The 72,089-nt window shown below is 38.9% G+C and overlaps 3 annotated features.

Annotated features, from left to right (window-relative positions):
- Window positions 30,660–30,709: an enhancer, noted in NCBI's record as "active region_29379". NCBI's record gives its function as "activates an Ori minimal core promoter by ATAC-STARR-seq in GM12878 lymphoblastoid cells {active_cell/tissue: GM12878}" and the evidence as "EXISTENCE:reporter gene assay evidence [ECO:0000049][PMID:35858748]".
- Window positions 30,880–31,169: an enhancer, noted in NCBI's record as "active region_29380". NCBI's record gives its function as "activates an Ori minimal core promoter by ATAC-STARR-seq in GM12878 lymphoblastoid cells {active_cell/tissue: GM12878}" and the evidence as "EXISTENCE:reporter gene assay evidence [ECO:0000049][PMID:35858748]".
- Window positions 32,781–33,666: an enhancer, noted in NCBI's record as "OCT4-NANOG hESC enhancer chrX:5566951-5567836 (GRCh37/hg19 assembly coordinates)". NCBI's record gives its function as "activates a minimal SCP1, AML or CMV promoter by ChIP-STARR-seq in primed H9 embryonic stem cells {active_cell/tissue: H9 hESC(primed)}" and the evidence as "EXISTENCE:reporter gene assay evidence [ECO:0000049][PMID:30033119]".

Consider the following 72,089-nt stretch of genomic DNA (forward strand, 5'->3'; position numbering starts at 1 on the left):
ATGCTACATTATACAGATCCAATTAAAAAGGAGCACAATATGACATTCATAAAATAACTTTACAAAGTTCATCTTCTTGGTCATTTACAAAGAAATTTATTTTATATTGCTTATAACGTTATTTTTCAAAGTTTTATTTCTATCTAGGTATTGTGTCTATGTTTAATATTTGCAACCTCCATTAAGTTATCATTGTTTTTTTTATTTTGTTTCTACTTAACATTCACCAACAAAGCAGACCTTGGTGTTTATAAATAATTAAAAACTTGATCATGAAACCCACTATCAAATGCTTGTTAATAAGAGACAATAGTAAGCTTTTAGATCCTGAGCTAAATAATTTATTTTTTAAAAGTAAAATAGACTGTATAAATCAATAAACTTAAATATTTTAGTAACACCAGAACCAGTGAGAAAAACAAATTACTAAACTGAAATAGGGGATGGTATTTGGATAATCTGATGAAAAAAAGTGTTTTGCTCTATGACGTACTATATTCTTCAAGTTGTCTAAGCAATAAATGCTTAAAATCTTCCCCATAGCCTTCCTAGAAAGGTTATCCTACCCATTTAAATTCCCTAAAAGAATTGTAAATCTTCTTTTATATGGGTAACCTTGGGAAATGAGGTATGGGGAGATTAAGAAAAATACCCCTATGCAGAGGTATATAGCCTGTGATTTGAATATTATTAGAATAAATTGAGAAGATAGGTAATGCTGTGTGCGGTGTGATTAGTGCATGCCCTTCAGTATATAAACGTTTTAAAAGCAATGTATGAATTGAAGTTAAAAGGGCATCTGGAGAAATCATCTACACTAATAGAAAAAAAATCAAGGTACAAACTTGAGATACACAGAGTAAGAAAGTGAATCTTATGGGAAATTTAAGGGTAGGAAATGCTTTCTCAGACTTTCCATGGCCCAAGTTAATTGACAAAACTTTCTCTCAAGCAACCCCAGATGAGGAAAATGCTATGGGGTGCTTGCAGAAGAATTCCCCTGAAATTCTCACATTTGGGATTAATATACACTCATGGTTGAGAGTGTGAGTTCCATGTTTGAATAATAATTCTATGCATTAGTAAATTGATAGTCAAATTATAAATTATGCTGTGTCTCAATTACTTTGGGAGTCTTGATCTCTTTATCTGTAAAATGAAAATAATAATTATTACCTTACAGTGTAGACTTATTACCTAAGGGAGATCATGTAAGAAAATTCCTAGAGTTTTACCTGTGCAGAAGACAGTATCTCTTGTGAATTTAAGAATGACACATATAGCTCTCCCTTCTCCTTCCTTTCTCTGTTCTGGATAGGATCAGATGGAAATGTGTCAACATGGCATTTTCAGATTCTGCCTTGTTCTTTATCTGTTATTATTTTACTTGGTTTATTCAGGGATTGCTGCTGTATAAAATCTTTCACCACACTTGTACAGCTGGCATGTAGCAGCATGGAATAAGTGCTTTGTAAAACAAAACCCCATTGTCTATGGTTGCAACTGGCTCAGGAGGAAGAGTTTTCTGTCATTGGAAGAATTGAATAACAAGCTCATCAGAATACTCCTCCTCACAAACATGTATGGGGCATACAATCTATGTGAGGCAAAACTGGATACAGGAATGAGCCCCTGCCAGTTGTGGTACCTCATGCCTGTAACCCCAGCACTTTGGGAGGCTGAGGAAGGATGATTGCTTGAGACCAGGAGCTTGAGAGCAGCCTGGGCAACACAATGAGACCTTGTCTCTACAAAAAATACAAACATTAGCTGGGCATTGTGATGTGCACATTTAGTCCCAGCTACTCTGGAGACTGAGATGGGAGGATCACTTGAGCCCAAAAGTTCCTGGCTGCAGTGAGCCATGATTATGCTGCTGCCCTCCAGTCTGGATGCTAGAGTGAGACACTGTCTCTAAAAATAATAATAATAAATAAATAAGAAAAGAAATGAACTTTCTCTCTCATTGCCAGGTATTATTGGAGTCACAGGTTGAAGGTAGAGATAAAAGACCTGTATGTTTTTTCTCTTTAATCAATTCCAGGATTCTATGTAGTAAAAAAAAAAAAATGCAATAATAAGTAAGATTATATTGTAATTAACCCCATGAGGAACAGAAAGAGAATAGAAGGCATTAAAAAGGCAAGAAAGGATTTTCTGCCTCCACCTAGAATACAGAATGATAGACAGAGTGACCCTTTCATGCTAGTAATCACAAAAAGGCAGCTATGCTAAGAAATATCATATTATCCCAAGCCCATGGGAGAGATGAAGACAAAACTCCTGTGATACCAGGCATGGATCTTGACCAATAAATGAAAATCTCTAGATAAGTTTATTAGATTTCTTTGCTACATAACAAATGATCATAAGTTCATTGGCTTAGCACAATACACAATTATTATATCACATTCTCTCTGGTATAGGAATTTGGGCACAGTATAGCTGCAGCATCAGCAAAGCTGTAATTCAAGAGTTGGCCAGGGGTGCATGCTCCTCTGAATAATCGACTGGGGAAGGATCCATTTCCATAGCATATCTTTAACCACCTGACAGGTTCTTCCTGCTGGCAGCACAGACAAAGACCACAGCATTGCAGTAAAGAAAGCTTTAGTAGATACAAGGCCAGCCATACTATGCGGGAGATGGAGTTAGTACTCAAATCAATCCCATCCAAAGCTCGTAGGTTAGAGGATTTCAAAGACCATTTTGGGGAAGGAATGAGAGTGGCCAGGTAATGGGTGTTTGCTGCTGACTGGTTGGGCTGGAGATAAAATCAGAGGGGGTTGAAGCTGCTCTCCTGAGCTGAGTTGCTCCAGGGTGGGGCCACAGGAGTGGGGTTGGCAGGTTGAGGTGGAACCATGGATGTCAGACATGCAGAAACCTGAAAAGTGATCTCATAAGACCAATCTACAATAGGGAAGTTGCATATTTTGTGACCAGTCTACACCTTAGCACCCCCTCCTGGCCTGATGACCTTTCGTCAGCTTTACAAAGGCAGTTGAATTTTGGGGGAGATCTATTATTATTTAAACTATAAACTAAGTATTTCCCAAAGTTAGTTGAGCCTAAGCCCAGGAATGATTAAGGGAAATTCAAGATGAGAGGTGGGTTAAATCAGATCTCTTTCACTGCTGTAATTTTCTCACTGATACAATTTTTGCAAAGGCAGTTTCATGCTCTCTGAGGTGGTTGGAAGAATGTATTTTCTTGTAGCTCTAGAATTTACAGAAGCTTCAAAGCAAGCAATGGAGAGGGCTGGAAGAGAGGGTAGAAAAGAGAAAGAGAAGAGAGACTTGCAACCATCTTCTAACAAGACTAAGACTTTTAATAGCATAACATAATCAAGAGAATGGCATGCCCTTACATTTTCAATGTTCTATTTGTTAGAAGCAAGTCCTTGGTCTTTCCCACAATCAAGAAGGCAGAATAGGATAAATAATAAAGAATAGATAGAACAAAGAAAATAAAATGAGAATGGTGGTAGGTGTAATTCCAATCACATCAGTAAAATTTTAATAAATGTCAGTGATCTAATCATTCTAATTCAAAAGCAGAGCTTGTCAGATTGGATTAGCAAAAACCCTGGCGTGCATTTTCCATGAGAAGTCTACGTTAAATATAAAGACACGTGATGATTAAAAGTTTTTTTTTAAGTGAAAATTTATACAATGCAAATGCCAAACAAATCTGGGATAGTTACATAGATATCAGAAAATATAGAATTCACAGCAAGAATACCAGGGATAAAGAAGGATATTATATAATGATAAAAAGATCAATCCACACACAAAAATAGCAATCTTTAATTTTTTTGCTCTCAACTATGCAAGCTTCAAATGCATAAAGTAAAATCTAACAGTTTGGAAAGAAGAAATAAGCAAATCTAAAATTGCAAGTGGAATTTTTAGTACTTCTCAGAAGTAGAGAGAACAGACAAAATCTCAGTATTGGATTTAAACAACACTGTAAGTAAACATGAGATAATTAACATGTACAGACACACCATCTAACATGAGAATCCACATTGTTTTAGCGTACACATCAAATATTCACAAATATAGCTGATATTCTTGGTGATAAAACATATATCAACATATTTAAATAAATTAGAATCATACATTCTCCTCAAAGTTGAGAGAAGAAAAAAATCATACAAAGTATAATATGTTTCCTGATAGCATTTACTTAGTAATAAAATGAAACATGTGTCTGCAAAAAACTCTAATTACTTGGAAATTAAGCAACACATTTAAAAATAACCCATGAATCAAAAGGAAGCCACGGCGAAAGCTAGAAGCTGTTTGGATCTGAATGAGAATAAAAATCAAACACATCTAAATATGAGAGATGCAGCTAAGTCAGTGCTAAGAGGGAAATGCAAAGCACTAAATGCTTATATTAAGAAACAGTAAGGATTATGAATGAATACTTTAAGCTCCCATCAAATCAGGCATAAGAAAGGAAATAAGAAAAGTAGGGGCAGAAATCAATACAACTCAAAAAGGAAAAACAAAAGAGAAAAATAACTGGGAGGAAAAGCTGCTGGAATAAAAGATTAATTTATGTACTTCTAGTCAGACAGAGAAAGAGATATAGGGGGAGTATTGCATAAGGGAATATTATGATCCACATTATACCAATATATTGGATACATATTAAATGAAAGGGAAAAAATTTTTGAACTACCAAAACTCACTCAAGAAAAAAACATAATTGGAATAATTTATTTAATATGTATTAGTTTACTGAATATTTATTAAAGAAATTGAATTCACAGTTAAAACATTTTAATAAAGAAATCCCCAGGCCCAGTTTGCTTTACTAGTAGAGTTCTTTCAAATAATTAAGTACATAACTATCTAATGCACACAAACTATGACAAAAAATAGAAGAGGAGAAAACACTCCTCAACTTATTCTAAGAAGTCTGATGCCATATAACAAAAGGAGCCAAAGACAAATAAAAGAAATCCACACACTGATAGCCCTCATAATGATAAATATAAAAATTTTAATGATGTATTAGTACCTATAAATCCACCTATACATTGTGATTAAATGAAATTTATGCCAGGCATGAAAGGATGGTTCAATATTCAAAATAATCTAAGAATCGACTAAACAAGCAAGAAAAATTAAAAACAAAAAATTAATATCAGCAGAACATCAGAAAAGGCATTTAAGAAAATGGAAGGCTGGGCACTTTGGCTCATGCCTGTAATCCCAGCACTTTGGAAGGCTGAGGCGGGTGGATCACCTGAGGTCAGGAGTTTGAGACCAGCCTGGCCAACATGGTGAAACACTGTCTCTACTAAGAATATAAAAAAATTAGCCAGGCGTGGTGGCGGGCACCTGTAATCCCAGCTATTCGGGAGGCTGAGGCAGGAGAATCACTTTAACCAGAGAGGCGGAGCTTGCAGTAAGCTGAGGACGTGCCATTGCACTCCAGCCTGGGCAACAGGAGTGAAGCTCCGTCTCATAAAAAACAAAGAAAAAAAAAAAGAAAATCCAACATGCAATCCTGATAAAAACTCTTAGCAAACTAGGAGTTCAAGAGAACTTTCTCAGTCTGAAGAAAAGGAATCTAAGAAAAATCAGCAGCTCTTCATATTAATATATTAATGGCAAATGATGGGATGTTTTCACCCTAATATTAGAAAACAAGGTAAGAAGGTCTTCTCTCACTACTCCTTGTCAAGGTTATATTGGAAATCCTAGCCAGTGCAGCTGAGAAATAAGAAGAAATCAAAGGCACACAGATTAAAAAGGAAGAAAGAAATCTGCCTTACTTGGCAGATGATGTTATTGACTATATAGATAATCCTAAGTGTGATGGTTAATATTGAGTGTCAACTTGATTAGATTGAAGGATGCAAAATATTGTTCCTGGGTGTGTCTGTGAGGGTACTGCCAAAGGAGATGAACATTTGAGTCAGTGGACTGGGAGAGGCAGACCCACCCTCAATCTGGGTGGGCACCATCTCATCAGCTGCCAGCACAGCTAGGATAAAAGCAGGCAGAGGAATGTAGAAGGACTAAACTGGCTAAGTCTTCTGGCCTCCATCTTTCTCCCATGCTGGATGCTTCCTGCTCTCTAAGATCAGATTCCAGGTTCTTCAGCTTGGACCTACACCAGTGTTTCACCAGGGGCTCTAGGGCCTTCGGCAACAGACTGAAGGCTGAACTTCTATCTTCCCTACTTTTGAGATTTTGGGACTCAGACTGGCTTCCTTGCTCCTCTACTTGCAGAAGACCTATTGTGAGACTTCATCTTGTGATCATGTGAGTCAATACTCCTTAATAAATTCCCTTTCATATATCTTTCTATCCTATTAGTCCTGTCCCTCTAGAGAACCTGACTAATACATCAAGTAAATAGGATATAAACTCTATATAGAAAGTACAATTACATTTAAGTATACTTACAATAAATGATTGGAAATTGAAATATAAAGTAAAACTCTATGTGCAATGGCACAAAAACGTGAAATATGAAGACACAAAGCTAAAAAAATGCACAAAATTTGTATTCTGGAATAAAATATTTAATGAGAGAAATCGGAGAAGATTGGTTCAAAGTTGGTCCTTCTGAGACTGGTCTCTGAGTTTAACATTATTCCCCAAAGAATTACAGCAAGGATTTTAGAAAACTTGACAGATACTCCTAAAATGTGAAAACTGCTAACCATGAATAATCAAAACAAGTTGGAAAAATAGAAACAAGAAAGGTGGAAAGTCATTTTCCCTGATTATATGTCTTACTACAGTATTCAAGACAGCTCATTATTGACAGAAGAATAGACCCATCGGTTTTGGACCAGAATTAAGCAGCCAGAAATGATCTACATATATAAATTAATATTGGATACAAATATCAAAGCCATTTAGTAGAGATGATACTCTCTTTCTTTACTTTCAATAAAGGGTGCTGGAATAATTGCACATCTATATGGAAAACAAATGAAACAAAATCTGAACAAATTTCTGTACCCTATGAAAAATGAAAAATTAACTTGATATGTGTTATAGATCAAAATGGAAACCCTAAAATAAAACTCTCTGAAGAAAATGTAGGAGAATATTTTTATGAATTGTGTGAAGCAAAGATTTCTTAGAACACAAAAGATATCTTTGGGTCATCAAAGATAAAATTAATTAATTAAAATTTATCAAAATGAAAAACTTATTTTCAAAGGACATTTTAAAGAAAAGTCAGGCCACTGAATGAGAGAAATTGTTAGCAAAACTTGTAGCTTTTGTAACTTCTGTATAGGAGAAAGGACTCCTATACAGAATATGTAAAGAAATTTTACAATGCCAAAATAAGAACACATACAAATACAAAAATGGTTTCATGGGCCAGGCCCAGGGCCCTGCTGCTCTGTGCAGCCTTGGGACATGGCACTCTGCATCCCAGCTGCTCTAGCTCCAGCCATGGTTAGAAGGGGCCAAGTTATAGCTTGGGCCATGACTTCAGAGGGAGCAAGTCTCAAGCCTTGGTGACTTCCCTGTGGTGTTGGGCCTGTGGGTGCACAGAAGTCAAGAATCGAGGTTTGGGATCCTCTGCCTAGATTCAAGAGGATGTATGGAAATGCCTTGATGTCCACCCAGAAGTTTGCTGCGGGAGTGGGGTCCTCATGGAGAATATCTGCTAGGGCAGTGTGAAAGGGAAATGTGGGATTGGAGCCCCCACACAGAGTCCCCACTGGAACACTGCCTAGTGGAGCTGTGAGAAGAGGGCCACCATATTCCAGACCCCAGAAAGGTAGATCCGCCAACAGCTTGCACCATGCACCTAGAAAGCCACAGGCACACAATGCCAGCCTGAGAAAGCAGGCACAGGGCCTGTACCCTGCAAAGCCATGGGGGTGAAGCTTCCCAAGGCCATGGGAGCCCACCTCTTGTAATCAGCCTGTCCTGGATGTGAGACATGAAGTCAAAGGAGATTTTGGAGCTTTAAGATTTACTAACTGCCTGGCTGGGTTTTGGACTTGCACGGAGCCTATGGCCCCTTTGTTTTGGCCAATTTCTCCTATTTGGAATGGGAATATTTACCTATTTATGTAGCTTCATTGTATCTAGAAAGAAAATAACTTGCTTCTCATTTTACAGGCTCATAGGCAGAAAGGACTTGCCTTATCTCAGATGAGACTTTGGACTTGGACTTTTGAGTTAATGCTGGAATGAGTTAAGAGTTTGGAGGATTGTTGGGAAGGCATGATTGGTTTTGAAATGTGAGAAGGACGTGAGATTTAGGAGGGGCCAGGGCAGAATGATATGGTTTGGCGGTGTCCCCACCCAAATCTCATCTCAAGTTGTAATCCCCAGGTGTTGAAGGAGAGGCCTGGTGGGAGGTGATTGGATCATGGGGGCAGTTTCCCTCATGCTTTTCTCATTCTAGTGAGTGAGTCCTCATGAGATCTGGTTGTTTGATAAGTTTCTGGCACTTCCCCCTTCTCTCTCTCTCTCTCCTGCCACCTTGGGAAGAAGATACTTGTTTTGCGTTTGCCTTCCACCATAACTGAAGGTTTCCTGAGGCCTCCCCAGCCATGTGGAACTGTGAATCAATTAAATCTCTCTTGTTTATAAATTACCCAGTCTCAGGTAGTATCTCTATAGCAATGTGAAAATGGAATAATACACACACACACACACACACACACATACATACATATATATAACAACTTCATTTGATTGTCAAACAGGTCTGAGAGGTAGGTATGATATATTATTTTACTGTTGAGATAACTGAAATCTAAAGAAAGGAATATGTTTTTGTTAATTAATTTTTTAATTGACAAATGAAAATTGCATATATTTATGGTGTACACCATGATGTTTTTAAATATGTATACATTGTGGAATGTCTAAATTGAGATAATTAACATATGTCTACATCACATGCTTATCACTTTGTCTGTGGGTGTGTGGTGAGAACACTTAAAATCTACTCTCTCAGCAATTTTCAAGTATACACTACATTGTTATTAACTATAGTCACCAGGTTGTACAATAGATCTCTTACATTTAGGGAAGAATTTGTTTTAACTCAGGTTGGACAATAAGTTCAAGGTATAATTCAACTCTGGGTGTATTAGTCTGTTCTCACACTGCTAATAAATACATACCCAAGACTGGGCAATTTATAAAGGAAAGAAGTTTAATGGACTTATAGTTCCACATGGCTGGGGAGGTCTCACAATCATGGCAGAAGACGAAGAAAGAGCAAACATATGTCTTAGATGGCAGCCGTCAAGAGAGCTTTGTGCAAGGGAACTCCACTTTATAAAAAGCATCAAATCTCATGAGACTTATTCACTACCAGGAGAACAGTATGGGGGAAGACTGCCCCCATGATTCAATTACCTTCCACCGGGTCCCTCCCATGAGAGGTTGGAATTATGGGAGATACAATTCAAGATGAGATTTGGGTGGGGACACAGCCAAACCGTATCACTGGGTATTTTTAACTTAAGTAGTGTGTTCTTTCCAACACATCATAGTTCATTAGCTCTTTGAATGTCTGAAAAGGCAGCCAGTGCATCATGCAATCCTGCAACACATCTGCATCTGTAGGTAGGTGCAGTGCCTGCAGGTGATAGCCCTGTCAATGGATGCCTACTGCTATTTTCATGGAGGAAGCTAATGACATTCAGTATAAATTACAGCAATTTCCTCAGGATGAAAAATTAGCCTCCTAGACTCTTAAAAACATGAAGGTGTTCCACAGTGATTATGTTGTGAAGAACTAAATCTTGAGACATTAGAAACATGCTCCAGGAGCTGCAAAGTAATTGCTTAGCACTGTTCGTTCTCTTTCCTGCACATTTTGGCATAACTCTAGTGTGTTTATACAACTCATTATGCTAAATACACTATGTTGCAATTATTTAGATATGAAAGTGGTAGAGGCTGTATCAAATATATGATTTGCTGTTTTCATGTAAAAAGGCAGGCATCACACTGTGTTTATTCAATTTGATCAGTATTTCACCTGAAGAAATATTGGAGCAATCAGCCTAAAAAGAACAGACGTAGGTCTTGTTGTGAAAACAAAGATGAATGAGAAGATGCTGTTTAAAGCAATGACTGGGAAGTATAAAGATGTAAAGTACAGAATGTTGCAATCAAGGTAATAAAACTGAAAATTACTTAGTAGTAAATGTTGCAGTCATTTCTTTGTGTTTCTCCGTTGTATGTAGACTCCTTGGTGGAAAGTTTTTTAATTTTTTTTTCAATCCCAATGCCTGTTGCATAGTAGATATTTAATAAAATCAGTAAGAAATCAGGAAGGAAGTGAGGAAAATCAAAGAAGAGAAAAAAGGAAGAGAGACAGAGAGAAAAGAAGGAAGGAAGGAACAGAGAGAGGAAATGAAGGAAAGAAGGAATGTTGGGAGGTAGGAAGGAGGGAAAGGAGAAAGAAAGGAAGGGAGGAAGGGAGGGAAGGAAGGAGGGAAGGGAGAAAGGATGGAAGGAAGGACGGAAGGAAGGAAGGAAGGGAGGGAGGGAAGATTGGGAAAAAGTGAGAAAGGAAGGAAGAGAGGGAGGGAGGGAACGAAGGAAAGAAGGAAGGTTAGGAGGGAAGAAGGAGGGAAAGGAGAAAGGAAAGAAGGGAGGGAGGAAGGAGGGGAAAAGGCAGGAAGGAAGAGAGGGAGGGAGGGAAGGAAGGAAAGAAGGAAGAAGGGATAAAAAGGAAGGGAAAGAGGAAGGAAGGAAAGAGCAGACAGAGGGAGGAAGGAGGGGAAGAAAGAGAGAAAGGAAGGAAGCAAGCTCAGGAGAAAGCCTATATTAATTAGGATTTGCAGCGTTAGTGGAGATGTCACAAAGAATGAATCATTTAGGCTCTAGTTTGAAGTACCCATTGATTTAGTGTCTCAGGGGGAGGGGAGGGAGAAAGAAGTAGGCAATCAGTTGATATCACAAGAGGGAATAACAGCATTTTACCTAATGTTGATTTAAAGAAAAATACCCTGACCCAGTGTTACTGTGAAATCTGGTGCTGGCATTTTGCAGCGGTTGGACATTGATAAATACAAATATGGTCAGAAGTATGCCCTAGGAGGATGACTATGGTGTTCAGGCTTGAAGAAGTTTGCAGGATGGTGTGGAGTGGGGAGAGATTTATGAAAAAAGACACACCAGCAGGCCATTGCCTTATGTCAATTTTGTCATCTTTGATGCATATGGTTTTCATTTATGGAGATGTCCAAATAATGGAATATTCTACTCAACCCTTCTTCCTAGTTACACAAGCACATGTGTGAAATAAGGGTCAATGCCAATACCCTGACCTCAGGGCATCCTTTCTGAACCTCCAGGAGCCTGGATTGCATCCTGTGTCAGTGGGTCAGGGGCTGTGGGCTACCCTAGAAAGAACAGGAGACAGCACAACCTCCCAGATTATCTGGTTCTCTGGCCAACAAAAATTCTCCACTTCCACATGAGCCCTTGGCAGCCAAGGGAAATGCATCTGGAGTTGGATGTTGTCATTATGCTTAAATTTATTTGTGATTATGAAGAGATAGGTTATAGTGGTATTTCTTCATGGGAGGGTGGAAGGAAAATATCTTGGGGCCCCAAATCTATAAGCTAAAGGGAAAATTCAAGCTGGGAACTGCTTAGGGCCAACCTGCCTCCCATTCTATTCAAATTCACCCCTGTGCTCACTGAGATAAATGCATATCAGATTGCCTCCTTTGGAGAGGCTCATCAGAAACTCAAAAGAATGCAATCATTTGTCTCTCACCTACCTGTGGCCTGGAAGATCCCTCCCGACTTTGAGTTGTCCCTCTTTTGCTTTGAGTTGCTCCACCTTCCTGGACCGAACCAATATTCATCTTACACATGTTGATTGACGTCTCTTGTCTCCCTAAAATGTATAAAACCAAGCTGTGCTCTGACCATCTTGGGCACATGTCATCAGGATCTCCTGAGGTATCACGGGTTTGTGTCCTCAACCTTGGCAAAATAAATGTTCTTAATTAACTGAGACCTGTCTCAAATTTTCAGGGTCAAAAGGAGTGACCTAAGGCACTTTACTTACCAATTTTTATTGTCATGAACTTTGAGTTCCATGAATTCACCTTAGCTTTGAATATGGTTTGGTATTAGAGAAGGACAACTTGTTCTCAATGCTTACTTATTAAAATGAATTGCCTACAATAAAAAAGGTGTTATATTTTCCCAGCCCTCTTGTCAAACCTGGTAGCAGTTTCACACTATGTTATTCATTTATTACAGACATGAAATACATTGGGATATCTGGCATGTCAAAACAGATAAGTTTTGGCCGGGCGCGGTGGCTCACGCCTGTAATCCCAGCACTTTGGGAGGCCAAGTCAGGCGGATCACAAGGTCAGGAGATCGAGACCATTCTGGCTAACACAGTGAAACCTCGTCTCTACTAAAAATACAAAAAATTAGCCGGGCATTGTGGCGGGCGCCTGTAGTCCCAGCTACTCGGGAGGCTGAGGCAGGAGAGTGGCGTGAACCCGGGAGGCAGAGCTTGCAGTGAGCCAGGATCACGCCACTGCACTCCAGCCTGGGCAACAGAGCAAGACTCTGTCTCAAAAAACAAAACAAAACAAACAAACAAACAAACAAAAACAGGTAAGTTTTACTGAGATATAATTTGCCAGTAGGAACTTTTGGGGGGTTGATGCAATTATTCCCTATCTTGATTTTAGTGGTGGTGATGTGATTACCCAGCCTTGTTAACTAACGTGGTAATAGATACACTTTGATCAAATAAATCCTAAAATTAATATCTGAGTGATGCACCACCAAGTCAACCTATGAAAAGGTTAACGGGCACAAATGCATCCTTTGACTGATGCTGCAAGCTGTTGGATTTCCACTATCCATGCTGTGCTGCTATGGTTAATACTAACCATGAAATGGTTAATACTACACATGCTATGCTGATATGGCTACCAGCGAGCCGGGAACGTCTCTTCTACTCACAAAGTGTTTTTGCTTATTTTTCCTCTTCATGACAAATGCAGGAAGTAGGAAAATTACTGCCTCCATTATGCAGAGAAGGAAAAGAAGTGATCTTTTAGACCTAAAATGCTCTTTCTCTCCTACATCTTTGGCAGTGTCAGGGGCTGGAGTGAATTAAAGACCATGGATTTTCATTATAATGATGGACTGCCTGAGCATCTCTGCTAATGTTTTACAGGCCTTCCTTACAGCACTTTGTTGTTGCCCTGAATTCTTGAGTTTCTATGCTCTCTCGAGGTTGTTATTGTTTCTCTGGGGTCATATCTCTGAAAATTAATATGGCAATGCAGAAAATATGATGTCAGTTACCTACAACTTATCGGAACAGTTTCACCTACGGCTTTGCACTCTTACTGTCTTTCAAGGATCTGATACCCTGAGGGGTACAGAGTGGGCAGGAAACCCTGACTGTTGAGTTTCAAGAGAAAGCTGGAATCAGGATCCAAATATGCCCAGGTAGGAGGTGTACTGTTCACCAGATAAGTTGATAAAATACAGGAAACCCTGGGTTAGTGAAATGGCTGTGTGCAACTTGGGCAAGTTTCTATGTATGCAACTTCCCAACTCTTGTTGATATGACTGACAGCAGAAGTCACCATTACCACAATTAATTTGGGAAAATAACAAAAGTTCAGCCTCATGCTTATTAAAACATAAAATTATTGTAGCTATACTTTTTTTTTTTTTTTTTTTGAGAAGGAGTCTTGCTCTGTCGCCCAGGCTGGAGTGCAATGGTGATATCTCGGCTCACTACAACCTCCGCCTCCTGGGTTCAAGTGATTCTCATGTCTCAGCTTCCTGAGTAGCTGGGGTTCCAGGTGCCTGCCACCACACCCAGCTAATTTTTGTATTTTTAGTAAAGATGGGGTTTCACCATGTTGGCCAGACTGGTCTTTAACTCCTGACCTCAAGTGATCCACCTGCCTGGCCTCCCAAAGTGCTGGGATTATAGGCTTGAGCCACCACGCCCGGCCTAGCTATACTTTTAAATGTTGCTTTAATTGAAGGTCATCATCACCTTCTAATTGGGGCAATCTGTCTCTTCTTACTTTGGTTTAAATTTGAGACATGCCACCTGTATAGTGGACAAAAACAGAGAGAGAGAGAGAAAAAAGACAAAGTAAGGTATCCAGATGCTAGCTGGCCAAGAGTTTATCTGTGTGTCCTGAATGAGTTACTTAGCTTTGCTTTAGCTTGGCTGTTCTGTGAAATAAGAAGTGAAATTGACCAGAAGTGCTTTCCTGAGGACTGCATTGGGAGAGGTCTTTGAAAGCACCTGGCCCATAATGGCATTTTGAACAATTTTCTTATTTTCCTTCCAAGTGGCACTGAAAATACTGAGTATTGTGGGGAAGAGGGTTTTATGGACATATTCCATTTAGAAAATCTTCATTTTACTTCTGTATTTTAACCTTTCCCCTATTCCTGTTTCTTTCTTGTTCTCATTTTCCTCTTTCATACAGGCTGTTACTTCTTAGTCAACATCTACAGATCTTATCCTTTGCACTGTTTGTGGGGCTTACTTAGCCTTTAGGGTGTCATTGACTGCCCTCTGGAAAACCACAAATGCTAATTAAATTTCTTGTGGAAATGTCATGTATCTTGCATAGCTTTTATTCTACCTAAACTAATTTGCAATAATTTGTTCTTATCAACAGCCCTGTTAATATTTCTAGGTGTCTACTGTGTAATGAACAAAGCCTGCTTCAGGGTCAAAAAAAAAAAAAACTAAGTAAAGAAAGAATCATATGAAACTTTCCTATTTGCAGATGTTTCGATTGCTGCAAAATGTGTGGGATATTATGCCTCAGTGTTGTTAGAAAATATGTTTATTTAATAAGTGTAAGTTGGGTTATGCTTTAGGGGACTTAGACGATGGAGATCAGGTTTAATTCTTAAAGGGCTTGCTTTAAGAGTTAAACTAGGTCTCCGTCATCTTTTATAAGTCGCCTAAAGTAGATTATTTAGGAATTGGGGCTTAAAATTGTTCTTTGATTATTTCACCTAAACAGAGTTCTTCATACAAAATATCCCATTATTTTACAATTAATGCATGAGGAAGCTTGTCAATTTATAAACACCCAAGTCAACACATTATTATATAGAAATAAACTATAATCTCCATGGCTATCAGTGGTATGAAACGTGCACAGGAGTGCCCTATGTCCAGAGAAATGGAAGAGGTTAAGGAATTTTCTGTTTGAAGGCCAAAACATGTTAACAGAGAGATAGCCAAAATTTCTCCCTCCGTTTAATGCCACATCTGTGGCATTCTTTAAAGCTGAAGGGGTTATTTTGATTGTGTAGGGTTCTATTTGTTAGGGAGAGTACTAGGCTATGGGTATTGCCTTTGAGACAAATTATAAATTTTGGTTGAAAGGCGTCCTACATTTCAGACAAATCAACTTCAGCTTGGATTTTTTTTTTGTTTGAACACAATGCCCATTTGTGTTCAAACAAAAGAAAATCAAAAGTCTCAAAATATATAACCACTGAATTTACCCTAAGGGGGGAAACAAGCAATTCATTTATTTCAAGCACTTTTAGGTGCTACTAAATTAAATGTGCTTTGACTTCATTAGGAGTCAATTTATTGCATATTGCTTCAGTGCAAGCATGTATGAACAGAAACCCTATAGATTATGGAAAGATGAACAGGATAGAATGCCTTATCTCCAGGGGCTTGAAAACCAAAGGGAATCACTCACATTTCCAAATAAGCCAATTTAATAAAATGTCTTCATCCTTGTTATCTTTGTGGTTTTCTTTCCTCTCTTCCATCTCTCTCTTTTTCCTAAATAGGATTTTCTGAAAGAAATTGATTTTGCATATGCCTGCTGCAAACCAGGCACTGCTTACATTCTTTGTCCATTTTCTTTATGTAAAAAGACAGGGCTTAGATGTCTGTCCCCTTCGTAGTCTGTTTTCTACACATCCCTGCTCCACATATTAAAACGTATGAGATATGAAGGATTACCAGCAGAGAATATCCAATCTGCCCTGAAAGCAGCCAATTAGCAACTCCCAGTCTGTGTTAATTGCTGCCACAGTCCTCCCTGGTTTCAATCAACACCTTAGGAAAGCAATCAAAGACCTACTGGGAAGGAAGGGCCGTGCTTTTGTTCACAGCCAACGTTTATTGACAAGATGCGACCTTTAACCGTTTGATACTCCTGACGAGGCTGCACAGTGCTCATTCCTGGAGAATTCCCCCCAAAACTGGAGAGATTGCCACAGACAGAAAGGTAAGGTGACGGGGGAAATAGCTTTGGGAGAACTGTCCAAGGTGCTACCTAGTAGCCTGTAGCTCTTGACTATGAGTTGTCCAGGTCTTTGGTGTTTTTTGAACAAAGAATTGAATAAAACGTACAAACAAAAGTAGCAGAGGAATGAAACGCAGAAATGAACCAGTGAAAGTAGGAATTTATTAAGTGAGAAAGTATTCTGCAGGGTGGGAGTGGGGCTGAGTACATGGCTCAGGGGCCCATTTACAAAGTTTTCTGGGCTTTAAGAACCCCGTTTGAGGTTCTTATCAACTATCTCTTATCTGGATGAAGAATTTGGTCTGTGGTTAATTAAAGGCTGAGGAGAACTGGCGCCATATGCAGTTAAAAAGATGGTCCCTGTTAGGTCCATGGCCAATCCAGGGCATGCTCCCTTTCCATCTGAGACATGGTGGAAGGGGGAAGTTTGCAACGAGCGTACCCTTTGATCCTTTGTTACTTGGTCTGGGGAGATGCGGTTTTTCACTTTTGGTTTAGCTTTAGGAAGTCTGTGTTAATTGGCCATAGGTTCACTGTCCCCAGACCCAGGAGTTTTCCTCTTGATTCAGTTTTGGGGAGTTAGTGTGAACTGGCCTTAGATTTCCTGTCTCCAGACCTTGGTGTTTTTTCTTTTAGGAAGTTAGTATAAATTGACCTCAGATTCCCTGTCCCCAGACTGTGGTGATTTTCCTTGTGTCAGTACAAATTGGCCTTAAGTTTCCTGCCACCAGGCCCTATTTTCCTGTCTCAGAGGCAGTATGGTTATTGCAACATAAGGTCTCAGTCATTTGCTTTCCTCATAAATGGTTTAAGACCCTGTGTGAAAAAGCATCCTTAATACAGAGAGAATGAGATAGAGCAAAGAGTGTTTGCATGGTTTATTTAGGAAGATTTTTTTCTTTGAATATTAGTTTCTTTCAGACATCATTATTAACACCCTATACATTTGGGCACTTCATGCAATGATACTCATCAGAAATGTTAGTATTCACTCCCACTGCCATCATCATCAACAGCACCATTTTATTTTACCATCATTTTCATCATTCATGCAGGAAGATCAGCATAGCATAGTGTTTAAGAGCGTGGGCATTGAAGACAACTCATTATTTACATTATTTCATGACTCTATAATGACAACGTGAAGTATTATGTACAATGCATATAGAAAATAGGAATGTCATTTCAAATCGGTCTGATCGAATCAGGGAATGTTGCGAGAGACTTCCCTGACAAAATGACACTAGAGTAGATATCTAAATTGCATGGCTAAGGATGCATAAGACTAAGAGGGGCAGAGAGGAAGCAATTGTTCTGGGTGCGATCAACCTTGGGCACATGTCATCAGGACTTCCTGAGGCTGTGTCATGGGTGCGTGTCCTCAACCTTGGCAGCATAAACTTTCTAAATTAACTGAGACCTGTCTCAGATTTTGGGAGTTCACAGCCATTAGCTCAGGCCATGACTTTGCAGAGTCAGCTTAAGGAGATCAATTCTAAGCTCAGAAATCTTGTGCATATAGTGGAGAGAGGTCACCTCCAGGGGTCTGCAGTTCTCTTCATTCAGGCAGCTCTGGGGTCCTATAGAGAAAGGCGGAGGGCACACTTGATGCGAGTAATGTATGCTAATTCTGAATTTCCAACAAGTTTTATGCATGATTTTATGTACACACCAAATCTAGGCATTACAAAATTGGGCACGTATCTATTTGGACATGTAAGTATAATAATATTATATATCATGATTTAATATATGCATATATGCATATTATACATAATACATATATCAATACATGTGAATATGTGTATTTTATGCAAATAGTATCATGCCAAATGCAAATTACATATCTTTTTGTTTTCTACTTAATAGCACATATTCCAGAGCCTCCCATATTGCTACACACAAAACTGGCTCACACTTTTTCTTGGATAATACCAAAATTTAGTTCATCCACCTTGCGTTAATTGGCATTTAGGGTATTGCCAGTTTTATGCCATTACAAATAATGTTGCAATAAATTAATACTAATAGTTCATTTCACACATGATCTGGTATAACAGGATGGATTCCTAGACATTGAAATTCCTGAATCAAAGGTAATAGATATTTCTAATTTAGAGAGGTATTATCAATTGTTCTTTTTGAAGATGGGCTGTCTCTGCTCTCATTATCAATATGTGGACAGCCTACTTCCAAATGAATTGATCTTCCTAATGTAACTCCAGTCTTAATGAACATGTTGAGGTTAACCCCATTTAAACGTATTCTCATCAAAGTAATACAGAAATAGGTCAGGTGTGGTGGCTCATGCCTATAAATACAGAACTTTGAGAGGCTGAGGTGGGAAGATCACTTGAGACCAGGAGTTCCAGACCAGCTTGGGCAAGATGGTGAGACCCCATAACTTTCCTTTAAAATAAAGTTAAAAACTAGCCAGCATGGTGGCACACACCTGTAGTCTCACCTACTTGGGAGGCTGAGGTGGGAGGATCCCTTGAGCCTGGGAGTTTGAGGCTGCAGTGAGCTGTCATTGTGCCACTGTAGTCCAGCCTAGGTGACACAGTGAGACTCTGTCTCAAAAACAAAAAAAAGTAATATGGAAAGTCATACTCTTTTAAATATAAAAAATATATATGTTTATGGTTATATATATATATGGTTTTATATGTATATATATGTATGATCTGGTTATGCTTTGTGTCACCACCCAAATCTCATCTTGAATTATAATCCCCATAATCCCCACGTCAAGGGAGAGAGCAGGTGTATAATGGGGGCGGTTCCCACACGCTGTTCTTGTGATAGTGAGTGAGTTCTCACAAGATCTGATGATGTTAGAAGGTGCCCTTCCTCCTTTGCTTGCCATTCTCCTTCTTGCCGCCTTGTGAAGAAGGTGCTTTGCTTCCCTTTGCCTTCCACCGTGAGTGTAAGTTTCCCGAGGCCTCCCCTGCTATGCTGAACTGTGAGTCAATTAAACGTCTTTCCTTCATGAATTACCCAGTCTTGGGCAGTTCTTTATAGCAGATGAAAATGGGCTAATATTATATCTATATGTATATATAATATTAAATATGTATTATTATATATATAAAAGTACAATGAAACCATGAAAGTCACTCTAAACTTTCTACCATTTCCACTGCCCTACTTTATGTACCATTTTGGTATCTTTTGTTTGTTCACTGGACACTGTAGTGTACATAGATTTCTTGTCAAGTGATATGAATAGACATCACTTCCTTACACACTTTGAAAAATTCCATGACACAGTTGTGCTGTAAGCGGTTTAACAATTTTCCCAGTGATGGGCTCTTAACTTGCTCACAATGTTTCCTTTAATTGATGACAAAAATAAAAATCTGTATACAATTGCAGTAAGAGCTATTGCAATAAAATCTGTGTACATATCATTTAGTCTAGCACTGCCATTAGAAATGTGAGCCGCATATGTAACCTTAAATTTTCAAGTAGTAACATTAAAATAATAAAAAAGAATGGGATAAATTAATTTTTAAAATATATTTTATGGAACCCAATGTATACAAAGTATTACTAGGTCAATATGTAATCAGTATAAAACATCATTAATGAAATAGTTTGTATTCTTTCTTTCCTACTAGAGTTTTGAAATTTGGTGTGTATTTTGATCTTAGAGCACATATCTGTTTGAAGCTGGTATATTTCAATGGCACATGGCTACATGCAGAACTTATTGCAATTATATACAGATTTTCATTTAAAGATAACCTACTGTCATCTTATTGCACCGTGACCCTCTGCACACCAGCCTGTGTGCATTTATTCTACACACATACTATATTCACGCTTTGCAATATGGAAGTACCCCTATTCCACAGGATAAATACTGAAAAACGGAAATCGTTTACCATACAGCATTTGCACTTTTAACACTGACATAATCCAGGGACCGCTAAGTCCAGATGTATGTTAAACTCGGTGTTCCCAGTATTCCCTGTTAATCAGAACACTTTATGAACCTATGGTAGGATGTTTTCAAGGGATAACCTCGGGCAAAGAATAGTGCTGAACATGACGCAAAAATATCCCCGGATGTAGCCACACTGAACCAATGCCCCGCTTCATCTGAGACATGGCCTTCTTGTGATGGCTGAAGGCTGCAACAGCTGTTGCATTTACTGTTAATTTAGACATTATGAAATTGGCCATTAAGATGTTATTAAAAATTTACTAAGGGAAAGCAGCCAGTGGTCACATATTCAGAGAAATACTAAATCCCTGCCACTCACCTATTGCCAAACTCTCCTTAAGTCTCTGATGACCTTCAGTAGTTTATAATTAATATTAAATAAGGCTTTCGGGTCACAGACATCCCATCTCATTTTAATCCATGAAGGAGAAACCACTGCAGGATACTCCCTTATGGGAAGATATTAAAAGTTACTTTATTTCACCTGAATAGAAAAACTGCAATTAAGCCCTTGGCCTTCAAGTGAGCAGAACTAATTAATTAGCTTGAAAGGGCATCTGAAACATCTGAGGAACCTTATAAAAGTCTCACCTTATTTGACATCTGCAAAGAGTGACATGCTTTAACTAAAGCAGTATGTTAAGGATGATAGTAAACTTAACCCATTTCTGAGCCATGCTTTTCACAGCAGTGGACATGACATAACTGGAGAATAGACTCTTCATGAAGAAGTTACATTTGTCAAATGTGATGCTTAAGGCATGAAAGAAAAGCACCTGTGATATAATTTGTTTGAGTCAGTGTCAATGCACTGATAAAACAATGTACAGTTACAAATATAGTCCGCTTTATGAAACATCTCTCCGTCTACCAGCAGGAAATGTTTTTTGGTTTATTTTAATTTACCAAAGAGTATTCATGTGATTACAGGCAGTGCAGAACAGAAAATGTTATATAAAGGTTTATAAGTTGTGGATATTAGTCAACAGTTCTTGGTAATAAAGATTGGTGCTTGGTAGCCTTGAGAATATGGTTAATTCCAGGGGGAGGTGAATATCTGTGTTGTGTTAGTTTAAAGGGAAAGACAAGTGAAGGAACACCATACAGGTTGGGGGATAGTATGGGATTTATCTGGGACAAAGAATTTCTTCAGCTGGGTTGTGACATACAAAAGGCAAAACCTGAAGGACACCTAAATTATTTTTTTAGTAAGAAAAAGGAATTTCTTATAAAACAGGTAGAAATGGATTTGGAATGTGAAAATAATACTGTTCTATCAGCAAAAGAATGGCCTCCCAAGGACAAAGAGATAAATGTCAAACAATTTTTAAAAATATATTTAGCAAAATAAATGAAAAATTATAAGGGCATACACTTTGAGCGTCATACAAGTAAGATATATGTGCACATAACCAGTGTTAACAAACTTAATAGCTTTTACAAAAGAAGTAATGAGAATAAGATAATATGCTTTTACTCTTTTTCATAGATGGCTCTAGCATATTTCTATGATTAAAAACCATAATTGAAATATGGATTGCTACAGTTATTTTAATCAAAAATGTAAAGCCCCATCTCAACTCAGTTAAATAAACCTTGAGTAACTGAAGAAACAACATATGCATAGAATTCATTCATTGGTAGTGTCTATGCCAAATGACTAATTAATTCAGATTTAATCAATGACAGATTTGTCATCATTGAAACAGGAGTTGGGTTGATGTTCATACACTTCTTTAAACAACTTGCTTGAAAAAGTAATAACACATTTCTGAGTACTTAAACCATCTTAGAATAGTAGAAACTAAAAAAGAAATCTCAACTAAGTCTCAAGTGCTAGTATGTTAATATTAAATCATATCTTCTACTTTCATAAACAGATTCTCCTAAGTGAACCTACAAGGAAATCCTTTAATGGCCTATACACAGTACTCTCTGCTCTTGGAAATAACTTGATAACAGGAAAAATTTTACAATTCATGTATCCTATTAATTCATAATGCCCTCTTTCAAATTGCCCAGATAATTTGTATTTCACTATGTTAAAACTCAATATTAACGTGTCTTAAAGTTATATTTGCCTTTTCTTTTGAGATGTTGTGGTAAGGATCAAAACAATGCCCAAGATTCATTCATTCATTCTCTCTCTCTCTCCTCTCTCTCTTGCTCTCTTTTACACCTTTAGATTACAGGCTGGTATTTTTAATTATCAATATGAGTGTGAATGATGTGTTTTAAGTAATTTGTCTCGCAGGCTCTAGAAAACATGGATTATTTAAAGGAAACCATGGCCCCACTTTTGCATTTCCAGAGTTACACCATTTTCTCCTTTGCAACGACTGTGTATTAAATGTTTCCAGCGGATTGCTGTCAGCTTGTGTTCTGTGATAAATCATGCCTGTGTTTCTATCTGTAGGTGTTAGCCGATGGAGCAGAAATAACACAATCGCAGCAAGGTCTGTGTCCTACACACCAGGAAGTGGCAATGGGAAGGCAGGTTGTTTTCTACAGAAAAGGCATCGTCTTACTACCCATAATTTTTCTCAATACTTGGGTCTAAATTCACAGTAGTAACAGTATGGAACTAGGGTGCCCCCAGAAAGCATACGAATCCACTCAAAATCATAGCAATTTTTACACTGTGTATAGCAATGAAGATACTAATGACTTTTGTCCTCTGTTCTCAGTGTGGAAAAATGCATTACACTACACGCTTTGAGTCTTCAAATGTGTACTCAAATAAAACCAGATGAGTACGTATCAATTAATCAACAGCAAATATACATTTCAGATCATGTACATAGAAGCTTGGCACTCAGGAGATAGCTAATGTTAATTGACATCTTACTTGTAACCAACTGTCTAGTCAGAGTTTGACATGCATCGATTCATTCAATCCTCACGCTATTCTGTAATAAGATATTGTTATGGACTTCATGTTTTTCCCCCACCAATTCATATATTGAAGTCCTTACCCACAAGGTGATCGTATTATGAGGTGGGGTTTTGGGGAGGTGATTAGGTCATCAGGGTGAAGGCTCCATGAATGAGTGCCCTTGTCCCTTCCACCATGTGAGGACACAGTGAGAAGGCGCCATCTAGGAACCAGGAAATGGGTCCTCAACAGACACTGAATCTGCCACACTTTGATTTTGGACTTCGAGCCTCCAGAACTGTGAGCAATAAATGTCTATTATATGTAAGTCGCCCTGTAAATGGTATTTGTGTTACAGCAGCCAGAACTAAGACAGATATTATTCCCATTTTTTTTTAGATCAGGAAATCTGTTGACTTTCTTAGATCAACAGTCAAGCAGGTGGGTGACCAGCTCTTCTAAGGGACATATTCCAGATCATCTCACCTTGACTCCTCTGGGTTTCCTCACTGCAGCACGTTTCCAAAAAGCAACATAAAATGAAAATGAGAGCATGATGCTAAGTGGGAAAAAAATAACAAACTTCTCAGAAGATTATATATGCTTCCCTTTGCATAACATCTTTATTTTATTTTATTTGGCAAATAATAATTATACATATTCATGGGTCACATAGTCATATTCTGATATACAGTGATCAGATCAGAGTAATTAGCGCATGCATTGTCTCAAACATTTTTTTTTGTTAGGAACATTTAATATCCTCCTTTCAGCTATATGAAACTGTATAACACATTATTGTTAACTGTAGTCACCTTCTAGGGCTATAGAACACTCGATCTTATTTCTCCTATGTAGTTGTAATTTTGCATCCTTTAACAAATATGTCCTTCCCCGCTTTCGCACTTCTCTTCCCAGCCTCCGGTATCTTCTGTTTACTTTTTGCTTCTATGATATCGGCTATTTTTTAGCATCCACATTTGAGTGAGAACATGCAGTGTTTGGCTTTCTGTTCCTGTCTTATTTCACTTAGCATAATGTCCTCCAGTTCCATCTGTGCTGCTGTGAATGACAGGAAAAGATTATAGACAGAACTGGCTAGTGGTTGCCAGGCATGAAGGACAGAGTGTGGGGACTGCTGAGATTACAATAATCCCCTTAGAGGGAGGTGTTTGTGGCCATGGAGTAGTTCTATATATTGGTGGTGGTAGAGATTACATAAATATATGCATGTAGTAAAACTCTCTCTCTCTCTCTCTCTAACACACACACACACACACAGACACACGTGTATATAAATTCTAAATAAAGTCTCTATATTGTATCAATGCCAATTTTCTAGTTGTGTTATTGTACTATAGTTATGCAGGATGCTACCATTGGGGGCAATGGAACAAAGAATACCTACAACCTCACTGAACTTTTGTCTTTTTTTTGTTTTTGCAACTTCCTGTGAATCCATAACTGTTTCAAAATAAAAAGTTTCCAAAAGTTTATGAGGGTTGCCTGATATCAACCCTCTTAAGTCCATGATGGTCTTTTACCCAGGATGGCAAACAAACAGGGCATGTGGAAATTACCCTTATAATTCATATTTGAAAGAAACTGTTCATTTTACTATCCGAGGTAAATAAGTTAGTCTTAAAAATTAAAAATAGAGGCCAGGCGTGGTGGCTCATGCCTGTAATCCCAGCACTTTGGGAGGCTGAAGTGGGCGGACCACCTGAGGTCAGGAGTTCAAGACCAGCCTAGCCAACATGGGGAAACCCCATCTCCAATAAAAATACAAAAATTAGCTGGGTGTGGTGGCAGGCGACTGTAATCCCAGCTACTCGGGAGGTTGAGGCAGGAGAATTGCTTGAACCCGGGAGGCAGAGGTTGCAGTGAGCTGAGATCACACCACTGCACTCCAGCCTGGGTAACAGAGCAAGACTCGATCTGAGAAAAATAAAAAGAAAGAAAGAAATTAAAAATAGAGACAAAAATCCTCCACTCCTAAGCTCATAGTCAGGATGAGAAGGCAAGACATAAAGATATTTTCATTTATTATTAACACTTATGGAAAATACACGTTTTCTGCTATAAGTTAAATTTACCTTTAAATAATCCCAAAAAATAGTAATAGCATTATTGTATTTTAAGTGTATTAAGTGCTGTAACAAACTTAGCCACAAACTTAGTCGCTTAAAACAAGACAAATTTATTATCTCATACTCTAAGACCAGAGGCTGAAATAGATCCACAGGGCTCTGTATCTTCCAGAAGATTTTAGGGATGATCAGTTTTCTTGCCTTTTCCATTCTCTAGAGAATCCAACCTCTCTCTCTGACCTTCGTGTCAATCCTAAAAACCCCTCTCTCTGACTCTGACCCTCCTGCCTTCAGCTTAGAAGGACTTATGATGATATTGGATCCACTCAGAAAACTTAGTGTACTTTCTCCATCTCAAGATCTTTAAGTAAATAACATCTGCAAAGTTCCTTTTGTATGTAAGGTGCCAGACTCACAGATTCCAAATCTTAGGTTTTGGTCATATTTGAGAGCCATTACTCGGCCTACCAGAGTAAAGTCAGATAAAGTAGCATGAAGAAATGAGCTTCATGTTAGCGTTCTTTTTTTTTTTTTCTTTTTTTGAGACAGGGTCTTGTTCTGTCATCTATGCCAGAGTGCAGCAGTGTGATCAGAACTCACTGCAGCCCCAACTCCTGGGCTCAAGCAATCCTCCTGCCTCAGCCTCCCTAGTAGCTGAGACCACAGGTGTGTGCCACCAAGCCTGGCTAATTTTTTATCTTTTTTTGGAGATGAGGTCTCACTATGTTGCCCAGGTTGGTGTCTGGCAACATGGCTGCCCCCACATATCCCCACGTGTGTAGAACATCATGGCGCCCTGCATTTGCATATTAAAAGGCTAGGGCGGGCGGGGGGGCAGCTTTTTCACAGGCTATGTGAATGACATGCCTGGTCAAACCAATTCCCTGAGCCCTATGCAAATCAGATACCGCCTCCTCCAGCCTCCTTATAAAACTGGCTGGTAACCATGGCACTTGGGGTCTCCTCTTTTGGCTTTGGAGACCCCCTCCCTCTGTCTCTGTATGGGGGAGCCTCTTCCTTCTGCTTTCTCTTTTCTTTCTTGCCTATTAAACTCTCTGCTCCTTAAAACCACTCCATGTGTGTTCATGTTGTTTTATCTAATTCAACATGAGACAAGAACCTGGTGTCCCAATAGTCATCGGAGCCATATTACTTCTGGATATAATAGCAATAGGCACAGCTTTAACTTTTTTCCTTGTTTTGTTGCTTTCAAAATATTTTCACTTGCATCTTTCAATTTTGATGTTAGTTAATCTTTGTAGAATTGTATTGTTGATTCTCATGGATAGGTGAAGAAATTCAGTATCAGGAATTTTAATTCCTTGAGCAAATGAGTCCTGCTATCACCAGTATCACCTTCATACAGGCTGTGGAAAAGCTAAAATCTTTGCACAGTTACCCTGAAATTTGAAAGCAGGAACTCGAACAGGTATTTGCACATTCAGGTTCATAGTGGCACTATTCCCAATAGCCAAAAGGTAGAAGTAACTCAAGTGCCCATCAAAGGGAGGAATGGATAAACCTAATGTGGCATATATGAACAACAGATTATTCAACCTTAAAAAGGGGAATTCTGACACAGGCTACAACATGGATGAACCTTGAGGACATTATGCTAAGTGAAATAAGCCAGATACAAAAGGACAGCTATTGTGTGATTCCACTTACAGGAGGTACCTGGAAGAGTCAAATTCATAGGATGGTTGCCAGGGGAAAGGGGAAGGGGGAGGAAGAATGGGGAATTCAGATGTAAAGAATGCAGGATTTAAGTTTGGGATGAAGACAAAGTTCTGTGGGTGAATGGTGGTGGATGGATATCAATGTGAATGTTCTTAATGCCTCTGAACTGTACACTGGTGGTTACAATAGTAAAATGTATTAGTCAGGGTTATCTAGAGGGACAGAACTAATAGGATAGATGTATATATAAAGGGGAGTTTATTAAGGAATATTAACTCAGACGATCACAGGATGAAGTCCCACAATAGGCCGTCTGCAAGCTGAGGAGCATGAAAGCCAGTCCAAGTCCCAAAACCTCAAAAATAGGGAAGCCGACAGTGCAGCCTTCGGTCTGTGGTTGAAAGTCCAAAAGTCCAAAAGTCCCAAAGCTGAAGAACCTGGAGTCCGACGTTCAAGGGCAGGAAGCGTCCAGCATGGGAGAAAGATGGAGGCTGAAAGACTAAGCCAGTCTAGTCTGTCCATGTTCCTCTGCCTGCTTTTTATTCTATCCGTGCTGGCAGCTGATGAGATGATGCCCACCCAGATTGAGGTGGGTCTCTCTCCCCGAGTCCATTGACTCAAATGTTAATCTCCTTTGGTAACACCCTCACAGACACACCCAGGAACAATACTTTGCATCCTTCAATCCACTCAAGTTGACACTCAATATTAACCATCACATGTACGCAATGCATATTGTACCCCAGTAAAAAAAAAAAAAAGTCATATTGTGGACTTGTGTTTGCAGATTTAAAACACTGAGCTCCAGGAATTTTTTGCAGGAGAGATAATGAGACAGGTGCCAGTAACCCTCATTTGGTGACCCCTCTTACCCTTGAGCTCCCACAGGGCAGGGCAAAGCTCATGGGACTGGATAAGATTAGAATCTCTACACATATTAGGACAAAGGCGGGCAGGTTTTGAGAAGTAAGAAGGTTCCAGGTGTGAGGCTGGACACATATGCTCCTGAAAGGCATATCCATCCATGTAAGGGCAGATCAAAAACCCTGAGGCTTTTCCTCATGTTCTCTGTCCATATAGCCAGAAAGATTTGCTCTCTATGGTCTAAGTCAGAATTCAGGTTTCAAATTTAAGTGCAAAGTTTTGCAGTGGGAGAAGGGAGGGTGCTTATTTGCAAGGTGCCAAGTGAGGAGAATCGGGCAGTTCCTGCTTACGTCCTGACGTCCCTGATGGCTTGCAAGCAAGGATTTTTAAAGGCAGGGGTGGATTTCAGGAAAATGGAAGCTACAGGCAAAATCAGAACCAATACACGGAGGTTATGCATCAGTTTGACCTAAAAGGGCAGGATATCTTGAAGTGGAGGCTTATAGGTCACAAGTGGATTCAATGATTTTCTGATTTGCAATTGGTTAAGAACGGGAAGCTTTGTCTAAAATTTTGTGGTCAACAGAAAGAAATGTTCAGTCTGGCTTGTGGGCTTCCCAGGCCCCTTAGGAAGAAATTTCGAACAAAAATGGGAGGTCAGGATTCAGTCTTCAATTCCCCTGTATCTGAGGTCTGCGTGGCAGAGGATCCGTTTGGTAGAGGTCTAGATTTCTGAAAAACAACTGAGGGGCATATGTTAAGATGTTATCTTTAGTTTCTACAGGTAACTGAACATCTCATGACTCTAGCTTCCTTGGCTATTGTTTTAGGCTACTATTACCTTCTTGCTTGTCACGTTGCTCATTTACTCCTCAGGGCCAGCTAGGTGCCTGGAGTCTCCCCTGAAAGAACTCAAGATTTTCCTTTATTTTCATGCTCAGCGCGGGGGTGCGGCAGAGGTCCCTGCTCTGTCTCACTGGGACTATCAAGTGTCTGGTACAGAAAATAGAGCAACTCAATGCAGTTGCCGGTTTCAGAGCATTCTTGAATTGATCGTGAAACAGCTTTCCAGGTGCGATCGTATAAAGGATCATTGGCAGCTGTGCAGCTTGTCAGCTAGCTGCAGAAACCCAGGTGTCATGCTGACAGCTTCAGTGTTAATAGCCTTTCAGGTGAGCAGTGGGGGGCAGGAGAACAGAGCTGTGCTTTCCATAGATCATGCAGAGACCATGAAGACATCAGCTGCTGTCTTTTTTTTTTATGATTGAATAAAATGTGACATTTATTTCAATTCGATGTATTGAGCACTTACACAGACAAGCACTGGCAAATGCAGTCCCCATACTTAAAAAGCTCCTAAGCCAGTCAGGGAGGCAAATATCCAACCATATCAGTAAACTTCATGTGAGGATTGAGGCATATGTAATAAACTATGGACACAAAACCAGGCAGGAAAGATATACAATATTTGCAGACCTCCTGAGCCATCCTCTCATCCTGACTAGTTGTAATAAATTCAGTTTCCTCTTGTGTTAGATTAACTCCCTTCAGGACAATGTTTTTATTTTGTGACTTTGTCATTGAACTGATTTATTTCACCCGTTTTTAAAATTTTGCTTTGTGACTGCTTCTGAATGTTTGTGACCTAAAGCTGATTAGGATATGGGTTACTTGTTTCTCAAATTTAATATGCACACAGATTGCTGTGGCATGTAGTTAAAATGCAGATTCTTTTTCTGCAGGTCTCGGGTGGGGCCTCTTCCTAACAAGCCTCCTAACGATATTAACACTGCTGCCATGGAGGAGAAGTTAGTGGCTGGACACACTGAAAGACACCATTTAAAACTGCAAAGCAAGATTTCTCTGTAAGATTGCATGGAAAGGCTCTCTGTAATGAGTAAGTATTCTGATGTTACAGAGTTTAAACTTTGGAATGCGGGATTCCTCAGTGGGTGAAAATGTGAATGATGTATAACAAATACACAGTGAGAAGAGAGGGAAAAGCAAATCTATCATCTATCTATCTATCTATCTATCTATCTATCTATCATCTATCTATCCATCCATCCATTTATCTATCTATCCATCCATCCAACTATCCATTTATGTATCTATCTATCCATCTATCCATCTACCTGTGTGTTCTTCTGTCTGTCCATCCGTCCGTCCATCCATCCATTTATGTATCTATCCATCGATCCATCCATCCATCCATCCATTTATCTATCACTCCATCCATCCATCTATTTATGTATCTATCCATCCATGTATCCATCCGTCTGTCTGCCTGTCCGTCTGTCTGTTCGTCCTTCCATCTGTCCATCCATCCATCATCCATCCATCCATCCATCCATTTATGTATCCATGCATGCATGCATCCATCCATCCATCCGTCTGTCCGTCCGTCCGTCTGTCCATCCATCCATCCATCCATCCATCCATCCATCCATCCATTTATCAATCCATCTATCCATCCATTTATGCATCTATCCATCCATGTATCCATTTATGCATCTATCCTTCCATGTATCCATTTATCTATCTATCTATCTATCTATCTATCTATCTATCTATCTATCTATCTATCCATCCATCCGTCCTTCCATCTGTCCATGCATCCAGCCAGCCAGCCATCCGTCTCTCTATCTGTGTAAATGCATGTATGTACTTATGTACACACAAAGTCAAAATGCACTAGCCTGTAAATTATATCTTAACAAAAAAAATTTCTTCTAGAGGTTGAGAGTAAGAAATGGAAATGAATACAATGACAGCAGAGGTGTTGTTTCAGTGAATCTGTGGTGCTTGCATCAAATATGTATGTCCTAAAAATGAATTGAGCAGCTGTTCAAATTCAAAATACATGTATCCCACCCTACTTTTAAAAAAATAAAGTCAGAGCAATTATGTGGCCACTGGACCAGTTCTGGACCCCGGTTAAATTAGAAAGAGATTTCAGGCCACTGATTCTGAGCTGTTGGAATATTTTAACAAGGAAGTGAACTTAGAAATCAAGGTCTCTATGGTTTGTGACACCACTTACTCTGAAAAGTTTTACCAGAATGCATGATAAGGCAGTCGTCTTGTAAGCTCACATTTCACATGGGGACTCCAGCCTTGAACAGGAAGCAAATGCGTGTGCACTGGACTCTCAGTTCCACTTTCCCCCAGTCTCGCGAATAACCACAGTGCCTAAAAATATCCTTCATGCAAAGCTTTGCATGGTCTTATCTTTTCATCTCTGGACATCTTCCCTCTGAATTCCCTTCCAGGGTTTCTAAGGCTTCTCTGCTTTTTGTATGTGTAACATTTCCCTATCAGTTGGAAGTGTCCATCAAGAAAAATGGCAAGACGAGTCTCAACCATTTTAGAAGGTTTATTTGTCAAAGTTAAGGGTGCACGCCCAGGAGACAGGTCTATGCCTTTCTCTGAAGATAATTTTGAGGGCTCCAAATTTAAAGGGAAAAGGGCGAGATATTGAGAAGTACACAATTTTCATGTAAGAGGCAGGTAGGGAAAAATAGTTATTCATGCCTTTGTCTGGTACAGTGAATCTGCATCTTTTTACATAAGGTGACAGACAATTGTGGCAGAGGAAAAATGCAGGGAATCTGCATGTTACATAAGATAACATAGACAAAATGGGGCAGGGGAACAATCAGATACTCATTTGTGTCTGGTGGGCCAGAGGCGACTGCACCTGTAAAGATAAGCTATCATTGCCATGGTGAAATTTTAACAGAAACACCTTAGGGTAAAGATCTTTTTACCCTAGATCTTTTTATCCTAGATTATTAGGAAATCTAATTCCTGATGGATTTTCCTTGTGGGCAAAATATGCAGGAGGCATGTAGCTTTTCATCTTGCAGCCATCTTATTTAGGAACCCTGCAAAACAGGGAGGCAGGTTTGCATGACCCAGTTCCCAGCTTAACTCTTCCCTTTGGCTAAATTTTAATTTGGAGTCCCAAAATTTAATTTTCTTTCACAGAAGTGTAAGTACTGTTTAAAATGTCTTTCCTTTTAAAGAAGTAAACTGAAAATAACTTGGATGACACAAGTGGTCAAAATTCTTTGACTGACTCTTCCTAAGAAAGAAACTACTGAGATTAACTTCAGGTCACCTGGTTTTACAAAAGAGCTGCATTTGTCTTGTATTTTCCACAGAATTGTTGGAAATAGATAAAACATTGGCAAAACCTAGCAGCCCATCGATCTAAAAGCATCTTTCATTACATGTAAAAGAGAGTTGGTTTCATAAATGCTCTACAGTAGTTACTATAAACACAATCCCCTGAGGCTCTTGTTCCCAACGGGTGTTTTGAGATGAAACTGCAGGTGCTAGGCTCAAGGTGAGCGACGGTCTTTGATGTATATACAAAGGTTCATGCCTGAAAATGTTGACGCATATTTTTAGACCTTTATTTAAAATTTAACATTATCCCTTTATGGACTATTCAGAATTATCTGACTGTCCTTGCCTTTGTTCAGGTGATATAATCAAATGTTCGTTCAAACGATGATCTCTTGTTACCAGCCTTGCTTCCAACAATTTTTTTAAACTAATTGAAAATAAAATCTGACCATATTTTTATGTTCGAAATACCCTTCCAAATATCAAAGAAGGAAAAAATCATATATACATTAGTACATTTAAAATTGCCGAAAGCGTGCCTTTCAGATATGTACCTCGTTCAACATAAATACCTCACCATGTTTCCTAATAATAAATAATGAATAATTCCCATATCTTTCTTAGGACAGACTCGACGTCTTTCTTTCTGTGTGTAAGAGACCAAAAGTGCATGCAAGTCTTTGAAATGTTTAAACAGAGCTTTAGAAGCTTTTAAGAGAAGAAAATTATTTTAGGTAATGGAGAGAAAAGGAAACAGTCATGTCAAATATTGCTAGGCAAAATGTGAGTGAATCTCAAATGTGCTATCAGTAGCATTCAGAGGAATATGCTTTATCTAAGCTGGTGTGGGAAGATTACTGCTCCTAATCTTACCAGCACCAGATCCAGCACTACTGCAAGTACTGCTGTAACCACCTGAGGGGTTCTTTCTGCCCACTGCGTAAAGACCACTGCATTGTGTAGAGAAAGAGTTTAACAGACATGAGGCCAGCCACGCTAAGTGGAAGACGGAGTTCCTAGCCAAATCATCTCGTCCAAAGCTCTTAGGTTAGGGGTTTTTCAAAGGCAGTTTGGGGGAAGGGGTGGGGGTGGCCAGGTAACAGGCGCTTGCTGCTGATTGGTTGGGGCGGAGATGAACTCATAGGGTATCCAAGCTGTCCTACTGTGGGTTGAATCACTTCTGGATGGGGCTACAGGAGCAGGGTTGGCAGTCCAGGTGGAGCCATCAGGGTCCAGGTAGAGCCGTGGGCGTCAGACATGCAAAAAACCTGGAACGCTACCTCAAAAGGCCAATCTACAATAGTGGTGTTATTTGCAGGAGTGATTGGGAATAATAGCTGAAAACTACTTATGTCTGCACCTTCGCAGGACTCTTCTCCTCTGCCCAGCCTAATGGCCTCCATTAGCTTTATAAAAGCGGTTGAGTTTGGGGACAAGGCCTATTATCATTTAAACTATAGCTTCAATGTCTTCCAAAGTTAGCTTGGCCCGATAGCTCAGGAATAATTAAGGGGAAGGCAAGATAGGGGGTGGGTTAGCTTAGCTTACTGTTAAAATATTTTCTCACTGATACGATTTTCGCAAAGGTGGTTTGGTTACACTACAACTACTTGTACTGAAGTGGAAATAACTTTTATTGAGTTTGTGGTGCGTATCAGTTCTCTTTTTAAGGGCTTCACCTGTAACAACCCATTTCATCTTTGTAAGGATCCTATGGGTTAGGTCTTATTACTGTTCCAATATTGTGAATGAGTTAAGTGGTGCTATATTGTATAGACCTGTGTTTGTGTATTACTACTTGTTCTTGCTGTCACACATTTCATGTTCCTCTGCTCTTTTCAACTGCTTGTTCTGTAGACTTGGAGAGCCAGCATCCGACATAAAAATGATAGTCTTATAGAGTTTGTTAATCAGCTCTCAACACTGTGTAAGAATAGACCCCTGGATCGGCTTCTGTGATTGCATTTTGCCGGATATACTAACTAAATTCCCCCAAATTTGGTTTATACCCTGAATGGACTAATTTGCACTATTAAAAATCATGTGATAGAAGAATTTTTAGTGGTATGATGAAATTAAAGTGATATACATTGTAAATTTTAAAAGTGCCAATTCCACATCCAAAATAAAATACAATCTTTATTTTGGGAAACAAACCATGCACTGTACATGTGTTTATCTTTATGGGCAATTTTTTAATCTATAATTTTTTAAATTCGCTCAATATTTGAAGAGGAACATGTATTTTCACTATGTTTTCACATTCTTTGCAGGACACTGAAAACTCAGCGAGACCCTGACTGGAATATTAAAAAGAGGCCCTCCTCACTGTGTTTGACTCATTGCTACTGTTACTGGAAAGAGGCCCGAATTCAGACCCCAAAACAGGGCTCTTGGATCTCGTGCAAGAAAAAATTGGGGGTAAGTCCACAGAGTAAAGTAAAAGCAATTATTAAGAAAGTAAAGGAATAAAAGAATGTCTACTCCATAGGCAGAGCAGTGCCTTGAGCTGCTGGACTAAGGATATTTATGAAACAGTCAGGTGGGAGGGGCTCCCTAGAGAAACTCCAACCAGGTTGCCCACTGGTGGGCTCCGAGGTGGATGGAGCCTGGGGAAGTTCACAAGTTTGCAGCAGGGAGGAGCCTGGCTCCTCCTCTTCCTGTGTGAAACCTGGGATTCAAGCTGCAGGCGGGAAGGGCTCTAGCAGGGACTCTGGCTTTTTGGACGATCCCTGTTTTCCCCTTTTTTTCCTTTTTCACCCAATAAAACCCTGCTTCACTCACGCTTCAAACCATGTGCAAGCTTAAATTTTGGTAGCCATGGGATGCACAAGGACCCCATCTTTAGCTGAACTGAGGAAAAGTCCTGCAACACTTATAGTTATTTCTTGCTCATATGCCAAACAAGAAGTGGATTCTTCATAAATTTTCCAGGAAAGGGGTGGGCAATTTCTGGAACTGAGGGTTCCTCCCCTTTTTAGACCATATAGAGTAACTTCCTGATGTTGCCATGGCACCTGTAAACTGTCATGGCACTGCTGAGAGTGTCTTTTAGCATGCTAATGCATTGCAATTTGCATATAATGAGCTGTGAGGATGACCAGAGGTCACTGTCATTGCCGTCTTGGTTTTGGTGGGTTTTGGCCAGCTTCCTTACCACATCCTGTTTTATAAGCAAGGTCTTTGACCTGTATCTTGTGCTGACCTCTTATCTCATCCTGCGACTTAGAATGCCTAACCTCCTCATAATGCAGCCAAGTAAATCTCAGCCTTATTTTACCCAGCCCCGATGTAAGATGGAGTTGCTCTGGTTCAAATGCCTCTGACACTACGAATTCATCGTAATTTCTCCTGCAGATGCTTTCCAATACTGACAACTGTGCATGAATACTTCCTTTCATATTAGAAAAACAGATTACAAAGTCAATAGAATTTTCTGGGATTTTTTTGATTGTTTTTGTCTTATCCAGATGAATTGCTTTATTTTCATTTCACTCATATTGATTTGGTTTCAGTTAAAATAAAAATATTATTTCAAAGTTATTGGAGAGCAGTCCTTTTAGAAACAAACAAAAAAAGATTTATTCCACTTGCATGCATTGTTTTTTTTAGCTAGAGGTTTTTAATCTCATTCTGGCCAGGCATGGTGGCCCATGCCTGTAATCCCGGCACTTTAGGAGCCCAAGTCAGGAGGACTGCTTGAGGCCATGAGTTCAAGACCAGCCTGGGCAACCTAGTGAGACCCCATCTCTGCAAAATAACTTAAAAATATAGCCTGGAGTTGTGCACACCTGTAGTCTCAACTACTCAGGATGCTGAGTGGGAGGATCACTTGAGCCCAGGAGGTCAAAGCTTTGGTGATCCATGATCATACCACTGCACTCCTAACTGAGCAACAGAGCAAGACCCCATCTGTAATAATCATGATATAATTCTGTTATTGTTGTTTGCCTCTTATTACCCACTAGTTTTGTGATGTATTTTTACTTAATCTGCTTATTTATAAACATTTTACCTGTAGCACTAGAATAAATAGGTTCTGCCACATTAGTAAATTTCCAGATATAATTTTAAATAGGAATTTTAGTTTTAGAAGAAAAACAAAACCAAAATAATGCTAACCTGTCTTTTTTTCAGAACGGTGTATGTACACATTTTCAAGAATTAGTAAAAAGTCAGTTTGCCTCTCAAATACCACAAGTACACATCTAAATTTATCTTGAGAATCTCTACCACTATTTTTGTTTAAATTTAATTAAATCATAAAGAGCACTGTTTGCATGAATCTTTGTATGAAACTGCTCTACAATACCACCGAAGAGGCCGGGCGCGGTGGCTCACGCCTGTAATCCCAGCACTTTGGGAGGCCGAGGCGGGCGGATCACGAGGTCAGGAGATCGAGACCATCCCGGCTAAAACGGTGAAACCCCGTCTCTACTAAAAATACAAAAAATTAGCCGGGCGTAGTGGTGGGCGCCTGTAGTCCCAGCTACTTGGGAGGCTGAGGCAGGAGAATGGCGTGAACCCGGGAGGCGGAGCTTGCAGTGAGCCGAGATCCCGCCACTGCACTCCAGCCTGGGCGACAGAGCGAGACTCCGTCTCAAAAAAAATAAAAATAAAAATAAAATAAAAAATAAAAAATAAAATAAAAAATACCACCGAAGAGAAATTTTAAAGTAAGTACAACCCTGAAATCCAGAGGAAAAAATCATTTGGCTTTAAAGCAAAACACTTTTATTTAAGCTGACAAAACACACACATACACACACACACACACAAAATGTCAGTGATAACTGTGATTGAAGCCACTAATATTTTAGAAAACCAAATTCCTTCATCTTTCAAAACTATTGGTTTCAAAGAGATCCGCATACAGAGAGTTATACAACTGCGGGCTTTGAGTTTGGCTGTGAGCTCTTGAAACTGTTCATAGGGTTTCTAAAACTGTGACGATCTTCCTGTCTTCTCTTTTTCTTTTATATCCTGTTTCTAATTTGTTTGATGGATCTTTTTGACCAAACCTTCAAAATATATCCAGAGGCAGATACTACTTCTGAGAAAACACCACAGCTCCTCCTACTCAGAACCATCCTTTTTCTTCCCTGTGAATTTACGCAAACATCCTTGATCCTTACTCTTGGGCACACTTCCAACACTCTCCACCCATTCAGCAGAGGATAAGTCCTTTGCACAATGCTCTCCAATAGTCCCCCAACTCAGTCAGCATCAAAACTTTAAGATATCTGGCACCATCTCACATTGAGTCCTTACCTCAGATTTCCCTTGCTTCTCTGCCTTCCAGCCAGAAGTTACCTTGCTTTGCAGGAGGCTCCAGGTTCACTCTACTTTGAGGTATCCTCACTGGATGTTCCCCTTATGGAACCCTAAATTCAGGCTCATGCAGCTACAGCCAAGCACTGAGACATTGATGCTTGGAGATCAAACAAGATTTATTCAATTTGGTCAAAGCAAGAAGTTGGGAGAGCAAGATGTCTCAAATCCATCTTAACAAAAAGAGGAAGCAGTGAGTTTTTAGGTAGCTAAGGAGTAAAGGAGAGGCAGTTTCAGGGAAGTGAGGGGGAAAAGTCTGCGTTTCTTTATTCTCAGGTAACATCTTGAGCAACCAGATTCCTGGGTATCAGCAGCTGGTCGCAACGTCCTTCAAGGCATTCATTCCTTCTGCAAATTTTTTCATGACCCTCAAGTGACCTTCTCCTGCTTGACAAAGAAACAGTACATCAGCAATTTATCGTTGTATTGCAGGAACAAGGGATGATGGGCAAAAACTGAGTAGTTAACTTGTGCAAGCAAGCAAGAGCTGAAGCAGAATTGTCATGATTCCAGTCACTAAAAATGCTAGGTATAGAAATCCTAAGGGGACTGGTTTTATTTCCACTGCAGTGGAGAAGGCTTTTTTCTCAAGTCTCTCTCTCTGTTGCTCACTGTCTTATCTCTGTCAAGTCTTTGTTCATGTGCTGGCATCGCTGTGATACATTCCTTTGATACCTTTTGATCTTGGTTAAAATTGCATCACATAACCTCCACCCTCACCATCACCCGCCCCCCGCCCCCCCCCCCCGGAGCCAACCTGGTCTACACTAACCATTTTATAACATTTGTCATCTTATAAAATACTACTTAGTTCGTATGATATATTTGCCATTGTGTGTCTCTTCTACTAAAACATAAATCCCTCAAAGGTAGGGATCTCCCTTTGTTTTGTTCGATGCCAACATATTCTCAGTACCCTTCCTGGGATATTCATTGCTCATAAAATAAATACTGAATAAATCAACTAGTACATGCACAAATGCACAAAAATGTCTACAGCTTTTCTTAGTGAGATGGGAGAGTTCCCTGACCCCCTCACAGGACTTGCGACAGGATTGTGACTTGCTTACTCTGCCACTGCATATTCAAACCCTTTACAGGTGGGAGAGCATGCAGGTGAGCAGGTGCAGGAGCCAGGGTGAGTGCATCTGGGCTCTGGCTCCATGACGGTGCCTAGGGGTGTTACAGTGTTCCTTTAGCCCTGCTGCCTGGGGATGGCTTAAGTGTTAAACAGCTCAGTGAAAAGTTAGTGTGACAACCCTTTTGGGTTCCTGTACCCAGTTGGTCCTGAATTCTTGTCTGGTGTCCAGGAAGAATGAGGTTACTTGGATTTGAAGGATGGTGAATGTGGGGATTTTATTTGGTGATGGAAGTGACTCTCAGTGGGATGGGGAGCTGGAGAGGGGATGGAGTGGGAAAACGATCTTTCCCCTGGAGTTCGTCTGTACCATGGCCAATTTCCTCTCCAACTGCCTCCAGCCAAACTCCTGTCGATGTTCAGATGCTTCCTCTATTCTCTCCTTGTCTGCTGCGCCACTTTGTTACTCTTCCACTCTGCTGCTCTTCTGCCTATGGAGCCTGGGGCTTGGGGTTTATATGGATAAAGGATGGGGACATGGTGGGCCAGAGTGGTCTTGGAAGAGGCAACATTTGGGCGTGGAAATAAGAATATCTCTTTCCATTGAGGGCCACAGGTTTCCAGGCTTGAGGGTGAGGCCTTTGTGGGGGAATTTTCTCCTGCCCCCCATCTGTATCATTAGGAGAAATTTAACTCAACTTCACATAGTAACTATGTGGGATAACTGCAAAGTTTTTTTTTCTCCTACAACCTGATTACTAAAATAGCTACTGTCTCTCTGTTACTGAAATGCCAGGGGTTCAGTCTAGGTCCTCCTGCTTGCCACACAGAAAGGCAATCATTGAGACAATGAGTACTGCCATGGAAGAAGACTTAAATCAGGTGCTGCAGTCGAGGAAATGGAAGATGAGTCTGAAATCTATCTCCCTAACTGACTCAACTTAGGGGTCATAATAATAGCAGGGAAGAAATGTAACTGTGTGTGAGAAAACAGGAATTAGGGAGGGGTAAGGAAGAGGAGTATTCAACAGGAGGTAGGTGATTGGTTAAGAAATCGGGAATTAGGGAGTGGTAAGAAAGCAATCATGAAGAATGAGGGGTCTGGCATCTCATTGTCTGGATGTGGTAACCTGTTGAGGTTTTGTTCTTTGATAATTTTTGAGAGCCCTGAGGGTCATTTCCTGAGGAAGGAACTCAGATAAAACAAATGTAAGGTTCAAGTTGCTTTAAGACTAGAAGTGCCCATTTCTATATGTATCAAAAACAAAAACAAAAACAAACCCACACAAAAACCAAACAACAAAACAATTGTCTATGGGACTATTGGGTTGGTATCAATTGATTAAAACATTTTGCAGGATTTTGTAAATTTGTGAAAGTATTTTGGATAGTTGTGCATTAAAGCCCTTCAAGATGTTCCAGTTGATGAGGGAGAGAAGAAGGTATTTCATGGAGACAAAAGATTGGTACAAAGGCAGTAAGTAGCTGGGAGCTGGAGAAAAACACAAAAGCAGACATCAAAAGGCACTATATGCAAGTGCCCATTTGGAAGTAGATTAAAAAAATGAAGAAGAATCCTTATAAGTTAAGTTATTATGGAAGAAAAAAAATTCCTGTGTCAGGAAAGATGCAATTCATTTATCATTCATTCCTTATTCCTTCCTAAATTCATTTCTTAAATTTTTTTTGAGCACGTACTGCATGGGTCTGTGGAGTATTCTAGGTATAGGGAGTAAAGTAGACATGCAAGCTGTTTTGGTCTGCTCAAACTTCCTTGACATGAGACAAACAGCACATCGAGAGCTCAGTGACACTGCTGTGTCTCTGCCTGAAGGGTTTGCATTCTTCAACTTGATAACTGAGTACAAGATCCCTGCTATCTGCAGAGCACCCAGGCAGCCAACAAAAGTGAAAGGGGCTGGGTGTGGTGGCTCACGCCTGTAATCCCAGCATTTTGGGAGGGCAAGGTGGGTGGATCATCTGAGGTCAGGAGTTCGAGACCAGCCTGGCCAACATGGTGAAGCCCTGTTTCTACTAAAAATACAAAACTTAGCCAGGAGTGGTGGCACGTGCCTGTAATCTCAGCTACTCAGGAGGCTGAAAATGAGCAGAAAACGCTAACAGATATTTCTCAAAAGAATACATACAAATGGCCAACAGTGTACAAAAATATGCTCAACATCACTAGTCATCAGAGAAATGCAAATCAAAGCAACAATGCAATATTATCTCACCCCAGTTAAAATGGCATTTATCAAAGTGATAAGCAATAATGAATGCTGGTGAGGATAAAGAGAAAGGGGAACACTTTCACACTGTTGGTGGGAATGTAAATTAGTATAGCCTCTAGGGAAAATGTGTGCAAGTTCCTCAAAAAAACTTAAAATAAGCCAGGCATGGTGGTGTGTATCTGTAGTCCCAGCTACTTGGGAAACTGAAGCAAAAGGATTGCTTGAGCCCAGGAATTCAAGGCTGCAGTGAGCTGTGATCACACCACTGCACTCCAGTCTGGACAACAGAGCAAGACCTTGTCTCTTAAAGAAAAAAAAAAAAAATAGAACTTCCATACGATCCAGCAATTCTACCACTGGTTGTATATCCAAAATAAAGGAAATCATTATATCAAAGAGCTATCTGCACTCCCATGTTTATTGCAGCACTGTTCACAATAGTGAAAATATGGAGTCAACCTAAGTGCCTATCAACAGACGAACGGATACAGAAAATGTGGTACATATACACATGATGGAACATTCAGCCATAAAAATGAATGAAGTCCCCGTCATTTGCAGCAACATGGACAGAACTGAATATCATTATGTTAAATGAAATAAGCCAAGCACAGAAAGACAAACATGACATTATCACTCATATATGGGAGTTTTAAAAATGGATCTCGTGAAGACAGAGCACATTGGTGGTTCCCAGAGGCAGGAAAGGGACTGGGGGAGGGGAGGGTGGAGAGAAGAAAAAGAATATAAATAGGTTTACTGCCACTGAACTGTGCACAAAAAATGGGAAAGATGGCCAATCATATATCATATATGCATATTTTACCTCAATAAAAAGAAAATTTAATAAAAGGAGAAAGTGTAAATAACACAGCGTTCAGCCCTCATGATACTAAAATCAGTCTAATGGGCAAAGATTTGGAGGCAGGTAAAGATTTATTTGGCATTGTTTTTTCCCCTTGGTTATCTGACAGAGTGCTCTATTTCAGAACCCACAGGTAGGGATAAGGATCTGAATGCAGTGTATTTTGGGCATTTTTTGTCTTCAGTATTAGAGGAGTAACTAATCAGCAGCTAGGAAGGATATAGTGTAGTGCAAAGTGACCCTACAAACATGAGGTGGAATGTGCATGTAAGGAAAATTTGGAAATTGCTTCTAACATCTCTTTTGGAAGTTGTTTTTCACTAGTTGGTTTTCTACTTTAGCTATATGCTTAGATCACTGAGTAGGTGGCTGTCCATTCGTAAACAGCATAGTATGTTAAAGTAATTCCAGCCTGGGCAACAGGGCAAAACCCTGTCTCTATTAAAAATGCAGACAATTAGACAGATGTGGTGGCGCATGCCTGTAATCCCAGCTACTCTGGAAGCTGAGGTGGGAGGACTGCTTGAGCCTAAGAAGTCGAGGCTGCAGTGGGCTATGATTGTACCACTGCACTCCAGCCTGGATGGCAGAGCAAGACCCAGTCTGAAAAGACAAAAAAAGATAATTACACTGCAGACTAACTGCCTTACAAGAATGTCATATTGTGCTTTTCTCGTATGGACCTTAAGTGCTAATTTCCATCCAGTTTCTAGCATTTGTGTTCACTAAACAAAAATCATCTTTGTTATTGAGATAACAAAGAGAGTTCTGCATTTATAGTCTAGATGAAAAAATGTTAAATAAGTGGTAGAAAGCTCTAAATATTGACAGGAATAAGTATGAGATGTATATGATTGGCATAAGCATACTCAGAAAAATGAATAAGAAAGTGGGAACAAAATTGTAAGTGGAGAATATTTAAAGAAGAACAAAATAAAGGAAATGTTTATTTAGAAAATAACCCAACTACACTAGATAAAGGTGATACTTAAAACAAAGGTAACACTTGAAAATACTATTGTTGTTAGTTGATTTTAGAGATCTACTATTATTAGAATAAGTAATAAGTAATTAATTTTATATTTATTCTCTATTTTATGCTTTAATATGCCTGTATGTCATTATTAATACTGGAATTAAAAATGTACAACATAATGTTATAAAAAGACTTTGTAATAAAAAGCATTCAACTTTACCCTTAATTTCTTTAAAAAAAATGCAGATTCATGGCTCATTCTTTATCCAATTCTGAGTTCCAACAATCAAAAATCAAGTATATTTTGGTGCCAAAAAATGCAATTTAACTGTGTACTAGATACCGGGAATTATTATTTACTCACAAGAATACAACTAGAATTGCATAGGTGAGATTTAGACTTAGAATTAGACATTGTCTAGAAAGGATGTTGAAATTCTTAGGTGCATCAAAACATGTAGCCTTGGACGGCTCATACCTGTAATCTCAGCTCTTAGGGAAACCAAGGCGGGCGGATCACTTGAGGTCAGGAGTTTGAGACCAGCCTGGCCAACATGGTGAAACCTCGTCTCTACTAAAATCTACTACAAATACAAAAATTAGGCAGGCGTGGTGGCTCACACCTGTAGTCCTAGCTACTCGGGAGGCTGAGGCACGAGAATTGCTTGAACCTGGGAGGCAGAGGTTGCAGCGAGCTGAGATTGTGCCAGTGCACTCCAGCCTGGGTGACAGAGGAAGACTCTGTCTCAAAAACAAACAAACAAGTGAAAAACCACCACATAGCCTTTCATTTGATATCCTGTATCAGGATATATTCTGATATCCTATATATCAACTATATATAAAAACATTTCACATACAGTTGAAGCAAATACAGTATCACAAAATATTAAGAATTGTGCGGTCTAGGGCAGAGGATTTGGTGTTATTATCGTACTTGCTCTTTATTTCTGTACATTTGAATGTTCTCAAAATCAAATGACTGGGAAGGCAATATTGCAGTTCCTGGAAAGAAAGTAATGCACGTGCACTTAATACAGTGTGAACACATTTATTTATTCCTATTTTATTTTATTTGAAACGTATCTTCTTTAAAATTTGGAGTAATGGTGAAGGGCCCTTCAACAAATTAACAGATTTGTTTGTCTTCCTACAATACTGTCATTTACGTAGCCTTATGGCAGGGAAGAAGACGGGGCTAGTACTTTAACATTTGCTCCTTGAAAGCTAAGCCTATGATGTGAGTTTCAGGGATTGCGTTTCTCAGGAGAAGCAAAGATCGAAAGCTTGTACAGCAGTCAGTCTTGTGAATGCCCCTATTTAAAGCGTAAAGTGTACATGAAGGCTGACTTAGCGGAAGGCTTCATTCATTGGGACGCCAAGCCATGACTCCCCCACAAAAAGAAGCCTATTGTATAGTATAGATTCATCACTTTGTCCAAAGTCTGGTGTTAAATAAATTCCAAGAACATCATCAGGTAGACCCCAAATAAATGTGTGTGTGTCTGTCTTTTTTTTTTTTTTAAAGTTAACACTCTTTGGAGTTCCATATGCCTACGAATTGCTCAGAGAATAAGTGATCAATAATAGATCATATTGTGGCTTAAGGGGTAGAGGAGGAAACATCTTTTCTATTTGACATGGTGTCATAGCGTGTAACAAGGCTGACCTTCAAGGAAGCCTAAAGATGAGAAAGAGGCCTCTGATTTCTGATTGGGCTACAAATTATATTCAGTTTGGTGGTAAGTTTTTGTGAAAACAATCTAAAAGGTTCAAAGAATTCAATAATGAACTTAATAAAGTATAAGTAATTGTGATATATAGAATTTCATTTTGCAGATGTCCATGAGTAAAACCGATTTTATTCTATTTATTCTAAGCACAGTAATAATTTACGAGACTCTTAATTGCATCGTGATATGGAAGGTGCGGACTATAAGCAGAGGAACAAAAGAATTGTACTATTGAGAAACTGTGATCCTACCATAAAACTTTGCTCAGCAAAGTTTACTGTGAAGTTCAGAATTCTCTTAAGGGAGGTACTGTTTTTAGTGCTGAGAAACTGCAGGTGTCTGACATAAAACAGGTCTGATTTCCACAAACCCAGTTCATTTTGAAACACTGTCAGGAAGTGTTACTTTTGGAAATGTTGAACAAGCTGGGATCACTTTTGAAGTAGGTACACAAAATGCAGGCGTCCATTTCTTTGAACTTTTAAACATTTCTAGACATACTAGTCTGTAATGGCTGGGCGCGGTGGCTCACGCCTGTAATCCCAGCACTTTGGGAGGCCAAGGCGGGCGGATCACGAGGTCAGGAGATCGAGACCATCCTGACTACCGTGGTGAAACCCCGTCTCTACTAAAAATACAAAAAAATTAGCCAGGCGTGGTGGCTGGCGCCTATAGTCCCAGCTACTTGGGAGGCTGAGGCAGGAGAATGGTGTGAACCCAGGAGGCAGAGCTTGCAGTGAGCCGAGATCACACCACTGCACTCGAGCCTGGGTGACAGAGCAAGACTCCTCCATCTCACAGAAAAAAAAAAAAAAAAAAAAAAGACTGAGACTCCTAGAGAGAGCAGGTACCAGCCATGTAAAGAAAGTTTGTGTTCATGTATGTGTCTGTGTGTGTGTATGTGTGTAAGAGGGTGCTATGATCTGAATCTCGGTGTGCCCCCCAAATTTCTATGTTGAAATCCCAATCTCCAAGGTGACAGCATTAGGAGGTGGGGTCTTTGGGAGGTGATTAGGTCATGAAGGGGCACTGCTTGTGAATGGGATGAGTGCTTTTATAAAGGAGACCTCAGAGAGCTCCCTTGCCCCTTCCACTATGTGTGGACACAGCAAGAAGGCGCCATCTATGTACCAGGAAGGGGGTCTTTACCAGGCACAAAATCCACTGTGCCTTAAGCTTGTACTTCCCACCTCCAGAACTTTGAGAGATAAATGTCCATTGTCTACAAACCACCCAGTCTAAGATATTTTGTTATAACAATGCAAATGTACTAAGACAGAGGTGATGATCAGCACGGTGCCTGCTTCTGGAGGCTGTTCCACACACAGGGTTGAAACATGTGTGAACACCATGAAAAGGCAGAGGACTTGCTCAGCTGGAGGAGCTGACATAATGTGGTTCAGTGCATGAACAAAAGACTGAATCAATTTCAGGTGAGAGAGGGACAAGTAAGTTCTCACTGCACTGGTCCTTGGAGGCCATACATACTTTGAAGCTTGTTCTAACAATAATATAAAAATATTTGAATGTTTTACAGAGGAAAAGATTCTTAGATGTTGTGTGGATAACAGATTGTGGTGGGCTAAGGGTAGAGGCAGCAAGGATGTGCGAGAAGGTTCTGAGGTTGTCCAGGCAGATGGTGGCAGTCATGGTAGAAATGGAAGTTCAGTAAGGTTTGCTTTCAACATAGACACAATGGAATTTATTGAGGTATTTATTGTGATGTGGGACATCCTAAATCTAAATATAAATATTGATGACTTTTTAGATATAATGATTTTTTAGATGTTCAAACATCCGGCAGAAGGGAAGAGGGATGAGTGGGATTTAAAAGCTAATAGCAGTCATATAACAAGAAATGGAGTTAGTCTTATTATGGTATCCATGTCACCATCTTGGACAACTTAAGCACTGATGTGACATCATAGATGTCTATTGAAGATGATGCTTTCCTGGAGCATCAATACCAGGAAAGTGAACTCATCGGGGCTATGTAAGAAGTCTGACCATCACAGGGAATGGTGTAAGGATTTGGTGTAAGAAGGTGAGAGAACTCAGAAACCAGCAACCACCTCTTTAGGGTGGATGTTAGCAGTTCACTACAGCCACATGCTACCAGGAGTTCTTGTTTATTTTATTTACTGTTTGGGTCCAGAAACCCCTGAACACTGAGGGGTGGTGCATGTGACATCAGTGCTCATAACTTCACTAAGTGAGATTTTATGTGGAATAATGCCTTGTAGTTTGCAAACCTTCATACATCAAAAGACAGTCAATTTGTCATCATTCACAACACTGATGTTGTAGAAATTCACCATGGACAATGGATTAGCCAATGCTAAATAGTTTTTCCTGGGGAAATACAGAGTTGGGTTTCTGTGAGACTCTAGTTACATTTTCATCAGTGGAGCAACATATAACCTTGTTTTATGTGTATTTCTGTTTAAAGACACCTTATTTAATCTATAATATATTGCTGATTCATTTACATTGAACTCATGGCCAGCAGCACTATAACTCATGACTGAGCAAAGCTTACCTAACACACATATTATCTCTGCAAGGCACATCAGAGTATTTGAAACCAGAACTTCCTCCATAGAAGTGATGTTTACAGTCTTTTTGAATAAACACAGAAATTGACCCTCCCATTCTTAAGGCTTACAACTTACAATTCTCTTAACTGAGTTTCTCTCTCAGGAAACTCACCATCAGGCCTCCCTGATAGTATCACCAGATCACTGCATCCAGACAAAGAGAAGGCAGAACGCTGACTGCCTAACTGACCATCTGCTTCCTGTTGACAAACTCCTTTTCCTTACCTCTCCCTAATTCCTGTTTTCCACTTATGGCTGTATTCTTTGCCTGCTTTATGACCCCCCAATTTTAGTTAGCTGAGGAGATGGATTTGAGACTTATCTCCCATCTCCTTGGCTGATGTCACCCGAATGAAGCCTTCTTCCCTGGCAATACTCATTGTCTCAGTGACTGGCTTTCTGTGCAATGAGATACTGACCTACGCTGAACCCCTGATGTTTCAGTAACACTTTCTTGTGCTTAGGGACACACAAAGACACTGAAGCCTCCACTTCAGTGCCATTTTAAATAGTAACATCACCAACAAAAAGCACGAACATGCAAAAAAAATGAATGTGGCACTGAGTAGACTTTAAGAAGTACACTTGCTTACAGTACAAAGGCTGAAAGAAGACAACACATTGCCTTGTTTAACCTCAGATGGGCAACTTCGTATCAGGAGACTCAAATTTCTGACCGCTCTGTTCATGTCCATAACTGACTGCAAAAGCACCACCAGCATTGATGGGGGAGAAAAAAAAATAAATGTCGTCTGGCAGGCAAATTTGCAACTACAGAATTCATAAATGATGAGGATGGACCATACATCACTCCCTAACAAAATAAGGAGATGCAGAAATATGAATTTATAGAAATGCCCAGTGTTAAAAATGAAAAACTCCCACTAGCTCCCAATAGATCTCTCTTTTGTGTACCCCTCAAAGTGTTAAGCATTAGAGATAAAATATGACCCTGCTGGAGAACGTAGGCATTGACAACATACACAAAAATAACATAAAGTATTGCAATCAGATAACCACATGGGCACAATGCTGGTGGTTAGCTGATACATTTGAATGGAAGAAAATTTTAAAAGAGAGAAGCTAGATGATTTGACATTTAAAATTCAGTATCAGGGAATTCAAGAAGAAGAGGCATGAGGGTGTTAGATGGTAGATTCCAGAAGACAGGTCATAGAGTGGGAATTTATAAAATAGCTGCCCTTGTCTTCTTTTTCCTGGGGATCCTGAGGGCAATCTGTCAATTACTAAAACCTCTGCCTAATTTTTTTCTTCCGATGTGTGGATTAAATATCCACTCCCAGCCCAGTTTAGAAAATGACACTTGAGCCTCCTCAAATCCAGCTATCATTTCTTACAGGCTCATCCCTAAGGCTGGACCCGCTCTCTCTCTCTCCACTTGGTTCCCATTTGCAAAGCTGTGTCTCAGAGTGGCTCCCATTTGCAGAGAAAGAAGCAAGGAGGAAACACATGGCTAAGCTTTCTTTGTATTCAGCTCTGTCTCCCCCTCTTTCCCATCTGAGGTTGGACATTCAGCATTGTCTGTGATCTTTATTGGTTTTCTCTAATATTCTCGTTTCCAAATCTATAAGCAGCATATTCCTCAAACCCACAACTACAGCACAGTAAAATCTTAATATTCCTATTGATTCCAGCACGAACCTTAGTAGTCAAGGATTTTTTTTTTTTCTTCTCAAGCACTCACTATGCGCAGCAGTCAGTCTGCTCAATTAGAGTTTTATTGACATCAGTGATCCTGTTAGTAGCTACAAATCCATACGGGTCTGCAGCAACCTCAATTCTTGTCTCTTCAGAAGAAAGAATTTGACCAAGGGGCATGAGGCAGAGGGAGAGACTAAGTCAAGTTTTAGAGCAAGAGTGAAAGTTTATTAAAAATTTAGAGCAGGAACAACAGGAAGTAAAGTACACTTGGAAGAGGGCCAAGTGGAAGACTTGAGAGATCCAAGTGCACGGTTTGACCTTTGACTTGGTATTTTATACATGGACATACTTCTGGGGTGTCACATTCCTTCTGCCCTGATTCTTCCCTTGGGGTGGGCTGTCCACATGCACAGTCGGCTGCCAGTACTCGGCAGGGGCTGCACGCACAGTGTGTTTACTGGAGTTGTACGCATGCTCACTTGAGGCGTTTTTCCCTTACCAGTCGAGTGTTCCTAAAGGAAGGTCAAACACCAGTTCAACTCTGCCATTCTGCCTCTTAATGTGGATGCTTGAGCCCGCTCATCAAACCCCTGAGAACTTACTGGGAAGTTGCTGATCAATAGTTTCGGGGTTTGAAAAAAACCTATTGGTAGACTGTCTTTCCCTGGTGCCAGCTGTGACCAATTATTATTTTAGGCAGACAACTTAACAACTGCCTGCTATCACCTGATGGTTGCCTGACTTTCCTTGGTCGGGGCAGGGGCTCTCTTGCTCTGCTCATGTCTGCCTGACTACCTGCTCTAACATTCCAGTTATTAGCTTTGAATGCAGAAAAAGTTGGGGAGAGACAGACACCTCCAGCAGTCTTCTCCCAGCATGAGATGTCTGTGGATGAGTCATGGAACAAAATAGATCAGGATTCTCTGCTTCTTCAAAAACAAATCCTCAAGTGACCCCATAATATTGCTTTAAAGTAATTTTTGTGAACATTGAGACAGTCCATGACTTAATTCAAAAATGGAAATTAGTTGTAACATCTTGTGGGCTGTGTGCCCAGTGACACACTACATTAGACACACTATTATATCAGTTTAGCCTTGTAAACTAAAAATATAACCTTAAGCCCCCCAAATAACTGAATGGGCCCCGCTTTTGCCCAAGAGTCCCAAGAGAAACCTGAAAAGCTGAATTCCCAGCCATCACCAGAGCGAGGTGGAGGTGTTAAACTCGTTTTTGGAGTTTAGGCAAAACTGACCAACATTAACGTAAAACTAGAAACCATAAGACTGATAAAACAGATGCTTTGTGGAATAAGATACCAAATGCCAAGATATAGCATCATATGACAGACAGCAGACCCCAAAAGGAGAAAGTCAAAATATTTTACCACCAAAAATAATTTACTTGACGTATTTTGAAATGCCCTAGCAAAGCCATCTCTTGTGGCGGTGCGTGTGTGTGTGTGTGTGTGTGTGTGTGCAATTTGCATCTATAGACAATCTCCATGAATGCAACCAGGCCTTCCCTTTCTAGGTCTTTCCTGTATCTACGAGAGATTAAATGAGTGAGTCTGACACCTTTCAAGTCTGAAAAGAGACATTCACCATCTATTCTCTCCGAGGGCTGCTGTCTACGAGGTTTCGTCTACATAACAAGAATCTTGGTTTCCACAATTCCTCTTGTCTGAACTCAAACATTTATTTCTACTAACTTCAGGTATTTAGACCAGACTTAAATCTTTCAACCAATCGGTAATCAGAAAATCTATGAATCCACCTATGACTTGTAAGTTCTTGTCAGAGGCATTTGAACCAGAGCAACTCCGTCTTGTATAGAGAGAGGCTGGGTAAAATGAGGCTAAAATCTACTGGGCTGCATTCCCAGATGGTTAAGGCATTCTAAGTCACAGGATGAGATAGGAGGTCAGCACAAGATACAGGTCATAAAGACCTTGCAGATAAAACAGGTGGCAGTAAAGAAGCCAGCCAAATCCCACCAAAAACAAGATGGCCACGAGAGTAACCTCTGGTGTCCTCACTACTACACTCCCACCAGTGCTATGACAGTAAGTGAGCCACACCCGTCGCAAGTCCTGCAAAGAGGTCAAGGGAAATCTTCCATCTCAATAGTAGGCTAAAACAATAGCCAAGGAAGTTAGAATCACATGATGTTTGATTTCTTTAGAAAGACTAAAGATAATATCTTAGCATATATCCCTGAGATGTTTTTTTCAGATATCTGGACTGTCACCAAACAGATCTCCTGGCATGTAGACCTCAGGTAAGGGGAACTAAAGACTGAACTCTGACTGCCTGTTCTTTGTTCTATGTATTTTTTTGAGGGACCTAGAGGAGGTCATGCTCACGAGCCACAGCTAACATTCTTTTCTGTTAACCCCAAATTTTTATTTATTTATTTATTTATTTATTTATTTATTTATTTATTTATTTATTTTTGAGACAGGGTGTTCCTCTGTCACCTAGGCTGGAGTGCAGTGGCGTGATCTCCGCTCACTGCAACCTCTGCCTCCTGGGTTCATGTGATTCTCTTGCCTCAGCCTCCTGAGTAGCGAGTAGCTGGGACTACAGGCATGCAGCACCACACCCAGCTAATTTTTGTATTTTTTGGTGGAGACGGGGTTTCACTGTGTTGGCCATGCTGTTCTCTAACTCCTGGCTTCAAGTGATCTGCCCACCTTGGCCTCCCAAATTGCTGGGATTATAGGAGTGAACTACTGCACCCTGCCTGACCCCAAATTTTTAAACAAAACCTTCTCTCCTTAACCAATTTCAAATCAGAAAATGTTCTAATCTACTTATGACCTGTATGCCCTCACTTCAAAATATTCTTCCATGTTAGGCCAAGACCAATATGTAACTTTTTGGTATTGATTTACTATTTTGCCTGTAGTTTCTGCTTTCCTGAAGTTTAGCTCTACCTTTGAAAATCCCTACCTGCAAGCCATTGCAGAGGCTGGGTCTTAAGCATGAGCTGCCTGATTCTTCTTGCTTGGTGCCCTGCAAATAAACACCCTCCTTTCTCCTGCTACAAAGCCTCTGAATGGATATCTGGTCTTATTGTGCTGGGTGAGTGGACCCCAGTTGGGTTTCATAACAATGAGCAAGGAAGAAATTTGCATCAGAAGCAAGTACACCTTTTTACAAAGTACAGAACACCTTTGGGAGAATTAAATAAATAAAATTATCATCCCAACTATTAAGACCTTTAACAATAGTTTTTTAGTACCAGTTTCAGCTCAGACGCGGAACTTTAGATTACATTCCCAACATTCTTTCAAAGCTGTCCTCTTTCTCCAACTCCAGAAAATGAGTATCATGAAACTGCAAGACTATGATATTTTTTAGGGTGATAACCTTGTACTTGCTCTAATCATAGGGGAAAAAAAAGATGTTGGCCTGTTGAATCTTGTTAATTATTGAACAAAACACTCGCAAAATTGTTAGAAGTGCTCTCAGTGGTTAGATTTCCGGTGGCCTCAGAATGTACTACTGTGCACTAAGAATGACCTTCAATGGCCTTCACTCTTGGAGGGTGAGTGGAACGTGTGAATACAATGAGTGATTACTCCCATGATTTGGTTGTTTTATGGTACAAAATGGCGAATAGCCGAGTGATCCCAATTTAAGCAACAGGAGCCATAACAGCTGACCATTTTCTTGCCAGGGTTGCAGAAGGTGAGGTCAGAAGGACAGGAAGCATACAAAGTGTTTGCTTGCCTACTTATGGATTTGAGGATAGAAGGAACCAATGATTTCGAGTAAGAATTCTTGGGCAGCTAAGTGTGTGTGTTGCAGACGTGTAGCAGCTTGAATGCATAGCAATGTGCAGAAAAGATGATGGCAAATTTGTTGTCATTAAGACTTCATCTTTCTTCTCTGAATATTAATCCCAGGTTATATATGGTGTGTCATTTGTCCTGAAGTAGTAAAGACATTTTCTCATGTTCTGGATTAACTGTTTCATAAGGCAATTTATTATTCTCTGGTTTTTTTGTGTGTGTGTGTGTGCTTGCAGAGTGGCTAACAGTGGCATAAATCTCTCTTTTGATGAAGCCTTTCAAATCTAGGGAAATGGAAATAGAATAAGGTCCTCAACTTTCTTTTCTGGAAAAGTCAGTGCCTAGATCATAATGTTCACTTCTGTGGATGGAGCTGCATCTCCGTAAATGGAAGTTGTCTCAAAGAGGCATGCTGTTCCACATCTGTCAAAACTGGGTCAGTAATACTCAATTTCCTATGCCCAAAGCCTATGTCCTCTATAATCTATAATCTATTTTTTATGTATGTAATCTTTGTAACTTATGGATGGATTAAGAGGACAAAGACATGGGCATTTTGTGTGTTGGTATTAATACATATTTATTCATTTAGAAGCAAAATATGAGAGCCCCCATAAAAGCACTGAAATTGATTAAAGCTGAATGTGATGTGATGTAGATCATTTGAATGATCTCTGCATAGCATGCAGATTTGTTTTTCAACACATTTTTTAAGCTGTGCTTTGTGTATGTGTACACACCATCTGACAGCACAAATAATAAAGCTAGGAAATGCCTTCTATGCATCAAGACTCAGTTAATCTTTTACTATTAGGATTAGGTAACACACAAATTGGGCTTTTCATTCTAACTTTTAAATTTTAAAAGTTCTCAAGCTCATAATTGCATATATCTCAAATATTGGGATACTTAACTTACAGTCATCATGAAGTGTCCTCTGTCCCCCACAAACAAGGAAATTCTCTACTCTCTACCTTCAGCTCTGTGTTTGAATTGGCCATTGCTGACTCTTTTCCTTCTTTGTCTAGTTCATGGCATTTCGAGCAATGCAGAAAGACTAGACATGGCCATTGTAACAGTCATCAGTTGCTGTGTAACAAGTAATCCCCAAATACGGTGGCTCAAAGCAGTAAATATAAACTCACATGTCTTCTTTAGGTTGGGACTTGGTGAGCAGTTCAGGTGATTGATTCTGGTGCAGTCCAGTTGTCAGCTGGGGGTGCAGTCATTTGAGACTGAACTTGAGCTGGATGATCTTCTTCCAAAGGACAACTATGGTGATGCTTGGGAGGCTAAAATTCTTCTCCAGGTTGCTTTTTCCATAGGGCTGTCCATAGCATGGGTTTCTTAAAAGGGAATGATCAAACAGAGAGGGAGAGAGAATAAATGTCACATTTTATTTATTCAAATAAATAAACATCACATTTTATTTATTCAAATAAATAAACATCACATTTTATTTATTCAAATAAATAAACATCACATTTTATTTATTCAAATAAATAAACATCACATTTTATTTATTCAAATAAATAAACATCACATTTTATTTATTCAAATAAATAAACATCACATTTTATTTATTCAAATAAATAAACATCACATTTTATTTATTCAAATAAATAAACATCACATTTTATTTATTCAAATAAATAAACATCACATTTTATTTATTCAAATAAATAAACATCACATTTTATTTATTCAAATAAATAAACATCACATTTTATTTATTCAAATAAATAAACATCACATTTTATTTATTCAAATAAACATCACATTTTATTTATTCAAATAAACATCACATTTTATTTATTCAAATAAACATCACATTTTATTTATTCAAATAAACATCACATTTTATTTATTCAAATAAACATCACATTTTATTTATTCAAATAAATAAACGTCACATTTTATTTATTCAAATAAATTAACGTCACATTTTATTTATTCAAATAAATTAACTTCACATTTTATTTATTAAAATAAATTAACGTCATATTTTATTTATTAAAATAAATAAACGTCACATTTTATTAAAATAAATAAACGTCACATTTTATTAAAATAAATAAACGTCACATTTTATTTATTAAAATAAATAAACGTCACATTTTATTTATTAAAATAAATAAACGTCATATTTTATTTATTAAAATAAACGTCACATTTTATTAAAATAAATAAACGTCACATTTTATTTATTAAAATAAATAAACATCACTTTTTATTTATTAAAATAAATAAACGTCACATTTTATTAAAATAAATAAACATCACATTTTATTTATTAAAATAAACGTCACATTGTATTTATTAAAATAAACATCACATTTTAATTTATTAGTTTATGTAAGTTATATTGTGGCTTTATATATATATACATAAATGCATATCAATTTTGTAATTATGTCCATACATATCTAGAAATCTTATATACATATACAGAAATTACATACCTATGAATCATATACCTAAATATGATTAAAATGGCAAATTATACTATATATATGTACATATGCGTGTAGATATATACATGTAGGTGTGTGTGTATAATACAATTTGCCATTTAACCTTTTTAGATGTACAATTCAGTGGCATTCATTACATTTAAAATGTTGTGGAAGCATCACCACTGTTATGGATTGAATTGCTTCCCCCAAAAATTCACATGTTGAACGCCTAAATTCCTATGTGACTGCGTTTGGAGTTAGGGTCTTTACAGAGGTAATTAAGTTAGAATTAGGTCACTAAAGTGGATCTCAATCCAATAGGACTGGTGTCCTTATAAGAAGAGAAGATTAGGATACAGGCACTCACAGAGGGACAACTGTGTGAGGACACAGGGAGAAGATGGGTTCTACAAGCCAGGGAGAGAGGCCTCAGGAAGCACGAGCCTTGTCGACACCTTGATCTTGGGCTTCCAGCCTCCAGGACTATGAGAATATAAATTTCAGTTATTTAAGCTGCCCAGTGTGTGGTACTTTGTCATGACAATCTTAGCAAACTAGTACAACCAACTGCCTATTTCCAAGTCTTTTTCATCACTCTGGAACCATTATTCAATAACTCTCCCTTCCACATTTCCCCAAGCCCCTGGGGATGTATTAATACAATCACCAACATGAGTCCTAGATTACTGCATGCACAAAAATTGTGGCCAGGACTTTTTGATATCTGTAAACTGTCTTCGATGCTTCCTTTTTGCAGTTCCCCCTGGATTTCCATTCTATAGTTCCAACCTTGGTCGTTCATCAAAAAACCATTTGCAATCTCCTATCCAGTTAATTCCTTGATTTGGAGAAAATGTGGGTTCTGTTATCTCATGCAGTATTAGTCCATTCTCATTCTGCTAATAAAGACATACCTGAGACTGGGTAATTTATAAAGGAAAGAGGTTTAATTGACTCACAGTTCAGCCTGGCTGGGGAAGCCTCAGGAAACTTAAAATCATGGCAGAAGGGGAAGCAAACACATCCTTCTTCACATGGCAGCAGAAGAGAGAGAAGTGCAGGGAACTTGCCATTTATAAAACCATCAGATCTCATGAGACTTACTCACTATCACGATAACAGTATAGGAAAGACCCTCCCCCACGATTATAGGAGCTACAATTTAAGAAGAAATTTGGGTGAGGACACAGCCAAAGCACATCACATGCAGACTATGAGACTCATTCCTTCAGCAGGAATTTATCTGAGCACATATTGTGCAAGGACTAATGGAGTGCTTGTGTTCTACTGTTGTGTATGCCTTAGTGCCTTGGTTACATCTAATTTTCAGCAGACCTGTGTAACTCATACTAAAAATCCAATAGAAGAAAAAATAAAATAAAGCAACAACAACTGATGTGTAAACATTATAATTTCATGAGACCAAATTGCATACAATAACACAAGACCTTTTGGAATTTTGTGGGGTTTTTTCCACCTTTCAAATGCTTTCAAATTTCACATCCAAACTTAAAACATCCACAGTAACCTCTAATCTACTTTCAGTCTCAATAAATTTGCCTCTTCTAGATACTTCCCTTTTTGGACAGGTTCTCATTCAGTCACCCAGGCTGGAGTGCAGTTGTGAGATCATGGTTCACTGCAGCCTCAAATTCCTGGGCTCAAGTGATCCTTCTGCCTCAGCCTCTCGAGTAGCTGGGACTACAGGTGCATGCCACTCTGCCCGACTAGTTTTTAACTTTTTTTTTTTATAGATTTGGAGTCCTGTTATGTTGCCCAGGCTTGTCTTGAACTCCTGGTCTCAAACAATCCTTTTGTCTCTGCTTCCCAAAGTGTTGGGATTACAGGTGTAAGCCACCTCATCCAGCCTAGATATTTCTTATTGGTGGCAGCAAACAGTGTTCGTCCTTTTGTGTCCTCCTTATTTTACTTAGTTGAACAGTGCATTTTAGGACCTAATCTCAGAATTGACATACTATTACATCTTCCATTTGTCATTGGTCACACAGGCTGACTCAAATACAATATGGAAGGGGTATCCCACGAAGCAATAAATTCTAGGAGGTGAGAGATTATCAGGACTCATTTTGGAGGGTGTTTGTCACCATCATTTAGCTATTTCAACATGACTTTGACATTTGGTTTACCTGCCTGCCTACCTATGTACCTCCCTACCTACCAACCAATTTTCCATCTCATTCCACAGGGTTATGAGACCTTCATATAATCTGCTGGCTTCTGAATTATTGCTAGTACTTTCTAGATACCTACTGTCCCAGGAGAGCAGGTCTATGCACACCTACCCACAAAGGCCAAGGGAGCTGAGAGGCTGACGGAAGAAGCTGATAAATTCAGTTTCTAAGAATGAAACATTTAATAGGGACTTACTAACAGGAGCCATGTCTTGTCCATCTGTGAGAAGATGGATCTCCCCACTGTTAATCACAAACCCAGGGCTTATATACCATAGGGAAAGGATATACCTGCTTCAGAAGTGATGTGTAAGACAACTGAAGTTGACCCCTCAGTGAAAGGCTATATGGTCATAGCCTATAATCTGCATAAGGGCAGGATTTATGGTAAGTATGATCAAGGTTCTTTTGACCTATGGGCAGGATTTACAGTAAGTATATGCTAATAGTAGATAAAATAGAAATCTTAGAAGCACTCCCAGAATTGTGATTACTCAGAAGTCAACATGGCCGATTAGCATCCAAGATGGAGTGATTTTAGCCTCTGTAGCCACACACATATCTGGGTGTCACTACCCTTGTGTATGTAACTTTACCTGCCCAAATCTTTCTTTTCTTTGTGTGCATTCAGACCTGCTTGAATTTGTCAGAGAATCCTGCTGTAGGAAGTATTACGAACCCAATTGTGTTTTTACCTCTGAGATAAGAGTTAAACAGGGCTCAAGTGGTTTGCTTAAAATTGTAAACTTTAGGTAACAGAAACATAAATTACAGCCATGTCCTGTGCCCTCCATCCCATTGTTCTGCTACAATGCATAATCTTTTTCCACTGGCTGATTTGAAAAATTACTTTTAAATAAGTAATAAGGTTGTGTTGCTCATTGACCTGTGGATGTTTTCATTTTGGATGTGAAATCCAAAAGAAGCATTTGAAAGGTGGGAGAAAGAAAAGCAAAATTCTAATAGGTCTTGTGTTGTTGTATGCAATTTGGTCCTGTTAAATTAAAATGCTACACATCAGTTGTTGTTACCTTGTTTTATTTTATTTCATTGGATTTTGGGTATGAGTATACATGGATCTGCTGAAAATTAGATGTGACTGCAGCACCAAGGCAGACGCAACAAAGTAGAGAATGTATAGAATAAGGTGAAATATTATCTTATGGCTGAAACACATTTTCTGATGAGAATTAAACTTTCTAATTAGTGTATGCTAATAATTGCTAAGTTAAGCTCTCCCCTGAACCCTACACCCATAGAGCTAACTGCTTTCTTGATACAGCTCACAAATGCCATCTCAAACATAAAACAGTCAAAACATGACTTCTATAAATCTGCCATTTCTTCGTCTCAGAATACATCACCATTGCCCAAATGAGTGGACAGAGAAACGTGGTTCATCGGTGACTTCTTTTTTTCTCTGGTGCAGCATCCTAATTCTCTACAGTCTTTGGTATATAGCCTGTGTTCATTGAAGTGTCTGTTGAAGGTGTGAGTCTGATGGTTGAGTGAGATGGCAAAAGCCACAAGTGCTAAAATTTCAGGGATATGCAGATAGAAGACGATGAATGTTTCTTGATGAGCAGCCAAGGCTGTAATCACAGGATGGAAATCCACAGGAAAGGGAAGGGAAGGAAAGAGGAGGGGAGGGGAGGGGAGGGGAGGGGAGGGGAGGGGAGGGGGGGAAGAGGAGAGAAGGGGAAGGGAGGGCCATAAAGAACAGTTCATGGAAGTCAAAAGGTCCTCACTACAAGTTTTTTCTGCACACAGGGATCTTCAATCTATTTTGGCTATTTTGTATCATATATTTTGTGCTTTTACAGTCAATGCTCTAGTGTTTTTGTTGTTGCTTGTCTGTTTTTCTTAATGATAAATGGGGCCAGGTGTGGTGGATAGTGCCTATAATTCCATGGACTAGGGAGGCTAAGACTGGAGGATCAACTGCGGCCAGGACTTCAAGACCAGCCTGGGCAACATAGCAAAACCCCATCTCTACAAAATTTTAAAAAAGTTACCTGGGCTTGGTGATGTATACCTGCAGTCCCAGCTACTCAGGAGGCTAAGGTGGGGGTAATCACTTGAGCCCAGGAGTTCCAGACTACAGTGAGTTATGATCATGCCACTACATTCCAGCCTGGGCAACAGAAGGAGACCCTGTCTCTCTCCAAGAAAAAAAAAAAAAAAGGCATATCGGCATGTCGTCTTTCCAATAATTGAATAACTTAAAAATAGAAACAAAACAAATAATTCTCGTGTCAAAAGTCAAAACTTAAAAAAAATTTAGAAGCTCTTGAGAAAATTTTAAAAAGTCGAAATTCTAAAACTGAGGCATATATGACTCAATAAAAATTCTGTTTCCATTTGTTTTTTGAATGTCGTATCTCAGGATATGTAAGTTCCTGTAATGATATTTGATCTTATGTACAAGTCTATCAAGTAAAGAGCTCAGAGAGAATCATTGAGATTAATAATACTATTGTTCCTAGTTTTCCATAGTGGATAATTAGATTGCAACAGTCAATTAAGTAGCTCTTGGAGTGTCACGGATGAACATTATGGGGAACTGCAAGCCGGGAAGCATCGCCAGAACTTGAACTCAATCTTTCCGTCTTGAGTCACTCCACAGTGGAGGGTATAAAACATTGACTTATTCCAAATCATGTTTGCTCACAAGGAAAGTAGATAAAGGTGAAGTCATTTGTGAGCTTCTATTTTGATCACATTGAAAACTGTCTTTAATAACCTATTTTAAATGCTGTCAAGTATGAGGCAGTAAAGCTTGTTCTCTTAAAAATTCTGTGTCAGTGTCAAAACTATTTTCTTTTTTAATGTTGTTTTTTCTTCGTGTGATCCTAATTTCTCAAAAGAAGGTGTTTTCATCGTTAAGATTTTTCAATCCTATTCACGGCATATAAAAGCATCAACAATCCACACAAAAAAAAAGATAAACCAGCCCAAAAGAGCAGTGCTTTGCCAAGCATTAAAATATCCATTTTAGGACAGATGTGATAATGCCTTATGTAACATGATCAGAGTAACTCCCTTTAGTCCTAAATCCACAGCCCTCTAAAAATGAATTATAAAGTAAGCTGTCATTTTGAGGCCAAAGCCTTTGTTTCCTTTAGGATTTAATGGTCTTGAGAGTTCTCCGCTACCTGCCTCCTGGGAAAAGCCTATTCGTAAAGCACATGAGGATTTGACAGAACTCTGCCAAAAACATGTGTCAGACATTTGTTTTCTTGTGCTTATTTTCCCTTTTTAATAATAATTATACTAAATTTGCATTATTATATATATTTTATATAAATTATATTATAATAATGCAGTTAAATTTGCCTGGAATGACTTGTAATATGACTACATTCTTTTTGTTAAGTCCCTAGCTGTGATTTTAACTACAATAAATGTGGATGTCATAGCACTCCAGGCTGCATTTACTGGGCTGGTGAAGTGCATTGTAGGTGTGCAGTTAGCAACAATGTGTTGTACATTTCAAGGTAGATAGAGGAGAGGACTTGAAATGTTACCAACACATCAAAATGATAAATACTCAAGGTGAGGGATACCCCAAATATCCTGACTTGATCATTACACATTCTATGCATGGAACAAATACTCATATGTGTCCCATAGATATGTAAAACACTATGGGTTAATAAAAACTAATGCAATAGCGCTGCCATGCATTCATAGATGGCTATATTTATAGATGATGTGGTTGTAGATTAGCTGACTGCATTTACTGATTTTACCACAAACCTTTGATCTAGGTAGAGCTAGTAATGAAACATCTATCCCGTAGACCAAGAGCTTTGGGCTACAAGTAGTGCTTTAACTTGACTCCAAGGGGAGTCAGGAAAATTTGAACTCAAGTCTTCAGATTTCTAGTTAATAACAGGTTTTCACTCAGCCAGGCAGACTTCTTCCTCTATTTTTAAAAATAAACTTTTAAAATTGGAATAATTTTAGATATACAAAAAGTTGCAATGATAGTCCAGGAGCTTCCATATAAGAACTTCACTCAGCTCATCAAAATATTGTCTTGCATAATTATGTAACACAGTCAATACTGAAAAGCTAATATTGGAAAGATGCCATTAATGAGACTACAGGCATTATACGAAGTCATGTTACCTTATGAAATGTATAAATATGTGCCAGTCATGTATTATATGTCAAGGTAGTACTTTATGTATATTATATAAATAGATCCTCACAATGACAATTGGATTTGATGAAATTGAGGCCGATGGAGCTAAATACATTGTCTCAAGGTTGGGCAGTTTGCACTTGGCTGAACCAGTCCAAGATTGAAAATGAGCACCATGTAACTAAAGTATGTACATACCTAACTTCTCTACCATGTTGTCATTTTCAATTATGAGCAAAATACCTTTGCTGCTGAGTCAGTTCCTTTACTTTTTGATTTAAGACAATTCTATATTGCATTTAAATCCAAAAAGACTCGTGAAGCAGTCTCACCCACAAAAACTCTCCGGATTGCATAGGTTGGATTTTAACAGCAAGAAACTTGTATACGATGTTTATTTGTTTATTTAAAGCAGAAATACTTCCTAGATGAATTCAAAGAGACAATCGGGAATGACTAAAAGTAATGGAACAATTTTACATAGTCTCTTTCAAATCTAAGCACTTGAGTATGGAATAAACACCAGCTGAATAACTCCTAGCAGAGCGCTCAATATGTAAGGTAGATTTTGATGACTTAGTCTGGCAGTCTATTATAATGAACGAATTTTATAAATCCTAAACATGCCACAAAAATAGCATTCACAGATTACATATGGATGGGGAAACGTGTGTATTTTATAAAACTCTTTTCAAAAGTCGATGTTTCCCTTGAATAATAATTCCATGTTTGGAGGACAATACTGTTGACATTTATCTATAAATATTACTTTTCTTATAACCAACGTGAGTAGATGTTTATCAAAATACAGGAATGAGGCTTTCTAAATGGCAAAGATGATAAGTTCATACAAATCTATGGTGGAGGGTAAATGTGTAGACCACCTCCAAAAGCTGAGAATTATTGAACCAACAGATATGTTTTATTAAATCTCATTTACCAACTATTTGTTTAAACTTAAAACTTCATCATTTTCAGACTATCTATTTGATCTTTGTCTTCATGTCTATTCAATACCTAATCTCTTTTTAATATATTAGAGAATTTGTTCCTGCGGTATTTTTCCCATGGCATTGCCGTGTTGGTAAACATATTCTGGTGAAAAATATCAGATTCTCTCGAGATGAATGAAAGGATATGGAAAGCAAATATATATTAAGGATGTTACTTCTAACTTTGTCTCTCTTTATACAACCTGTGATGAAATATCTGTTGGTGAAGGAGAGCATCAGGAAAAATAGCTAATGGATGCTAGGCTTAATACTTAGGTGATGGGTTGATAGGTGCAGCAAACCACCATGGCACACGTTTACCTATGTAGCAAACCTGCACATCCTGCACAGGTACCCTGGAACTTTAAAATAAAGTAAAGTAAAATAAAATAAAATAAAATGAATATACGTGCTTGTGATTGCTTTATTCATTGGAAAAGTTTAAATTCATAGGAAGAGCCCCCAAACTTAAACTTGGTTGTCATATATACATCTCCTATTAGTCTTGTGCCTCTAGAGAACCTTGACTAATACAACTAAGAACTCATTGACTTTCTAGATGTTACCTAAGCCCGCCACTGAAAGCAAGGCTCCATTTCATTCTTCCTGTACATGATTTTCAGTCACAACCTGTGCTTTTTTGGTCTGTTCTCTTTATTTTCATATTTATTATGTCTTTTTCTTACATAATAATATCTAGAAGAATGTTAAGCAGTATCTAAAATAGACCAATTACCTGGCTGATGTGAGTTGAACAATGGTTTTTAGATAGTCCCTAGAAATGCTTGAAAACCACCACTATAAATTAGTCTTAGACATTCTTTCACTCCCAAGTAAAATCTGATTTGTTTTCCTTTTTGCACATTTTAGTGTGTTGCCAGTCTCTAGAAGAGATGGGTGATTGCTTTGCAACTCCTAGAGGGGGCCTAATGGCAAAATCCAGAGAGGAATGAGAACCTTTGCTAATAACATCACTCTCTACCCTGGCAATCTGGACCAGTTGATCTTCGCAGCAAAAAAAAAAAAAAAAAAATTCTTCCCCAAATGCAGCCACAGTTATTGATTCCTTGTTGTCAAAATGCACCTAAAATATCTCATGAAATGTCAGCCTGCCACTGCAAAGAAATGACATGTTTTGTCAACTACCTATTATATATATATATATATATATATATATATATATATATATATTTTAATTTACATTGCCTGTGACAAGTGCCCCTTAAGATACGATGTGTTTGGTTTCTTTCTTTTGGCCATTTCTCTTTTCCATAGAAGTTAATTTTCTGGTTCCGTTTGTGATGCCAGATTCTGAGTTGGCCTCTGTGGGAAGTTTTCAGTCACATGGAGAATGCCGCAAAGTGGGGAACAGGGAAGAGGGGATTCTATGCACTTTCATAAGGGAGTAACCAGACCGCAGGCGCAGAGAAATGGGGCAGATATGGGGCACCACAGAAACCGTATATTTTGACAACCAACATTCTTTAGACTTTGTGAAAAATGATTTCATCATAAACAAGCCAAGATAACCCTGGTTGCAAAAGACTAAAACAAATGTATTCCTGTCTATAGTTATTGTACATTTAAATGTTGCCATTATCACTAAGAGAAATCAGTCTAGTTATCCAAGCATTTTATTTAAAAGTAATACAACATATATTTCCCTCTTTACCCAACTCCCTCATTATTAATTTAAATAATTTGATGCACATTAGCAGATGGTTTTGAAGATCTGGCTACTTCGTTTATTGAACATAAATGTTCAGAGAGCTTTGTACACAATAGGCAGCATTGCAAAATCCAACTCGAATTCCAAGGACGATTTAGGAACATAAATCTCACTTTAAACGATAGTTTCATTTTAAAGTGGGACATATGTGCCAGGTGCAGGGGCTTATGCCTGTAATCCCAACACTTTAGGAATGTGAGGCGGGAAGATAGCTTGAGCCCAGAAGTTCCAGACCAGGCTGGGTAACATAGGGAGACCCTGTCTCTACAAAACATAAGAAAACAATAGCTGAGTGTGCTGATGCACCTGTAGTCCCAGTTACTTGGGGGGCTGAGGAGGGTGGATCACCTGAGCCCAGGAGTTGAAGGCTGGAGTGAGCTGTGATTGTGCAACTGCACTCCAGCCTGGGTGATAGAGCAAGACTCTGACTCAAAACTCCTTAAAAATAAAACAAAATAAAGTGGGACATATGAACATGAAATAATGCAAATGAGAAGAACATAAAATTATTATGAGTTTACATTAAATGACATTAGCAGGAAGGTTAAAGGTATCTCCTGCATGTTTTTCTTAGTAACTACGTTTCCTTTTTCACCGGTGATAATAAAAAATGCCTAATCTTTCCCGTCATCCTTCTTCTCTTTCTGTCCTCTCTCAAACCTGTCTCACATTTGGAGATGGATTTGTTGTTGTTGTTGTTGTTGTTGTTAGAACTTATAATGAGGAACAGACGCTTAATCATTGCTTTTATTGTTTTTTATTTAAAAGAATAAAAACAAAAGTATTACAAAAATCAAACATTTTGTTAAGTTTTCACCTGACCTAACATCGCAATTGTTCATCTTTCTTTGGTGTCCGTATCTAAGTGTAAGGGATCCGTTAATGACTCAGTGTAATTTATTGGGTGAAGACCAGAGAGGCAGACTGAAATCAAACAGTAGGAGATGGTTTGGGCCATTGTCCTTTGTTGTGAGGTCTGAACGTGGGGGTAAGGGAAGAAGTGGTAACATTTGTGAAGTAACTGATCAAAGGACATATGTTAAATTATAATTCTAAATCATTGTCTAGCATCAAAACAAATAAATTTTATTAGAACAAACAACCAAAAAAACAAGGGAGAGATAGTTTGATTAGGTTTATAAATAAAACCATCATATATGCATTCCTTATTAAGGAAGACCTGGTTAAGGCTGATGATTACAGTTGAGTCCTACAATAAATTGTCTAGAGCCCCCAAGGGATCACAGATGAATTCCATGGAGAGTCAAAACCGTTCTTCATAGAATTCAGCACTGCTCTCAGTACTAGCTTTTTGGTGACAAATCGTGGTGCCTGGACAAGGGCAAACTTGAGTGTCCTTCACGGAATTTTTAAGAAACCCAATCACTAACTCTTCTGTTTCCAATACGGGATCTGAACAAAATGAGAAAGTTGACATGGGCTAAGACAGATGGGAGCCAAAATCACCCTTATGGAAGATGAAAGCCAGGTTGTGGCAGTCTATCTGTGAGCAAATGGGCTTTCTAATCCTGAGTCCCATTATCAGATGGACATATACACCTAATGACATGCAGAGGGCGATATTGAGTGAAGATAGTCCTCCCCACATGAGATGCCTATGCAAATGAAAGAGGTCACTTAATGAAGGAGGACGGAGAATGCTAGGCTCCTGCTTATCTTTAGAGAAAGAGGGAGAAAAAGTGAGAGAAAGAGGAGGAGATGGAAAAGGAAGAAAAAAAGGAAGGAAGAAAGGGAAGCAGGAAGGAAGGGAAGGAGGGAGTGAGAAAGACAGGGAGGGAGGGAGGGAGAGAAGAAAGTAAGGAAGAAAGAGGGAGAGAGGAAGGAAGGAGAGGAAGAAAGGAAGTGAGAAAAATTGAGAAGGGAAGAAGGAGAGGAAGAAAGAAAGGGAGGAGGGAAGTGAGAGGAAAGAAGGAAGGGGAGGAAGAAAAGAAGTAAGAGAGGAATTGAGGTTAAGAAAGGAAGGAAATGAAGAAAGAAAGGGGAAGAGGAAGTGAGAGGAAGGAAGGAGAGGAAGAAAGGAAGGAGAGGAAGAAAGGAAGGAGAGGAAGAAATGAAGGGAAAGAAAAAAGAGGAAGGAAGGGAGAACGGAAAGGATAAAGAAAGGGAGAAAGAAAGGAAAAAAGAAAAATAAGAAGAGGAAATAGGGAATGAGGGAAAGGAGGAGGAAGAGGAGTGGAGAGGAGAGGAAAGGAGAGGAGTGGAGTGGAGTGAAGAGGAGATTAGTGCTGGATTATGTCCATAACATAAAGTCATTTCTCCTTACCTGGAAAACAGTGAAGACTAGAGCAAGATATGCATCATGAGAAATTGCTACACTACTGGTGTCCTTCCATATAGAGGTAGGATTAAGTATAGGGAATAGGCATTTTCCTAAAAATACATGCATAAAGAAAATATAAATACATATTTGGCATTAAGACTATAATATATATTCTGATTTTATGTACTAGTATGCATCTGTCCTTTCTAACTTTTGTCTTTTTATGCAGAATGCTACAGAGAGAGAGGACCTTGGCTTGAATTTCAGATGTGCCATATTTTATTTTATTTTATTTTATTTTATTTTATTTTATTTTATTTTATTGGTGAGAGAGGGGCAGTGGTCAGGGATTGGCTACCTCTAACACTGAGTGAGTATTTGCTAAATGACAGAGACTTTGCTAGGTACTTTAGACATATTACCTAATTTAATCCTCATTACCACTATATGATGTTATGTTGTGATGTTGTGTTATATTGTTACGTTTGCTATGTTATATTAGGTCATCTTGCATTGACACATTATGCTTCATTATGTTGTGTTGTTGAGTTATATTGATGTGCTATGTTGTATCATGTTACTATGTTGTGTTGTGTTATGTCTTCCTGCCATGCTATCTTATGTTTATGGACTGAATTTTGTCTCCCTAAAATTCATATACTGGAAGCCATAATCTCCAATGTGATTATGCTTGGAGATAGAGCTTTTAGAAAGGTAATTCAGATTAACTGAAGTCATTAGGGTGGGACCCTAATTCAATAGGGCTGGTGTCCTTATAAGAAAAGAGACACCAGAGATTCTTGTGTACAGAGAACAGGCCATGTTAGGAGCCAGCAAGAAGGCCACCCTCTGCAAGCTAAGGAGAAGAAACTAACGCTACTGGCACCTTGCTCTTGGACTTTCTGCCTTCAGAACTGCAAGAAAATACATATGTGTTGTTTAAGGCACACAGCCTGTGATATTTTGTAATGGCAGCCCTAGAAGACTAATGCAGTTGTGTTGTGATGTGATGTGATGTTCTGCTATGTTTTATGTTTACTATATTACAAAATGAGGAAGCTGAGCTTCCAAGAAATTAAGTGGTTCACCTATAGCCACACAGCTAATAAGAGTTAGTGCTAGAATTTAACCCTAAATTAGTCTCAAGACAGGTTGAGTTCTCTAAACACTCTCTTCTATCAGGTTTACTACCCTGAGCAAAATGCCTCACCTCCTAGAGCCACAATTGACTTATCAGCAAATGAGGACTGTGGTGTACATCAAACCTATAAGAACCATGGCAAATATTCATAATTAGCTTTGGTGATGAGAACAGTAATAATAATAATTATCATTTTATCATCTATGAATTAGAACAGTATTTAGTGTCCTATAAAGAGCTGTTCTCACACCAATGGAAGCCACTGAGTTGTGTTCCTTTGGGAAAACATCCGGTGAGGATTTACTGCATTAAAAGTTGAATTGCAGCTCTTCAGCTCCTTGGAGTTTGGGTGAATCATCTTTTTAAAAATTTGTATTATTTTTGCTTTTGAAGTAGAACACGGGGGGTTTTGTCTGTGATTCCCAACTCTTGTCTTCTTCTAGTTCTGAAATGAATACCACGGCGAGTGATATGGTTTGCCTGTGTCCCAACCCAAAATCTCATCTTTAATTGTAATCCCTATAATCCCCACATGTCAAGAGCAGGAGCAGTTGGAGGTAAATGAATCATGGGGGGCGGTTTCCCCCATGCTGTTCTTGTGATAGTGAGTGAGTCTCATGAGATCTGATGGTTTTATAAGTGTCTGGCATTTCCCCTGCTTGCGCTCACTCCATCCTGCTGCCCTATGCAAAAGGTGCCTGTTTCTCCTTTGCTTTCCACCGTGATTGTAAGTTTCCTGAGGCCCTCCTAGCCATGCAGAACTGTGAGTCAATTAAACCTCTTTCCTTTATAAATTACCCAGTCTTGGGTATTTCTTCATAGCAGTGTGAAAATGAACCAATACAATGAGTCCCAGTCTAGTTGTTTACATTCCATAACTATATAAACCAGGACAGAAGCCCAAGCATACTTGTTCAGACTGAATTTTAAAAATCCAGCAGCCAATCTAGACTGTGAACCTCTTGTCTCTCTCTTTCACTTTCCACCTAAATCCAACCTCTAGAAACCGAGAATGTCTAAGCCACTGACCACAAATAATAACTGATAAAGGAGCTTGAACCAAAATAACTCGAATGTCATGTCAAATGGAAGTGAGAGAGGTTGCTGAATGTTACCTGATGTGTAAATGAAAAGACAAGATGCTCTGGGAAAAGATGTGAAAAAGAAAAGGATATTGCTTTCATACAGAAATGTGATACAAGTGTAATGATTTCCATTTAGAAAGCAATTTTTAGTAAAAAAAATTTCCTCAGCTTTATGGAGGCATAATTGACAAAATTTTATATATTTAAGGTGTACCAGGGGGTATTCTGACATGTGTATATATTCTGAAATAATTATCAAAATTAAGCTAATTAACACACCCATAATCTCACATAGTTATCTTTTTCTAGTGTATCTGTGGTGAGGATACTTAAACTCCACTGTCTTTGCAAATTTCAACTATAGAATACAATTTTATTGCCTTCAGTTACCAAGCTGTACATTAGTCCTCCAAACCGTATTTGTTCTATAACTAAAAGTTTGTCCTCTTTGACTAACATCTCTACATTTCTCCCTCTCCTCAGCCTCTGGTAACCACCATTCTACGCTCTGCTTGTATGAATTTGACTGTTTTATATTTCTTTTATTTTCATTTCTCTCTTTCTTTTTTTTTCTTTTTCTTTTTTTTTTTTTTTTTTTTTTTGAGACTAGGTCTTGCTCTGTTGCCCAGGCTGGAGTGCACTGGTGCAATCACAGCTCACTACAACCTCTGCCTCCAGCTCTCAAGTGATCCCCCCACCTCAGCCTCCCAAATAGCTTGGGACTACAGGTGTGTGCCACCATGCCAGGCTAATTTTTGTATTTGTAGTAGAGATGAGGTTTTGCTATGTCGTCCAGGCTTGTCTCAAACTCCTGGACTCAAGCGATCCACCCACCTCAGCCTCCCAAAGTGCGTGGATTACAGGCATAAGACACCGTTCCCCGCTGAATTTAACTGTTTTGGATTCTGTGTTTAAGTGAGATCATGCAGTATTTGCCTGTCTGTACCTGGCTTATTTCACTTCACTTAATGTCCTCCAGCTTCATCCATGTTGTGGCAAATGGCAGAATTTCCTTCTTTTTATGGCTGGATCATATTCCATTGAATATGTACCCTACATTTCCCTTACCCTTTCATCTGTCCATGGACATTTGGGTTGTTTCTATATCTTGGCTACTGTGAGTAGCACTGTAATGAGCATGGAGATGCAGATATCTCCTCCAGATAGTGCTTTTATTTCCTTTGGAAATACACCCAGAACTGGTATTTCTGGAATATATAGTAATTCTATTTTTAATTTTTTGAGTAACTTACATATCTTTTTTTATAATGGCTATACTAACCTCCATTCCAACCAACTCTACCACCACCAACACCAATACCACCTCCACCACCACCAACAACAAACACAATTTTTAAATTACGTGAGATAAATGTAAATTGTAAACAGAGACCCTTTTAAGAAGGGAAAAGCTCCCTACCACTCCAGCTATTTCTAATTCAAAGCATTAATGACTTTTATTGCTGTTGACACATTTTATATGGACAACTTTTGTCATTAGCCAATACAAACGTGCTCAGGAGGTTGTGACTATTTTTTTCTTGATCTTTTTGACTATTCATATTTGGCTGATGCTTCTCCTTTTAAAGAGGCCACAACATAGCTAAACAGTGAGATGGTGGACCTTTTGCAGAGGTTCTCATCCCCAGGTGGAGTCTTACTCAGACTTCAATAATCTATTCAGATGCAATTTAGCTCCATGCTTCTTTTACTTTTGCACAAACCACATGGACGTTGAGATTTCATTGCAGGCAATGAAAATTATCCTGGCACATCTTAGGTCACAAATCTAACAACAACTGCTTTTCCAATGTCACTTCCTGAAAAGGGAGAGACAAGAAGTGTATGTAGGCCACCTACTTTACAAATAAGCCGGAGAAGGCCCCTGGATTAGTCATAAAAAGCAAAGCCCACAAGAAATCCACCTGAAAGCTGGGTTCAGAAAAAAAATGAAATGAAAAAATACTAGAATCTACAACTATGGGCTAAGGGTGTGTTTTGGATAGAGCTGGTTAATTTCAGAAACACTGGGAGAAACCTGGAAATACAGTCATGAATTGTTCTTGCTAAGAAAGAACAACGTAATGACACCTTTCTCTTCTATTCAACTCAAATCAGGTCAGTCAGAATGATCAATCAAGATTACTTCTTGATCAGGTGTGGTGGCTCACGCCTGCAATCCCAGAACTTTGGAAGGCCCAGGCAGGAGGATCACCTAGGGCCAGGAGTTTGAGACCAGTATGGGCAACGGGGTGAGACTCCATCTCTACAAAAAAATTTAAAACAAAATAATAAGCATACTTCTCCCTTGCCTTCATGAGAAGAATAACAATGTTTTTATGGGTTACAACTAGGAAACCTACTCCATTCCACAGCATCAAGATCTCTAAGTGGGATCATATGAGTTGGGGCATGAAGTGATGGACATTAGGCCAATCCCATAAGCATTATGAGGCCGCCATTGCATACTGACAGGTGTGCGGCAAATGCCACTTAACCGCATTCCAGGGCTCCATAGACATAAATATTTGTATTAAACATTGCATCTTACTGAGCTGGCATGTCTTCTCAAATAGTTTGGACTTGATTTTGCAGGTAATGCAACATGACAAGGTAACGATCTGCCAGAAACTATAAAATCAGATCGAAACTTGAAAGATAATGTCCTCTAAACCTGTTCAAAAAAAAATTGAAAAAAGGACATGCATCTCTTTAGATACTCATGGTACAGTGTATTAATGCTCTTGTGTTGTATTTAAAATAAAGCTAAATCTTATTTCTAAATTGCTTAGATTTATGAATATATGTATATATGCATACACACATAAAGAGAAAGAAAGAAAGAAAAAAGAAGAATTTCTAAATTGCACACAAACACACACATAGGTGTATGATACATGTATATATAGAGAAAGGAAGAATGAAAGAAAGGAAGGGAGGGAGAGAAGAAAGATGGAGGAAGGAGGGGAGAGAAAAAGGAAGCAAGGAGAGAGGGAAGGAAGGAAGAGAAGGAAGGGGGAAGGAAGGAAGGAAGGGAGGAAGGAAGGAAGGAAAGAAGGAACGAAGGAAAAGAGAAATAAGGAAACATTTCTAAACTGTACACATACACATATATAATATATACACACATATGTATGTATATGTGGATTGATACGTAGATAGGCTAGATTGGACACCTATATTATATATAACTAATGTTGGCTGTATTAGGTGTCCCAGTTGTACCCCCAAAGAGCATTCACTATTTCTAGCACAAAGAGGGGGTAGCAAAAGAAATATATATATATATATGTTTGGTACAAAAGCAATTGCACATTTGCCATTAAAAGTAATGGCAAAAACCATAATTGCTTTTGCACCAACCTGATACATACACATACACATGCACACATACAGCATACATATATATATATAATGTATATATGTATGTAATATGTAAATATATATTGTAATAAATGTATAGAACATTATTTAGGGATATATACATGTATGAGAAATGTATAACACAATATAATCTATAAAAACAGAATTGGGAGATGCGTTTTTCTCCATTTTTAGAAGAGTTTGAAATATATTAAATGTGATATAAGTAGTTGTTATTAAAACTGTAGAGCATATAACAAAAATATTGCTTATGGACACTAAAACCAGTATTTATTCAATAGAATCTTACTGACAAAAAAAAGCAAAATAAAACAAACACTATCTTTCAAGTACTTTTAAAATTCTACATAGAAAATTTTAATTCCAGTGTTTTGAAATAAATACTGCATATCTCAGGGATATCAAAACAGGAAACTGGCTTTATAGAGTGAATTACAAATGTTCCAATAAAAAGAATCACAGCTAACCCTGCTGCCATCAGAAAACTACACACTGAAATGGGAACCATCCTGGATTATGTAATAAAAAATAAGAATAATTCCCGGCTG

The sequence above is a fragment of the Homo sapiens genome, chromosome X (genome assembly GCF_000001405.40).
Source record: "Homo sapiens chromosome X, GRCh38.p14 Primary Assembly".
Classification (NCBI taxonomy): domain Eukaryota; kingdom Metazoa; phylum Chordata; class Mammalia; order Primates; family Hominidae; genus Homo; species Homo sapiens.